At 44.5% G+C, this 71,545-nt stretch overlaps 1 protein-coding gene across 1 annotated transcript; it reads left to right on the plus strand.

Annotated features, from left to right (window-relative positions):
* Positions 1-5,695: 5,695 nt before the first annotated feature.
* Positions 5,696-57,553, plus strand: CHL1 (cell adhesion molecule L1 like; the record flags this gene model as incomplete). Its single annotated transcript, XM_084214529.1, has 26 exons — positions 5,696-5,786; positions 7,656-7,761; positions 9,098-9,288; positions 17,228-17,350; positions 18,618-18,788; positions 20,575-20,622; positions 22,419-22,539; positions 25,669-25,853; positions 31,628-31,759; positions 32,723-32,860; positions 34,111-34,222; positions 34,884-35,050; positions 36,556-36,721; positions 37,855-37,979; positions 40,067-40,168; positions 40,391-40,588; positions 41,711-41,781; positions 44,734-44,956; positions 46,162-46,277; positions 46,435-46,639; positions 46,870-46,992; positions 47,361-47,540; positions 53,687-53,848; positions 54,489-54,620; positions 55,367-55,439; positions 57,337-57,553. The coding sequence occupies 26 exons, from the start codon at positions 5,696-5,698 to the stop codon at positions 57,551-57,553; spliced, it is 3,678 nt and encodes a 1,225-aa protein (XP_084070655.1).
* Between the last annotated feature and the right edge of the window lie 13,992 nt (positions 57,554-71,545).

Below are 71,545 nucleotides of genomic sequence, written 5' to 3' on the forward strand. Positions count from 1 at the left end.
GTTGTGTGCTGCAGTGGCTTTGGAAATGCTTTGCCATGGAAGGAAGAGCAGCTTTCTGATTTGGGTGATTATTTTAATCACCTCCAGCATATGCATGGGCTGCTTTTTTAAGAACTGAAAACATCCCAAAATATGTGACTGGGGAAGAGTCAAGTGAAGGTTATCCTCACCCTGGCACTGACATTGGCGTGTCAAAAAGCTTTTAGGGGAAAAGCAAAGGGTGACACCTGAACTAAAATGGGGTCCTTATGAATATTCCCTCTCTTTTCCAAACCCCTGAGAGACTCTGCACACTGGGGGGTTTTCAGGGGGAAAAAAGGATCAATAGCTGCATAAAAACTGGCACTGGAGCAGCATTTGTAGCAGAAATGCAGCAGAAATTTCCACATTTCCCATGTAATTGGTGAAGTTGGGAGATCCTTGAGGTGTGGAAAAGCTCTGAGGTGATGGATTCCTGCTCTGAGCTCCCAGAGCTGCCATCCCTCTGTTGGGAGCTGCTCTGGGAACACTTTGGAGCACATTTCCACATTTGGAGCACATTTCCTTTCCTTACCTACTGAATTTTCCATGCCCCACTTGCTGGACAGCTTTGCAGTGGAGCCCCTGTGCTCTGAAGCACTGAGCTCTCCTACATTAACTGTTGATTTTCTTTCTTTTTTTTTTTCCCTTTTTTTTTTGGAAGAAGGGCTAGTTATTGTTTTAAAATGTCAATTTTAGTTTTATATATTATTATTATATTTTAAAACTTTAAGTTTTCTATTATGTGATATTACATGCTTCTATTTAAACTGTACACTTATAATCTTAGGTTTTTTTATTTAATTTTGGAAGTCTTTTCTATGGCTTCAGGTTAAATGTAGTGTTTTCTTGAGGGTCTGTACAGAAAGTTTAAAATTTTCAGTGTCTATGGTTCTAACAATTAACAATTCCATGTGAAATCATTAAACTGCCAAACTTTCATTTCTTCCTACCAGAAAGCAATTTTTTCTTTTCCCCATAATTTTTTTTTCCTGTTGTTCCATAACTGTGGCCACATGGGAGGCTGTAATTTCTAATTCCAAATATTTACCAGTCCTGTAACATCCGTGTCACTGAGAAATTAAACTTGGTTCTAGTTAATGAAAAGCTTAGCCAGGGGATGTACCAGTGTTCAGCTGTGGGGATCCATTACTTTCCTCAAAATTTGTGTGTACACGACTTAAACAAGGAATATTTGAAGAGGGGACCAAAGAGCTGAGGTTGGTGCCATGTTTAGTAGTGCATTATAATTTCTCTTGGAAGTGGCAGACCAGTAATCTGGGAATTTTGGCTGTCATCCTGCTGCTATTTATGAGCAATTTTAATGCAGTAATTACATGTAGGGGAAATTCTTCACTAGGTTGATGAGATAAATGGAAATTTAATCATTTTTTTCTTGTTTGGTTGTCCAATATTTTTATGGCATCCTTCTGGAAGCAAGGGGATGTAATAAAAGAATCTGGAACTCCGTTGCTCCTTGGAAATACTGATAGTTTGAAAGATTTGCTCAGTGTAAGTTAAAGGCAGCTCATTAAACAAACAAATGAGCTGTCCTTAGAGCAATCAGTATTTACTATTAACTGAACAGCACAGTAAATAATGAATTGCAGGTAAGGAACTACAGATAAGTATTTGCAGTGAATTCAAATGACTTCAGCCTGAGGCAGAGAAAAGCAAATAGAAAGTCAGAAAGAGAAGGAGGAGGGGGAAGAAGAAGGGAGAGGAGGGGCTGCAAATGGAACATTTGTTGTAGCAATCCGTGTTGGTTTGTGGTGCAGAAGAAAGGTTTTCCTGGGCAGTGTGGTGCCCCCATCCCTGGTGCTGCAGTGAGTCCACCTGAGGCTAAGGAGGGTGTGGAATTCCTGGGGAAAAGAAGAGAAGGTTTGGGGGAGACCTTATCAAGGGGGGTTACAAGAACCAGGACACAGGAATGGCTTCCCACTGCCAGAGGGCAGGGATGGATGGGATATTGGGAATTGGGAATTCCTTCCCTGCAGGGTGGGCAGGCACAGGGTGCCCAGAGCAGCCCCTGGATCCCTGGCAGTGCCCAAGGCCAGACTGGACACTGGGGATGGAGCACCTGGGACAGTGGGAGGTGTCCCTGCCATGGCAGGGCTGGGAGAAGATGATTTTTAAGGTCCCTTCCACCCCAAACCATCCCGTAATTCTGTGAAAAGCAGGACTCTGGGCCTGACCCAGCTCGGAGAGCAGGGTTGATGCTTTTCCTAAGGTCAGGATTTTGCAAGTGGGTCCCTGGCACTGTCCTACCCCAAGGACAGAGCTGTGCTTTGGCACCAGCGAGACCAAAACCTGCTCCTGGCTGCCAAGTGCCTGCACAGCTCCCTCAGTCATTTCTCCAAATTACTTAGGCAGCGAAATTGTTCATTTGCTGGGAGCTGGCACACGTTGAGAAGTTTGGGTTTGGAGTTTAATCATCGTTGGAGTGAGAGATTGTGTTGTCTGGAGTTTGGGAGTGTGGCTGTGTCTGAAGGCAGGATGGATGGGCTGTCTGGGGGATATTGCTCATTAAGGAAGGGGCTCGGGGTGTTTTGGGTGCTGGAGCTGAGAGGGGAGGTTGGGGATTTAATCAGGATCTCTGCAGTTTCACTGAGGCCTGCTGGGACAGCCAGAGGTGTGACAGGCACCCAGAACACCCAGAGCTTGGCAGCCCTCCCTGAATGCCACCCTGAAAAGGTGAAGAGCTTGGCACAGGTCTCTGCAGGGAGGATGAGGCTCACCTGGCTGCCTGCTGAGCACCAGCAGTGCCCAGAGCAGGGAGCAGGGAGTGGGCACTCAGGGGAGATGTGTGTGAAGTGTTGGCATTCCATAATCGCTGTCACAGCCTCTGCCACTCCCCCAGGGGTTACAGACATAGGAGCACCAGCCTTGTCTTGCAGGGAGGTTGTCACAAGGTAAATATCCCTGCAAAGAGCCTCTTGCTCACCTGCCATCACCCCAGGGCTGCTCCTGATGGAATCCCCTCCCAACAAACCAGCCCAGGTCCAGGGCAGCTGCAGGGAGGCTCCCAGGTGGAATTACCTGCTGGGTGGGCACGAGTCCATCCCTGCTGGTCCCCCTGTGCTGCTGCTGCCAGCCCCCAGCATTAGTATGCAAGCCAGGGAGCAGCAGTGAGGTGCTAGACAGGCCGACTAATTACAGCAGCCTGCAGAGGCAAGTCGGGCTGTGCCACATGATGAAGGATACCCTGCTTACAAGGAACGTTGCTGCTCTGCTGTGGCACTGCATTAAAAAAAAAATAAGAAAAAAAAAAAAGCTGTGAGCTAATTGGCTTGGTTAAGGAATCGAGCTGTGCTTTTATTTTTTTTTTTTCCTTGGATTTAATCTGAGTTATACAATGCTTTGTGACACTCGTCTAAAATGAAACTTGCTGTGACCTGAGCAAGCTGCACTCCTCCTGTAATCCCAGCTGCCCTGCCTCTGGCTGCCATCCTGTCCCCATGACCTGCCTGCTCCTGTCCCCAGAGCTGTCAGCAGATGGGAAGAGGAGGCTCTCGCTGCCACCAACGTGCCATCTGCAGGCAGCAAGGCTGCTGGGGTTTTATGAGCCTAAATTGCAGTTCTGCATCCAGAGGGTTTTCTGTCAGAGCATCTGTTTTACTGCCATGACACAGATCCGGGGCTGAGCGTGTGCCAGGAGCAGGTGAGGAGGGGGACAGCCCCATCCTGCAGTGACAGCAGCCATCAGGTGGCTGCTGGCTGGGGCTGCTGCGTGTCCTGCGTGTCCCCTGTGCTGTCACACAGCCCAGGTTTGGGCAGGCTGAGCTTTGGAAAGCTCCACTGCTCACAAGTCAGAGCCAGGAGAACTCAAACTGAGGGAACAGAACTGCTGGTGTTGCCTGATTCTGGCTGATTTCCACCCAGGATAGCCTGGGGGTGCCAGCTGAGCCTGTCCCCTGTCCCTGTCCCCTCCAGTGCCCTTCTGCAGAGCAGGGCACTAAGCAGATTAGTCAGCTTCTTCCATCAGCAAATACTCTGGGCCTAAGATACTTAAAAGACATCTGGTTTTTAGCCTCATTTCTAAACAAATGAGGCTTATGTGATTATGGTGTCTGTCGCTGGCCCCTCGTTGGCCAGTTGCAATCCTCAGCTGGGGATTGTGGTCTCACAGATGTGAACTTCCAGGAACTTTCTGTGGGCTGCTGTGAGCAGAACTCGTCCTGGAGGGAGCACAAGCTGTGGGAAGGAATGTGCTGGGGAAAACATCTCTGTTTGCAGGGAAGAGCAGCCACGAGGAGCCAACCCCCGTGGGCTGGAGGGTGGCTGGGCTCTGCCTCGGCTCCAGCTGTGCTGGGCAGGCACAGCCATCCCCAGTGCCCCTCCTGCTGTCCCCACATGCCAACTGCTCCCATGACCCTGGGATTGCTTTTCTGATCCCTGGATTAGCAGGCTGGGATGGGCAAAGATATGAGAACTGTGTGTGAGGCAGGCTCAGCTGGGCTGGGGACTGCCCTGGTGAGCTGTGCCCGTGGGGCAGAGCTGGCCATGCCATGCCAGCCTGGTCTGCCTGGCGGGTCCCTGGCTGCTGCACTGGGCCTTGCCTTCAGAATTGTTCTTTCACAGTTATCCTGACAACTGAGGTCTGAATTCTCCTGGGACTGATGTCCCTTAGCGCTGTGAGAGGGTGCACAGGTGAACGCAGCTTGTCCTGGTTAAGAATTCACTCAGGGTGAAGTTGGTGATCAGAATCCTCCGTGCACCCACTTTGGCAGAACCCCAGAGGGCTTTGGGTTGGAAGGAGCCTTAAAAATCATCTTGTTCCACCCCCTGCCATGGCAGGGACACCTCCCACTGTCCCAGCTGCTCCAGCCCCAGTGTCCAGCCTGGCCTTGGGCACTGCCAGGGAACCAGGGGCAGCCCCATCTTCCCTGGGCACCCTCACAGGGAAGGATTTCTCCCTGATTTTTGATTTAAATCAGAATTCTCTCCTTATCTTCTCTGTGAATTTCACCTAAATGCTCATTAGAGCTGGATCTGTCTCCTTTTTGCAGCTACACAACATTTTTGCCTTGTCATTCAGAACCCGAGGATGTCCAATGGAATGTGTAAAACCCACGTAGAGTAGTTCTGGGACTGGGAGGGAAAAGCAAAGGTTTCATCTTCTGCTTCCTAGTAATGAACTAAATGAGGTTGTGTCCGTCTTTGAGCATAAATGAAAGCTAAAAGACAGATGAGATTTATGAACAAGGTCATTAGTGTACCAAATTTCTCTCATTAGATCTGTTACATTACTTTCCAACTTACATAACTCTCATTGGAAAAATTTATGTACTGGAATGATTACAAATGCACCATATTCTAAACCATCCCTACTTTTAATTGCCAAACAGAAAAAAAAAAAATTGTATTTCTGTGCTACTATAGAGCTGTACTATTATGCATGTGGTTTTTTTTTAGAATGCAAATAGAGGCTGTTCCTGAAGCCAGGGGATGGGGCGAGAGGAAGATGGACCATTTAGTGCAATTTAGCTGCAAACCTGAAGCATTGCTTTAATTTTATAACCGTGCCAGACCCAGGTTGATATTGCAGGCTAATATTGCTGTTTTTTCTCCCCACCAGACTCCCACTCTCACATCCCTGTGCCTGATTTGAAGTGACAGTGAGCAGAAGCATAAGGTACCTCTCATTCTGTTTGGACTCCTTGTTTACAGAAGAGTGATGGAGATGCTATTAAGCACAAAAGGCATCACCATATGCCTGTTTTTCTTTGTATTGAGTTTGGCAGCAGCTATTGAAATACCATTATCAGGTGAGTTGTAGTTATTTGCTGTGCACTTTGCTGTTTTTGTTTGGTATTCCTTTGCAGCTATCCCTGAAGGAAAAATGCTAAATCCTCCTTTCCAGTCGTGTTCCGTTTGGAATTTAATCTTGCCACAGTGTGGCCTTTGGGAAATTCAGGTCTGATCAAAAGCTAAGCTGTCCTGTTTGGTCCTGCTTAAATGGAGCAGTAAAGTTGTCTAATAACATCTCTCTGGTGTTTGCCATCCCAGACAACACTTAGCTCCGAGGGTTTGGGTTTGTCCTTCACTTCAATTCCTCAGTTTGGCTCTGAATCCCCCTGAAGCCCGTTTGATGTGCATAAATCCCTCCTTCCTTGTCGTGCAAGCTGCCATTCCAGCCTGGGGAAGGAGCAGGTGGATGTCTCAGGGCCAGTGCTGGTCCCCAGAGGAGGATTTCACACTCTGTGCCCTGCCCTGGGGAGCAGCTCCTGCCTCCCTCGCCGGCTGGGATGAATTCAAACTGCTTGTTTTACATGGATCATGAGCTTCCAGGACACGTGTAAAATATGGGATGAGGCTCACAGGGAGCAATCCAAGGGAAGCCAGAGGACCCCTCTGCTGGAGTACAGCCCAGACCTCCCCAGCTTGGCATTTTTCAGACATAAATGGACAGGAGGGTTCGAAAATACATTTTACTTTGTTATTTTGGTTGCAAAAAAAAAAAACCAACAAAAAAGCAAAACTCAACAATATTGGGATTTATTAATTATAGTGGGGAAAAATAAAGAAGTAAACCTAAGGAAGGATAAATTTAGGCTCTTTTCAGGGTCTCAGAGGAGGACATGGGCCAGTTTCAGGGCATCCTGTGGATCTGCCATGAGCTCTTAGCACTCTGGAGCCTGCCAATAGCCCTGGCTGCAAAGAGGAAGCCAAGCAAGCAGGTTTATAGGATATTTTTGTAAAACTATCCAAATTTGCATCGGGAAGTAGAGGTTTTGGGGGATTTTTTTCAGGAAGGAACTGCAGTGGCTCCTTGTGTTCCACTAAAGCCAAAGTGGAGCTGTGACTGTAAAGCACAGGACAAACTCTCTGGGCATCCACTGCTTTTATGAACCCACCCCAGGGAACCACCCAACCCTTAATTAGCTGTAATGAAACATTTTATATTATAATAAAAAGTTATTTCTGATCAGTGGAGCTGGTGGGCTTGGAAGTGTTCAGCTTTGAGACCACGTGTTATGACAAGACACTGATTTTCACTCCAGCTTTGAGCTCCCTTCACTTAAAGCAGCACACAAAGAGCATTTTAATTCTCTTCCTGGCTGTTTATAACAATGGGGTGATCCTATTATCCCAGCTCCACTGCAGGGAACATTCTCCTTCCCCTGTTAACACAGGCTTTTGCAACACTTTAATTCCCTCAGAAAAAACCCAGAAGTTCGTGCAGGCTCCGTGCGTGACCGTGCAGCTGCACCCTGGGGCAGGCATTAAACCAGCCTTGCAGTCCGTGGGATTTCTGGCAATTTTATCCAGGATGGAGGCAGCAGTTTGCTCCTTCATGTGTGTGCATCTGTGTCTGGATTCAATCCAGTTTCTGACTTCTCTGTGAATAAATTTGCCAGGCCACGGTGCCGTGCTCAGGCTTTGGCTCTGCCCCGGGTGGGTTTGGAGGGCAGTCGGGGTGGGCACTGCCCCTCTGCCAGGCCTTTCTGTGGCCATGGAGGCAGTGACAGTGACCAGAGGGTGCTGTCCATGCCAGGGAGGTGATGATCATCTTTTCCCCCAGGCAAGGCTCACTTTCTGCAGGAATAATGCCATCCTGCCACTGTCCCTCTCCGCTCGAGGGGAGCCCAGTTTGGCTGGAACTCTGTTTTAACCCAGTTCCTCTTTGTGTTCAGTTTCCCAGCTTCCAACAATCACAGAGCAATCCCACACCCAGGTTGCCTACCCTTTTGATGAGGACTTCACCATTAAATGCGAAGCCAGAGGAAACCCCCAGCCCACGTGAGTACTGCTTGGAGAGGGAAACAGAAGCTGAGTTTGCTTTTAACCTTTGCCAAACATTGTTGTGTCTGTCAGAAGCTGCTGCACAAAAACCTGCTCATCATCCTCAGAAGGGTTAAGATTTGGCTTTCCATTCAGGCCATTCAGCTTTTGTTGCTCCATCACTTCCCCTCACCCTGTGAATAGGTATCAACATGGTTTTTCTGGCTGGGGGATGCTTCGTTTCTCTGGCACGTGCCAAATTCGGCCCCCTGGTTTTATAAAAAATCTTGTCTGGGTTGTGCTGCAAAAGATGGGCTGTGTCATGGTAATCAAAGGGGCCCAGCTGTTCCTCTGCCTCTTCCACAGCAGCCCTTAAAATCCCAAACACATTAAACTGTGTATTCAAACACCAATTTGCATTTTATCAGATACCTTGTGTGTACCTAACCTCAGCAGGGCCATAGTGATGGTACAGACTGACACAGAAGGAGTTATTCAGATAAATATCCAAAGATAAGCTCTGTGCATTTTCCACCAGTGTGGAAGAAAGAAAGATTTTTAATGAAAATGTGACTAACAAGAGTGTAATAATAACACAGTAAAAACTCCTCCTGAGGCTTTCACCACTGAATGGTGTTTGGGCTAAATAATGGCTGGTTTGAATATCATATTTTCTCTTTAATCCTTCCCTTCTCCTTTCTTTGCAATACAATTTAAACTTTAAAAGGCATTCTTTCATTTAGACCAAGATGATTTGGTAATTTTTAATTGAGCTCTGAATGGGGATTTGTAGCATGATAACAAATTCCCTTTGTTCCACTGTTTGTCAGTGCACCAGTGAAAAGTTTCCTGGTGTATTTAAACGATGTGGTAGTGCCTGTTAGGTGAGGGGATCCCATATTCCCTCCATCCTGGAGCAAGGATCCCATATTCCCTCCATCCTGGAGCAAGGCAGTTTTGCCAAGACCGTTGAAGTGCCAAAACAAGAGTTTTGTTGTTAATTATTTATTCTCTTAAAACCAAAAAGAAAGGTACATCTGCCACTACATTGATGTCACGCTGCAATTTCCAGCTGTCTGATTTGAAATCAGTTTAGGCAAATTTCAATCCATCTGAGAATTGCAGGTACAGAAGCTGTGACAATTCCTTCAGCATCCATAAAAATCCCCCCACAGCAGCATCACAACTACAGAAGGATCCATGGCAAGGAGAACCTCTGCCATTCAGCTCTCTCCTCTTCCATCCAGTTTTTCCTTTTATTTTGCTCAAACCCTCTCGGCCCCATTTTACCCCTCATTAATACCAAAATGCTGTCCTGGGGCCTGCCCACTGTAACACTTCTTTTCTTTTTCAGCTTTAACTGGACTAAGGATGGAAAACCATTTGATTTATCATCTGACCCCAGGATAGTCACATCTAACAACTCTGGAACTTTTGTGATCCAGAACAGAGGGATCATCAACAATTTCCAAGGGAAATATCGCTGCTTTGCATCCAACGTGCTGGGAACTGCCATGTCAGAGGAAATTGAGCTGATTGTTCCAAGTAAGGGCTTCATTTTTGGTTTGAATTTGTAATTTTTACTTTTATTATTAAGATGAGAACTGTCTTTCCTCAAAATAAATGGGAAAGAATTGCTCACTAAGGTGGTGCATGGCAAAACACGAGTTGTTTGTTATTCAGCGAACATTCAAAGAAGGAAGTGGTATTTTCTTCTTGGAATAATTTAATTTCATTCCTGGTTTTGAGGACAGAAACCAAATGTGGATGCAGGATTTCAGACCACTGAACTATCAACTCCCACAGGTTATTTATTCCTGCAAAATAGCAACGGATACAAATGTTTGAAAACTCCAGGGGAAGTGATTTGATCAGCTGTGAGTTCATTAATCTGATGTCAGCAGCATTCAGGGTTTGGGATAAATACTGATGGGGAGAAGAATAAAGCCCTGGAACTGGATGGAAAACAAGCTTAAAAATAAATCAGGGAAAATTACTGATCCTAGAAATTTGTGCTTCCACTGTTAGCACGGAGAAAGGGAAGAGAGAGAAATGAGGGATTAAGGACCAGGTTTGTAGAAGTGGCATGAAATTTATGGATGGAATCAAAGAATTATTAAGCTTGGCCAAAAGCTCTTAAAATCAGAGTCCAACCCTTAACCCAGCCCAGCCCAGTTCAGTATTCAGCCGTGTCCCAAAGCTGGTTTGTACCAATCCATTTAATCACCTGTAGCTTGGAATATGAGCGCACATTTTGGTTCTAAATTCAGGATTGAAACATACAAAATGAGAAGAGGAAAATCAGAAGCAGGATCTTCCCAGTGGGGGTGGAAAGGACAAGAAGCTCCCCCAGCTCCATGGTGCAGCAGGGTGGGAACCTGAAGCAGGTTTTATGATGCAGTTCAGGGGCAGAGATGGAGAAAAGCAGCAGGGCAGTGGATTTTTTCAGATGGGATCCCATATTTCCAAGCTCCTGCAGTATTTTGTTCTCAGCTATCTGGCAGCTCCATGCTCAGGTGGAATCCTTGTGGCAGGGGGTGCATCCACAGCCTTCTCAGCCCCACAGTGACAGGAGGTGGCTGCTTTTGTACAGAAAACACTCCTGGCAGATCAGTGCAGATGAAATGGGCTATGAGAAACATGAATAAACATTTCTGTCCTGTCTTCAGCAGAGGAAATAATCCTGAGAAGCATTCCAGGCATAGCCAGGGCTGGGAGGGTCGTGGGGCTGTGGGCACGTTGAAAACAAGACATTACAAGGGCTGGGAGGGTTCCTGGGAGGGAGCTGCTGAGGCTGCCATGGAAATGTATTTTATGAGTGCTCCTCATGAAATACACACTTCCTTTTCCTTCCATCCAGATTTATGGATTTATTTTTTCCTTGGGAAATTGGTCTCATGTTGCAGTGTGCCACACAGTAATTCCTGATGCCAGAGCTTGGTGTTGGGTGAGGAATTTGCAGCATTCCAGGTGTTGCTGTGTGGTTTAGACTCCACCACCTTGCAGCTGTTTTAGGGAAGAGCTTTCCAGAGCAGAGGAGATTTGCAGAAAGCTTTAGGACAGTGAGTTGAGGTTTATTGAGCTGTTGACAGGGTAGGATGGGCAGCTGAAGGCAGCTGAAGTTTCAGGCAGGGACAGGAGAGTGATGCAATTAAACTTCAGAAATAGTTTTTGACTTTGGAGTCTGGCCAGGGCAGTGGGGTTAATACAACTTCTCTTAAACAGAATATCTCAAACTCATTACATTTGAGAGGAGTTAAAGTGCTCAGTGTCGTGTCTGTACCTCCAGCAGCAGAATATTCTGAGATTCCATTGCTACTGAACTAAAAAAGATGGAAAACAAGGAGTTGATGTCTATATTTGGGATTATTGGATCTGCATTCAGAGAGGAGATTTTTTGCTTTTAATGAAGAACAGTCTAGAGTAGCTTAAGTAGATATTAAATATATTGGGAGTGGATGGCAGCAAATTTATGGAGAGGTTACAAACACGGTTGTTATCAAAAGCAAGAGGAATTTTGGTGCTAATATATGCAAATTCCCAAACCCAGAAAAAAAAAAAACATGGTACAGATAGTGTATGAGAGGGATTTACCCAACTCACACATCTTTCAAAGCACATTTGCTGCTATTAGAACTCTTCTGCCATCAGTTCTTTCATTTCCCGGTGCAATGTAAAAGCTGCAAATTAAATCAGGATTCAGAGAGGAGTAGAAGGCACCTTTGATTTTCTAAAGTGCTCTACAACTGTGCCCCAGTGAAAGAGCTGCTGGTGCACAGATCTGCTGTACGTCAGAACCTGCCAGGGAGGGGCTGGGGATAAATCACCTCTATTCACCCACAGGTTTTGGAGCACAGACTGGTACATGTGAGATCACTCCCTGCATTCATGGTAATGATGCAGAGGTGGCAGAGCTGTGCCAGCTGCATTCAAGTCAGATGTAAAGCTCCTTGGCAAAGTCACCGTGCCAGGGAAGGGAAGAAAACCCCAGCGAGGCAGAGCGGGGCAGTTTCTTTCATAAATTACATTTCCACTGCAGAAGCAGAATACTGGGTCTGTAAGGCTGCTGCTGAAAAGGAGAACAAAAGAGTGTTTACTCACAGTAGTCATTCCAGGGAAGCAATAGAAATGTCAGCAGAAATGATCATTAAATCTCACCTACATAATGAAAATACCCCACCTCCCCTATGTAGGATGACATTAAGGAGAGGGGGAAGAATGGGCTCTGAGGATCTCGATGTGTTTGCAGCACTAACAAAGGCCAGATTGTTACAAGATACATTCAGCATGAAAATGAATTTAAATGGTGAGAACACAGACTTCAGCTCCCCTCCTCCAGCATTTCGGGAATCTGCTGCTTGAATTAGTGAGCAGGCCCGATGCCAGAGGAAGGAGAAGAAGTACAGTTTAAACTTCTTTAATTAACTGTGCTGTAAAAGACTCTTCACGGCAGACTGAGTTAAGATTTATGCTTGGTATTTCTAAAGCTGCTGCTCCAAAAGACCAGAGACCTGAGGATGGAAAAATTGGCTGAATGTAAAATGATCCCGTGGCAGGCTGTGCTCTGATGTGATGTTAGTGCAAGAATTCCCAAAGAAACCAGTTAATATTCAAACACTCAGGTGTGAATATCCTGAAATCAGTACAAGGTACTGAGCTGGTACTGAAGGAGGAGGTCTCAGTTTTGTGAAGGCTTTGGTGTAGCTTTTATGGAAGAGAAAACAAAAGAGAGCAATTCACTGAGACTTTGCAGGTGGTGGGGATGAAATTTAACCCTCTTGCCTCCTAAGCCAGTGACCCTCACATGTGGCCACCTAAATCATTGGGCTCACTCTGATTCTTGCCTGTGGCCATCATTTTGAAGAGGATAACAGAGATTTACACAGAAAAAAGCTGTCACTGATTCCATTCCACATCCTCAGGAGCGAGTGGACTCCCAGCCATGCTCTGACAGCCAGGCTTTGCTAACTTTTTTCAATTTAAGGCAGCAATTAAAAAATCCATAAACAAGCAGGGTCGTAGCTCATAAACAGTTCAAAGGCTGCAATGGAAATTACAGATTTAACTCCATGGATCAGAATATCAATTGAGGCATGGAGATGAGCCCTGGAAACCTCCCAAGCTTCACTCAGTGAAGCTCAACATCAGGGCCTGCAAGTCATGGTTCAGATTCCTTGAAATGTTGGGCTGTTTGCTGTACAGGATACAGATCTGTATGAAAATCATAATTAGATACTAATTTAAGTGGCTGTGGAGCTGGAAATTTTGAGGTTATAGAAAATTCTTGACTATTTGTGCTTTGCCTCACTTTTACACCCTTTAAGGGTTTATTTGCAAGGAAAAATATGAGGCTATCCATGATGGGTCAGGCTAAGCTCTCCTTTATCCCAGGATATCTTCAGTAGAATTCACAGGGAAGGTTATAAAACCACAGCTGGGTTACAGTGATGTTTTTCTACAACACTTTCACAATGTATTTACTAATTGCTGATTTATCCTCCTGAATTCACTCCATTTTACACCTGATATTGGTAGAAACAAGACTCAGGGATCTCAAGGTCAAGTTACCTGGAGAAATGCTTTTCCTTTGTTCCATTTCTCAACACTTGACCCCAAAACATGTAAAATACCTGATGGAATGGGCTCCATTCTCACATAAACTGGAATAAATTGCCATAATTGATACAGTTTTAGTGTGAAGCCACTGAAATCAGCAGTGGCACAAAAATTGAGCTGTAGGGCAAAAACTGAGCTGTAGGACAAGGTGTCCTAAATGGATCCCTGGGTAAATTTGGAGCAATGCTGGGGACTGGAGTTGTGTTTCTGAATTTCTATTTCTGCTAAACTCAAATTAAGCCTTTCTATTGCACTGCATTGGTGTCTCTCCAATGCTTTAGGTTGAGAAACTGCATTTTCTACAGGGATAAGGAGGAGAGACTCAGGCTCCTCTCTGGATTTTTTCCCAGCCCCCCAAATTTTGTGCTCCAGCCTGGTCTCAAGCACAGCTCAGTCATTGAACTTTGAGTCACCCCAGGGATTAAACAGATCCTGGCTCTTTGAACAAATGACTCTGGCCACTGATAATCTTCTCTTTCCATGGTTCACACACTGTCAGAGCACTTCAGTTCTGGTTTTTGAGTGCAGCCTTGTCAGGAAAAAACCCTTGGTCAGCAAAGCCTTTCCCAGGAGTGTCTGAAGAGGTGTCACGGTGGGATTTGGGGAGATTCTCCATAGCTGGAGTTGGGAGTGCAGGTTTCCACCTTCCCCGTGGCTGTTCCACTCACACCCCATGATTTGTGTGTGGTGAGAGCCCTCCTGGGGCTCTCTCAGAGCCCCTCAGTCCCTCTGCTCTCCCCTGTGCCGTGGGGATGTGGGAAGCAGCACCCGGAGCTGTGCTGGATCCTCTGTCCCCTCCCGTCACATCCCTGTGCGGGGCATTCCATGGAATATTGATGGAACACTGCAGAGACAGCAGCTGGAATTTTCAGTGGCCATGGGCTGCACTGAGAGCTTTGTACAACATCAAACAATTCTACAGCACAGTTTATTTTGTGTTTATTTTATTATGCTGTGGAATTGAACTCAGCTATGATACTTTCTGTGATCAGCCACAAATCAGTGGTGATTGATTGTGGACTATGCTCTAATTAGAACGTAGGAGCCCTGCAAAAATATCCAAAATATTGCCTGCATAGACATTCTGAAGATGGATGTGCAAAAGGCAAAATCTAATGTGACAGAAGCCTTTTATTTTGAATAAATCTGAATTCAGAAGCAGGTATTTTTTTCTAGTCTTTCGGACCAGTGGGACCCCAGCAAAAAAATTATGCTTGTCAGAGGGTTTGGCTCAGAAATTTATCATGAGTTCTCATTTCTTGCAAGGCTTCAAGGATTAAACATTCGAATTTATCATTATGAGGGTGAAAATAAAAGTTTTTCAGTGCTTGTCACGGTGAACTAAGCAAAAAAGAAATGTCACAGAAGGACCTGTGGTGCAAGTACTTGTTGGAGGTGGAGGACATTGGGGGTCAAATTGCTGCTTCCCCCAGTGAGGTCCAGCTGCCAACATCTGGGCCTCATGTTGGAGATGAATGTCTGTGCTGCCAGCTAATGACACCAGGGCTGTGACTTGTCGCTGTCTCCTGGTGGGACTCAGTAAATTTCTGTATAATTCCGTAATTACTGGCCACAGAAATTCACTGAGGAGCCCAGTGGTTATGGCACCCAGCTGGGATATCAGAAACCCAGATTTAGTTCTGCTAAATGAGGCAAAAAATGGGTTAGAACAAGGAGTTCCAGTGTCCTAAATAAGTGATGCCGTGTTAGTCCATTTGCTGATCTCATTGGGTTGGTCAGAAATCCCTTTATCCTTCCCTCATCCAGCTTATTGAAAGTTTTGTTGGGAGTGATGTGCTTTGGGGAATAAATAAGCTTTAGATCAGGAAATTGTCTTTTTCCTGCTGGAAAATATTCCACCTCTGCAGTCAGCAGATGTATTTCCCAGGGCTGGAAGAGTGCAGGTTACTGAAGGTACTGGATATGAATATGCAGCTCTTTTTTTTTTACCTGAAATTTCACCTTCAGATTGGGTGATGCTCATTAGCTGCATTTTGCCTCTCCTAAGAATTCCTAACCTGTTAATAACCCTCCTGGAGATAAAATCTCTGCAGAGTCTGCATTCAGGCAGTCAGCACCGGAGTGATTGCTTCTTTTCATGTTTACTAATCCTGAGATGTGTGAAGTGTCCTCAGAGCCCCGTCCCTGCATTTCTCCCCCTCTCCTTGCCTTTGCCTCCTGCACTGGGATGTTGCAGGTTCCCTGCTGGACCACTGGTGTCTCAAGCTGTGGAGCTGCTCTCAGAGCTCCCTGTCATGGTGTGAGCACCAGGGAGGTGATGTTGGCTGTGCCAGCTTGACTCTGCACAGCCAGGACCTTCTCCATCCTTTGCTGTTTCATTTCATTTAATTAAGCTGCTCATTCTGCTGGTTGATGCTGGTCTGAAGTGAAACTTTGGCCAGTTGGAACTTGCCTGAAATGAAAGCAGGAGGCAACGTCAGCCCTGAAACTGCCTTAGCTCAGTTCCTTCAGGGGGTGGTTCCATCTTGCAGGCTGCTTTCTCTGGGATCACCTCCAAGCTGAGCCTCCCTTGGTCTGGGGTGGGCTCCAGCCCAGCTCTGCTCCTCATTCTCCCACATCAGCTCCAGTGGCATTTTGGGCATCCAGTTTTGCCCAGGTGTGCCAGGCTTTGAACAAAATGCTGGCATCAGGTGCTGGGGGTGATGACACACTGATCCATTAACCATTTATCCTGTGTTTAAGGCCAGCTAGAGCAGCCCTGGTAGAGCCCTGTGAGCTTTGTGCCAAGCCTATCCCTGCAGCCCTGCAGGAATCCAGGCTGAGCTTCCAGGCCTGAGGAGGCAACAGAAGCAGCCCTCCTCTGACCCTGGAGATGGAGGAGAGCTGGGACAGGAGCCTGATGTCTGTCCTCACCTGCAGGGATTGCAGTGGGTCCTTAGGAGCCGTGTGTGATTCAAGGATTCCCAGAACATTCCACACTCCCAGGCTGGTTCCTGATCTCCTGCTGATGCCCTGTGCAGGCTGCTCTGGAGCAGGGGCTGGGCAGAGTCCCAGAATAAAGCAGGGATTTATCCAAAGGATCTCCTCCATGGATCCACCTGGGGCAGCACCAGAGCCCAGCCAGGGCTGCACCCAAGATGACCCAAAATGGCCCCAAAATGCCCGGCCGGGCACGGGGTCTCTCCCTGGGATCAGCTCTGCTCCATTTGCACCTTGCAGTTCATTGTCCCATCCCAGCTTCAGCCCCTGCAGTCCCACCCTGCTTGTTTTTCTCTCTCCAGCCCACGGGGTTTGTGCTCCTGGGCTGAGATTTGGCTCATTTGTCCTTGGTGCCCAGCTGGAGCAGGAATTGTTTTGTCTCCCTGCTCTGTGCACAGAGCTCACCATCCCCTGATGTGAGCCCAGACCCACACACTAAAGCAGCACAGAATATGAAAAATAGAAAAGCCAAACCTGAGGCATCAGTGGGACCAGTGCACAGCCCTCGGTGCCAGGCTTGTCCTTAGGGACCCTTTGGCCTTGAGTGGTCTCTTCCAGATAGCACAAAGGAGCTAAAGAAAGTGTTTTGAAAAGAATTGTGTTAAAGTAAAGCCAAAGCAAAGCACAGGACATCACAAACAAGTGTTAAACATCCCCATTCAGTGCCTGGCTTTGGATAGGATGCCCCAAGAACTTTATGAATGAAGGGATTCCTATTGTGAGTGTCCCAGAATGCAGGGATTTCCTACTCTGAGTAAAACTCATCATTACTCTGTGCCTCTGTGTAAATTAAAATTGGTATTAAAGGCAGAGAATGCAAAGGATGATGTAAAGGTAAATATTTTATTAAAACTTATCAAGGGGAAAGCAAAAGGCAAAATTTCAAAAGGTACCAATAACAGAGGAACTTCTTTGCTCTTTTGTGTAGGTGTACCGAAATTCCCCAAAGAAAAAATTGAGCCTCTGGATGTGGAGCATGGAGATTCTGTGATCCTGCACTGCAACCCCCCAAAAGGCATCCCCCCCTTGCATATCTACTGGATGAATATCGGTGAGTAAATGGTCTTTGCACAACTCATCCAAGGGGGCTTAAAGCATTTGTCTTTCAGAGAAACTTCATTGCAGATTTGTCATGGGTAGGAATTGTAATTGTGCCAGTGCTTGGGAGAAATATCTGGATATTGAAGAAGAAAATTAAAAAATGGAGGGTGGGGATCTGGTTTAACAGGACCCAAAGTTAGATTATTGTGTGCATTGACACAGCATCTCATGAAATATAAGATATCAAATAATTTATATATTGCTGAGTCTGTCAGTGATGAGGAGTCCTGCATTTAGAGGAGAGAGGATATCATGTGTCAATATGTTATCATAATTGTTTTCCTCTTTCCATAAATTGGTGATTGATTTATGATACTAAGGGAAAAATAATCCACCAGGTTTATATAATTACTTCCTGGTGGGTTTCTGTCCCGTTATTCTGCAGTGTTTGGTTTCTGCAGGAATTTCTGGCTTTTGGGGAAGAAAAATAAGTCTGTTTTTTAATTATCAATTTTTCCTTATCGGTTACATTGGTATACATTATTATATAAAAATATTTTTAATCACTTTTATACTGAATATTGGTAAATATCCCATTAGTTCTGCTGGATTTTCTGCCTCTTTTACTTTAGGGTTTCATTCTCTGTATCTGGAGGGCAGCACACGAGGGGAGCATTTGGTGAAACAGCCCCGTGTTGTTCCCACCTTATCATTTGCTGCTAGAAGTGAAGGGATGAGACTATTTTCAGGCTAAGAATGATTTATTGCTCAGATAAGCATCAGTCTCAGAGGCTGAGAGGTTTTAGAGGAGCAAGAGCTCGGCCATAGCTCAGAGTAGCCACAAGTTCTTTGTTACGAGGCAATAGAGAACTTTCTAAACCAATAAGCAGTTGCCACAGGGTCTATTTTGCTTTTCTGACCTATCATCTTTACTTACTTCTGCTGCACTGTGGATAATTTTATCCAGTGGGCTTCTAACTCATGTACACATATGATTCTATTGCAATGTCTGAACTCTTAGTTTATTCCATACAACATACAACTTAGATTACAAACCCTTCACCATTTTATCAGTACAGTTTCTCACTTACTTAAGGCATATTCTCACCTACAACTATAGAAACATAACTTTGTGATTTTTCTGCTTAATGTCTGTGCATTGTATTTTTACATCAATCCAAGCTCCTCTCAAGGCTGCAGCTCAAACCCTCCAATGTCTGTGGGAATTTCTGTTTTTCCAATCCCCACGCCACCTCACAATGACTTTTCCTTGCCAGATTTGCAGCACATCCCGCAGGATGAAAGAGTCTCCATGAGCCTGAAGGGAGATCTCTACTTTGCCAACGTGGAGGAGAGCGACAGCAGGAGTGACTACTGCTGCTTTGCAGCCTTCCCCAGGCTCAGGACCATCGTGCAGAAGATGCCCATGACGCTCAAGGTTTCCCGCTGTGAGTCTGGGGCTGAGCTCTTCGTGTGCTGCTGCTTTCGGAGCTCCCCAGGCAGCAGGGCATGCAGATGTGTGGCTCTCTCAGCACAGGGCACCTTGCTGGGTTGATTTCCTGCATTATTAACCTTGTTCTCGGGGCTTGGTTTAACTGAGCAAAGCTTCTTGCTCTGGCCTGTGTTCTAGGTGGCCGTTCCAAGGCATCAGTTTAACCTGTCCCATCTGGGTCACCAGGAACTGATGCCTTGGGGGGGCTGCCTACAACAGAGGCTAGACAAAGTTAAAAGAGTAAAATGGATATTTATTGAAGGCCTTTGATAGGCACAGCTTGAACAGCCAGAAGCCTCCCAGAGGCTACACCCAAGATGGACAACGGTCACAAGTTTTTCAGACAATTTTAAGTTCGGTCCATTTACATATCAAGGGTTAATTTCCCAATTACAGCTTCAGGTAATAAAGTAATTTACGCCAAGTTTGCCCCCCAACTTCACTGCTGTTTCCATTTCTCAGGACCTGAGACAGTAAGGTGTCCTTGATTGCCAGGCCTGGAGAGGAATTGTTGTGTCTGACCAAAATGTGAAGACAGTAGCTGATGCTCTGTATGGAGTTCAGTTATACACTAAAGCAGTACAGGATTTGAAAATTTAAAAATTAAATTCTAAGGCATCACCATCAGACCCCAAAAGTGCCCTGTCCTTCCTCCTGCTGTCCCCACAGTGAAAGCCAAGGGTGCATTAGGGAATTCTGCTGCTCTGGAGTCCAGCAGGTCCCCCAGGAATGGGGCTTCACTGGGCTTTGAGGAATTTGTGGCTGCCTCTTCCCTGGGCAAAGCCTGGTTTAGTCCAGCCTCAGCAGTGAGGTTGGAAGGATGATGTTTTCCAGGCAGCCTGGAGCATCAGAAACACAAGAGGTTTTTCCAGTTCCTTGATGAAATGATGTGTAGGGAATTTAAGATTTCAGTTGTTCATTGAAACCTCTGATCTTTCAGATTTACACAGCCCAGAAAGCCAAGGAGAAATTTTGTCTTCATGAATGAAACCTTCATGTTTAATATGTGATTTTTGAGAGTTTTCTTGTTGGGATAAAAAGATAAAGGATTAATAGCGGCTTTGTGTGTTTAATGCTTGCTTAGACCGTATCTTGGGGTAATAATTGTGAGAAAAACATGCAAGTTAAATGTTGCTCTCCATGGCTTTTTGGATGGGTTCAGTCCCCCACACATGCACACAGAGATTAGAGAAAAACAAGATGGGTTTTGGCTGCTGGTAGCCCTGGAAGTGGCCCAAAAAGCCACTTCAGTGTGTCCATCTTGTCATCAAAGCCCCAGGACTGGGGCCAGGAAAAGATGAGAGGCACAGACTGAAAGGGTTCTGTAAACTCAGCTTGACATTGCCCACTGCCCCCTGTGCCAAGGGCCTGGTGAGGGACTGCATTAAAAATAAGCAGGACTAAAATAAGCAAAAAGAAGAGAATGGATAACATTTTATAACATTTCTCTTTGTGGATAGTTAGGGATTTTTATTACTGTAGATAGCAAGGATGAAATGCTGATTATATCACCTACAAAGTATTTTTCAGAATAACACAAATCTTTAAAGCATTTTCATTGTATCTTCAAAACTCTGTTGCTCATCTGTTGCTTTCTTTTATATTTTTCATTCTTTCTTTCTTTTTGGGGCAGAAACTGTGGGGTGGGGAGGGGCATGGTTTTGTTTTGGTTGATTTATGCTTTCTTTTGATTCTGTCTCAACCCTGCATGTTTGTTTGGTTGTCATTTTTATTTATTTCAGTAAAGCATGCTAATGACTCAGGCTCACCTAACGCTGCTGTTACTAAGGGTGAGTTGAATACATCTGTTTTTAGCCTTTGAACTGAGACTCCACCAGCTGAGGTGAAATGGGAGCTGCTCAAAAAACACATCACAAAAGCCTCTTGATTGTGATGGGGTGGATTTAAGCAGTCCAGGGAGCACAATTGGCTCATCTTGTGGTTTCTGAGAGCAATCTGCAGGGCTTTTAATGAGAAAGGCAGGTTTTTTTATTTGAGAAAGGAGCTTTGAAGGGGGTGGAAGGGAGGACATTGATGTTCAGGGTTTCTCACGTTATCAATTCAGAGCAGGATGCTCCAATTCTTCTTCTGGCAGTTAAGAGAACTCTGGGATGAGGCAGCCAAGGTTTGCCACCATGAATTCATGTCCCAGGGGTCAGCCTGGGGTTGCTCCAGGATGAGCTCAGGGTGTGGATTTGTGGAGTCTGGGTGCCCTGTGTTGGCTGTCCCCATCCCCTCCATCTAGAAGGGAGGTGGCTCTGTCTCTGTGCCCTGTGTGTCACCAGCAGAGGTGACAGTGCAGCAAAGCCCTTCTCATCCTGTGCATTCCCTCTCCCAGTGCTTTGCCTGCCCCTCTCTGGGGAGCAGATCCTGGAAATACCCTGCAGGCAGCAGGTGCCTATTCCTGCCATTCTCCACTGGCTTCCTTTTGTTTCAAATACATGAAATTAAGACTCTGTAGCTCTTGACTCTTCATTTCTTTGCTTAAATACCTTTTAAAAGTCTTTTCTTTTTTTAATGCCCAGTTTTAACCTCCTCTGGGAGATTTTTTTGCTGGACAAGCGGTGAGATTTCTGAAAAGGAGGTTATCCTGCAGTGCTTTGGGATGGATAACTCAGAGCACTCATCACTCCCCTGACTTTGCCCGTGGAGCTGAGCCCTGGGGCAGCACAGGCAGGGCTTTGTGCACTTGGCTGCCCCTCCAGAAGCAGTTTTTCCCTCCAAGGGATGTCTGGGAAGGAGACCTGGCTGCCTTTGGCAGCAGGAGGTGGAGGGCAGATGGGGAATGTGTGAGAGTGTCCAGAGGCACCAACGTGTCCTGCTGCACTCAGAGCACTTGTGACACAGATCTGCAGAGATACAAAGCCAGGGGAAATTAAAATTAAAAATGAGAAAATGATTCGGGGAGATCTATGTGGTCTTTTACCAAATCATCCATAACTGGCTATTTTTTTTAAGAACTAGCACCATTTGGGGACTGATTCATTAGTGTGCTAATTGTTATGGTAGTGATAACTGGGCAGCCACTGAACCCTGCATTTTTAATCCTAAAACCCTGGTTTGGCAGGCTGGAACAAATGGGCTGTTGGAATCAAATGCAGGTCAATCTTGTTTTATTATTTTTACAGTCTCCCTTACAAATTGTATCTCCATTACTGTAGATTCAATAATTGGAGCAGGAGGGACAATTCTGTGGGATGCTCAAGTCAGGAAAGGTGGGGTTTCACCTGAGGTTTAAAAGGTGATGGAGCCAGTGCAGAAGAAAAGTGCCAAGAAAGGAGGTGTGGACCTAAAGATCAGGAACTGAGAAGACCAGACTGCCTGAGGGGTGAAAGGAATGGCCAGTGCTTGGAAAACTGTATATAAAACTGTAGGAAAAAGGTTTTCCCAGCACTGCTGCCTGTTGATATCACTGTACCTCCCTTCTGACTGTTATCAGGGCTCCTGGATTAGTCTCAAAGTAGATAAATAAAAAAGAAAGCACACAAATGGCTGTCAGAAACCTCCTGGCAGCAGTGATGTTTGTGGCATTATTGAAGGATACCTGAGATTTCCCACCTAACTTCTGTTTTATTTTATCTTTCAGCAAATTTTATCAAGGAAAGGAAGCCCAGACTGCTGATCCCTCCTGAATCTGCTGGCAGTAGCTCATCAGTCACTGTCATCAAGGGAGGTGTCCTGCTCCTGGAGTGTATTGCTGAAGGGCTGTGAGTAATGAAAATGCTGCACAAACTTAATCACCTTTGGAGGGAGAAATGAGCAAAGAAAAAGGGATATTACAAATTATGCAACAGTTTTAAATGCAACTCCTGTGCAGAGCTTTTTGTACCTGTAAAGCAGCTCAGAGTGCAGGCAACAGTAGTGTGTTTGTTATTGCTGTAGCTTGTAAACAAGTAATTAAAACCATGGTGTGATAAGTATGGATTTTTTTTTAAATTTTTCTATTTTCAAAACTGAATTTTTTTTCAGTAGTGCTACTTTTGAGATGTCCAGAAACTAAATAATATCACCATCAGTGCTTTTGGATGTAATTTTTTTTTCTGGTTTTGCCAATTCAGTTTTGCTTCAATGCTCAAAATTTAAGATTTTCCAGGTGTAAGATCTCAGTTTTTTAAAACCAAAGTTCTTGAGTGGTGTAACACGAGACATGCTTTAAGGAATGATTGAGGGGAAATCCTCAATCTCAGTTACAGCAGGAGGGGCTGGCTCAGGTGGGAATGTGACCCTGGCTGCTCTCTGTGTGCATTCCCCAGCACCCACAATTTCCACCAGGGATGTTCATCCCACGGTGTCCTCACAAAGGACAGGATATTGAGGAACAAATCCATGGCTCTGTGGGGGTACAGTGAACCACTATCAGCTGTATTGGTGTGATCCTGATCAATCCAACAGCAGAGAGCTAACCTCAAACCTTGGGCACTTCCAGGGATCCAGGGGCAGCCCCAGCTTCCCTGGGCACCCTGTGCCAGGGTCTCCCCACCCTCTCAGGGAAGAGCTTTTTCCCAAAAAACCCTCTAAATCCCCTCTAAACCTTCTCTCATTTTGAAGCCATTCCCCCTTGAACTGTCTCTCCAAGCTCTTTTAAATGACCTCTCTCCACCTTGCTGAGTCCCTTCAGGTGGTGAAAGGATAATAGAGGGAAGGGTTAAAATAGCTTTATGATGGGAAATCATAAAGAACAATTTTTGTGGGAAAGGAATTTGTAGAGAAGTCTTAAAGACTTGCAGACAAGTTCTTGTCTTGAACTTTTTTCAAGTTCCTATAGTATGTATTTGTATACAGATTCTGAGATAAGAAATGCTGATTTAAAAATATTATAGAATAAGACAGACATTGTTGAGAGAGAAATGGAGCTAGAAGCAAGTTTTAAAAGGTGATTTTGTAAATTAGACTGAATATTTTAGAGAAATAGAACTGTGAAAGATTAGCATTGCAGTAGAACCTACAAAGGGTAATTTCAGATGATTAGCTTTAAAACATTTATAATATAATGTGCTAAAACCCAGTAAGCTAAGAAAAACTTATAATGCATGGCTTAATCTGACAAATTCCTTGTAAATAACACAGGACAAAATGAAAGGGACTGGGAAATAAATGTGAAGTTCCACCCTGCCAAGGAGCTGTGATTCCCTTCTCAGGGCTGCTGCTGCTGCTGCTGCTGCTCCAGCTCACTCAGCCACGAGCCCTGCTTTGCTCTTCCCATGTCCCAGTTTGTCCCCTGTGCCTGTCACTGCAGAATTTGGGCTGCCAACAGAGGGTCTGTGCACCCCCTGAATCCCCAGGGAGAGCAGAGTCCCTCTGGCTTGGCTGGGACAGAGCTTTGTGCAGAGCAGAGCCCTAAATCACCATCCCCTGGTGCTGGATGTGGAGCTGCAGGCTCTGCTTCACACCCAGATAATTCCCATTAAAGGCTCTGCAATTCTATTCCCTCCATAAAATTCCACAGTCAGGATATTTATCTGCCTGCACATGTTTAGGGCATTTTGTTTTTTCCATATGGGCTTGAAAGGGCATTGCTGGTGGAAGCTGGCAAGGAGTTGGGTTGGCATTCCTAAAAGGAGGTGAATTACTTGTCTCTGTTGGATTCACTCCAGGTATCTGCAGTGAGTTTTGCTTCCCTGTTGCAACATTTCCTTGTCTAATTCACTCCCCACCAAGTGAATCTGCCAGCCCACGAACCTCCCCAAAGCCACAGCTCTGATTTTAGAGGGTTTTCAAGGGGTTTTAATAGGGAAATCACCTTGGGAATAATCAAATATGAAATTTGATGTGCAAGGATGAGTATCAGATACAAGAAGAGAAAGCCAGAAAAGTCTTTCTGTCCCTTTGGAAAATGGTAAAAAGAAAGAAATATTTTTGTTTCACTCTAAATTTTCCAGGAAACTGTTTAGAAAATTAATTTTTTTTTACAAAAAAGGGTTTTTTTAAGCAGTCACTTTTGAGAGAGCACAAAGTACTTCTTTGTCTTATCACCAAGCACACCTTTTCATTGAAATCCTTCAAAAATGCAACTCTTAGAATAAAACCTTATTTTTCTTTGCTAAAATTCCCATTCTCAGCAGAAAAACGATCAGCTTTGCCTACACCTCTGCCAATCCACCCTGCCAAGTGTCCACAGACCGTGGAAGTGGATTTCAAGGAACTCAGATCAGGGGCACCCAACTGCAAAATAGAGAATTAGGGACACTTCCAATCTGTCACTAATTTTTAGATTTATCCCCTGAGCGGTGGCAGTGTCAGGAGAGCATGGCTTTGGGACAAGAGTGGGATGAGGGCTCTGGGAGGGAATGATGGGATATCTGCAGGGCTGGTGGGACACCAGGATTTTTGGGTGCCCCCTGCCTGGGTGTGGAGCCACGGGCACAGATGGCACAGGAGGAGCAGCTCTGGCGCCGTGCCCGCCTGTCCTGTGTGGTGTCAGGTCACCAACAACGTCTGTCCCCAGTTCTGTGACACTCCTGCCTCTTTCTAGGGATGGGAGGAGCATTTCAGCACCTCCAAAGCGCTGCAGGGGAGTCTGGCTGTCCTCAGGTGCCCTTTTGGGGCAGGAGGGGATGAGCTCCAGCCCCTTTCCCACCGTCCCTGCCAAGGCACATCCAAGGAATGCAGCTTTGCCCTGGTGAAAATCCCACTCACAGGGGTTGTGAAGGGCGAGGAGCAGCTGTAGAGTGTAACCCTTAGGTAGCCCCAGAGTTTTCAAAGCTTTAAAAGCTCCAAATCCCCTAAAAGCACCTCCCAAACCCTGGGTGTGAACAGCAGCTCTGCCACGTGAAGCATCACAGCAGCTTCTTTTGTTCAACTCTAAATCTTCTTCTTTTTTTTTCCTTTGTTCTCAGCCCAACTCCTCATCTCAGCTGGGTCAAGGTGACAGGAAACATGCCCAAGGATGAGCCAGAGACAGAGAATTTTGGGAAGACCCTGAAGATTGACCAAGTGACAGCAGCTGATGAGGGGAAATACCAGTGCACGGCCAGCAACCCCATGGGCAGGGCCTGGCACGAGTTCCACGTGCATGTGGAAGGTGCTCAGTACTCTTTACTAAAATTATTGGTTTGGGACTAAAAGGTGGGGAGAGGGAGGTGAAGGAGGCTCTTTGTTAATGTGACTCAAGCAGCTGCACCAATTGATGCCAGCCTCTTGGATTTGGGAAGGTTCGCACAAAGTATCGCTGCTAAAACAACAGCTACAAAAAATGTAAATAATGCCCTTTGGTTTTTTCCCATGAAGGCCTTAAAAAGCAGGGGACAATATAAATATGTGAGCAGGTTCAGTGGTCTAAAGATGGGAGGGAGTCAAGCAGAGATGGGGATGAAATGTCTTGTGCTAAGCTGAAGGTCAGAAGAAAGATCTAATTATTCTCTTTGCTCTTAAAAACTGTGAAAATGGTTATGCTGGGCTGGATCAGAGGGACATTTAGCTCAAGCCCCTGTCTTTGGTTTCCACCAAAAGTGGGATCTTAGGGGGGGCTGTGAAAATTCAGTGAACAGACAAAGTACCACCCCTTACCTCCTTCACCCGTTCCCTTGCTGTGATTTTTGTAGAGGCACAACCTGAGCTGGGAGTGTTTTTTGGAATCCCTGAAAAAAATCACAAAACCTGTGAAACAAAGTAAAAAAGATGCTTTCTACTATATTTTATCGGTTAAAAAATGGAAATATGACCTTTTTTGTCACCTCACTGAGTACCCAAGGCTTCTTTTTCCCTTCTCCTCCTCCCCAAACCCTGAGATGTGCATCAGGTGGAGATGCCCTTCCCCGGGAGCCAGCAGAGCTCTGAGGAGTTGCTGCAGAACCAAGAACTCTCCCTGCCACTTTCTCTGCCCATCAATAGCTACAGACTGAGAATCCTGAGGCCCAGCTGAAAAACTTGCTGGAAACATTTGCCTGATGGAAAATGCTCCAACCTCTGCTCTGCACTTAAAAAATAAAATAAATCCCTGGCAGTTTTACCCTGTTAGACCCTTCCAAGGGCTTCATTTTCATCAGGGCTCCTCATCCCTCTGTGCTCACCATATTTCTGATGGGAGAAGAGCACTTTGAGCTCCCTGCTCTGCATTTGCTCAGCAGCTGAGGAAAAGATTTTCTCCCAGATGAGTCCTCTCCATTCCCTCAACCCAACCTTGTCCCTTGCACTCCTCTTCCCCTTGCTGGGAGTGTGGCAGAGGAGGATCCCGGGGCATGGCAAGTTCTCAGCTGGGGTGGAGGGGAAGTGCTGACTCCTAGAAATCCTTCCAGATGGTTTGGAGCATCTCTGCTGTAGCAGAATATTTTAACAATCTGGCTATGATTTTCTCGGCTGCAAAAAATCGATTTCCTTCAAAGAAATTGCACGAGCTGCAAAAACTAAAATACCGGAGAAATAACATTAATTTTGCAGTTTAGAATATTGACCTTCCTCTCCCACAGTTTTCAGAGGAAGGAAAACTTCCTGGCAAATTGTTATTTTTGCTTATTAACAAACAAGAACTTAGAAAAAGGGAAAAGAAGGAAATAATCCCACTCCAGCCGTTGCAATGTAAAAAACCCTTTTCCAATTGCTATTAAATCCATTTTCCATGTGTGTAACTAGAGCTGGCTCCTGTCAGCAGCAGGGATTCTTCCTATCAGGAGTCACCTCACATCCAAGGTATCAAGGTAAACCTGAGCCCAAGCCCTGCTGTCTTCTACAATTCCTGAGCAGCACCTGCGGCTGTCGTTAATCAGAGATGGACACGTTCATCATTCCTGCAGGATTCCTGTCAGCACACCCAAGGGCACATCCTGAGCATTAATTTCAGGAGGCTTCAGGGAGCTGGTGCTGGTGTTGGGCTCCTCACACCTGACAGGTTCCTCTCACAGGATGCAGGCAGGGAGGAGAAAATTAAATACGGAGGAAAAATGATGTGTTATTAATCTCCAGCCATCCTCAGCGGAGTGCTGGGGTGTAGATCAGGATTTTTCTGTCACTGTGCCACGTTTTCTGCTCTACTATTTGGTATTTGAGGACCTCAAACCAACACCCAACCCTTCTAAATACCATGATATTTGCATGCAGCCCACTTCCTAATCCTACCGAGTCTGAGGGCAAAGATTCAGGCAATCATTAGCAAGCATATGAAAATACTCAGCAAGCAAATTGTTTGAGTGTTTGAGCATTTTAATCTCTTTTTTCAAGGGAAGATGTAGCCTGGAATACCTGAGCAGACACAAAAATCCCACTGTTGTTATTAAAATGAGAGAGAATTATTTTTAAAAAACAGCAAAGCAAGCCCACAAATTATTTTGACTTCAAGTGTTTATTTGGTTGTGGTTTGAGGTTCACCAAACCCGGCAGAAAATGAACATTTAACCTCCAAATCTTGCAGGATCATAATGATCTAAAGTTACTTTGATCTCCACCGAGGCTTCTAGGTGGGGTTTAATAGAAATAATTGTTACAATATAATGATTAATTATAGTAATAATGTAATAGCTGAGGGCCTTTGCAGTTGTGTCTCATAATACTTTTATTACTCAGCCAGAGCAAAAGAAAAGAGATTAAATTAATGGGAAGCAGAAGCAGAACTGGGTGTTTTAATCAGGCTGGGAAATTGTTCCAACAGGGATGCAGAGCCCAAGGTGGCAACAGCAGCTGCTGCTGACCCTGGGATGGGATGGGATGGGATGGGATGGATGGGATGGGATGGATTCCCAGCCTTTGGGAGGAGAGTTTGAAGAGAGCTTGACAAATTGAGAAAGTGGTGTGGGATAGAAAGGATGGGTTCAGTAAGCACAAGCACAGAGCAGTTCTCACCAGGCTGCCCTGACTGGCCTCATCAGCACGGGCTGGGAAATTCCTGCCTGGGTTCATTGGGAGAATCCAGTGGATGGCAGGAGGAACACCTCTGGGAAGAGTTAGTCTGGCAGAAAAGGCAAAAATCATCCTGGAGAATAGAAGGAAAAGTGTTGTTGTCAGAGACTGCTGAGAACTGAGAAGGCCTCACCTAAAGTCAGCAGATTCACAACTTCAGGAAAGGTCAGGAGAAGGCAGAAGAGGTAGTCACAGGGCTCAAAATCATGGCATTTGGGAAACAAATATAGATGTCTTTAATTTAGGAGAAATTACACCTGGGGAATGCTCAACAGCCTACAGAGGAAGGGAAGATTCTCCACCAAGTTCCCTGGGGGTGATGGAAGACAGGGGAGAGAAACTGAAGCTGGTTAGATGTCCCAGATATTTTCTACTCATGGGGAAAACGCAGTGGGAGAGGCTGAGGGGAAGGTTTGGATCCTTTGTGTGTAATTTAGATTCTGTTGGAGATGCCCGTTTTAGATCCTCTTCCTTTCTGATCTGTCAGTATTTCTCATAAAGACATAAATCAATCAGGAGGAGCAAATTGATAACTCTTACCAGGAGGAATAAATAATTCAGTGGAATATTTGCCATTCCAGAATGGCTATTTGATTATCCAACCCCTGGATTTTGTAGTTGCTAAAAATATGTGTATATTTTGTTATATTTTGTGTACTTGAAGTGGTATAGCACATCTGCCACGTGGAAAAGAGGTTCTTCAGCCTTTCTGTGAAATTGCATTTCACACCTGGCAAAATCTCATTGCCTCTGACTTCACAGCCTCTTCACTTCCTTGGAGCAACCACAGCAATTCCAGAATTGAGAAAGGAGAGCAGTGACATCAAAAATCAGTGTGGGGACAGGTGGAGATAGGAAAGATCCTTCAGGTGGTTTTTATTCAGCCTGTGCCTGGTGTCTCCAAACCAAGGAAATATCCTGTCTCAGCTAGTGGCAGATTTACAGGAAAAATTCCAAACCAGCAATTTAATCAGGACTGCTACAAACCTTTGCACCTCCACGCCTTTGACTCATCTTTTCCTGGTGAAACCATGGTGTACATGAGAGAGAAGAAAAAAGAGCTGCAAAACCAAACTATTCTGGTGTTTGCAGAGTTTTTCCCTGGAGCCAAATACCAGGAAGCTGAACAGATGTGGTCATGTCACTGTGGGATAGGAAGAAGCACTGAGTGAGGATGTTGGTAGAAAAATCCCTGCTGCGTGAAGGAAGTGGGATGATTTTATCATTTTAAATAAGCTTTAGTGGTTTGAATTTGACTTCAGTTTTTATATGTTAATTAAACCATTCCTGGGCGCTCTCCTGTGGGAATGCTGGTCTGGGTGTGGAAATGCACCCCACTTTAGGGGTGTTTTTTTAAAATATCTGTGTGAATGTGAGCAGTGGTGTTTTGCTTTAGCATATCTCACTGATAACATCTGTTGCTGTATTCCCAGGCACCAGCTCTGTTAATCTTCAAAGCATTTTATGAGCATTAACTAATGAATCCTCAGGTTTTCCTAGGTTACCTCACCTTTTTAACAGGGAAAGAGCCCCAGTGATCTTCCCAGCACTTGCAGAAGAGGCAGTGTCAGGTCTGGTGTTAAAATCTCAAAGTTTGGTGCCTTTCCAGGGGAAATGATGAATTCAAGGCTGTGGTTTGTGTTGAAGCTGCCCACTGAGGGCTCAGGGACCTGCGCTCAGTCAGAATTAAGCATTTATGAGATAAATTCCCTTTTCCTCCCCTCCATTTCCCTTCCCTCATTATGGATGTCTGTTCCACACGAGGTTTGGGTACCTGATGCTCAGAGGCTGCTCTGCAGAGCTGTTTTCCCAGAGCTTCCCAGAGCAGCTGGGAGAGGAGAGCAGGGGGAATGCAGCAGCACTTGGCTGCTCCTCTACCACCACCCCGTGGGCACCCGAGCCACTCATCCCCAGCCAGGAGAGAATGCTTTACCATTCCTAAAGCTGGTGTGGAACAGCCTCTGGTCTGAAAACACCGTGGAAAAACAGGAAATCAAGGTGATGGTGCATTTCCTCAGCACAGGGAGCGGGGCAGGTGGATCAAAGGTGGATCAGTGCTGTCCTGGAGCTCTGTCAGCTCCCAGGGGAGGTGGTGGGAGCCACTTGCTGATGCCTAGGGAGGGAATTCGAGCTGGGTGGATGTTCCCACCTTGTTTGTCTCGCTGCAATAGCCTCACCTTAATCCATAGATCACTCACATCTGAGAGTCCCGGTGGAAATGCTGACCCATTCCCTCCTTCCCAGCCTCTCCCTCCCTGTGCATTGGTTTTCTACCTGGATGAGCACTGCCCGTTCCTCCGCCCTGCCTGGCACCCACCCAGCCTGCAGGACAGCCCTGGCGGCTGCTGATGCCAGTTTCACCTTTCCTGTACATGGGAAATACGAGGAATCCCGCTGAGCCACGGGATGGATGGGCTGTGAGCAGCGGCTGGGAAGTGTTGGTGGCGTTTGCCATCTCCTGGAGAATCCCAGCAACAGCAGAGGCACACGCTGGGCTGGGATTGTGATGCCTCAGGACTTCAGCTTTTCTATTTTCCATCTGTTTGTAACCCTGCAGTTCTTTAGTGTGTCACTCCAAACCCCACACACAGTGGGAGCTGCTGCTTCCCCACTTGGGGCAGACACAACAATTCCTCTCCAGGCCTGGCAGCCAAGGACACCTCACTGCCCCAGGGCTGAGATGGGAACAAAAGTGAGTTGGGGGGAGCAAACCTGGGGTCAATGACTTCATTACCTGGAGCTGGAATTGGGTGATTGACCCCAATATGCAAATGGACCAAACTGATCAAAGTGTGCAAACCCTGACCCATCATCCATTTTTGGGTGCAGCCCCTGGAGCTGCCCTAAATGTACCCAAAGCCCTTCAATAAACAGAACAGCTTTTTATTGCCTTACTTTAGGTTGGCCTCAGTTCTTAGGTAGTCCCAAAAAGGCATCAACTGATCCCTGCTCTGTCTCTTTTCCCAGAGCCTCCCCAGTGGCTGAAGAAGCCCGAGGGTGGGGTCTACAGTGTGGGGACAAACCTGGTGCTGCTGTGCGAGGCCATCGGGAACCCCGAGCCCAGCATCCAGTGGAAGCTCAACGGGATGCCCATCGATGGTAGGTGCAGGGGCAGGCTGCTCCTTCCAGAGTCCCCTGTGGCAGGAAGGAAATGATGACTCTGACTCCATGCTCTTAGAAAGATATATTATTATATTATATTATATTATATTATATTATATTATATTATATTACATTACATTACATTACATTACATTACATTATATTATTATTTTGAAAGGATACAGCCTGAAGGCCACAAAGAATGATAATTAAAAACTCGTGACTCTTTCCTTAGAGCCCGACACAGCCTGACCATGATTAAGTCAAAACAATTCACACAAAACCAATGAAACAATGACCTGTTGGTAAACAATGTCCAAACCACATTCCAAAGCAGCAAAACACAGGAGAAGCAATCAGATAATTATTGTTTTCATTTTTCTCTGAGGCTTCTCAGCTTCCCAGGAGAAGAAATCCTGGTGAAGGGATTTTTCAGAAAATATGATGGTGACATATCACCCGGTTTGAGGGGACCCACAAGTCCTAACCTGCCAACTGATGTCTGGTTTGGCACCTCTTTAGATATGAATTGTTTATTTACTTAAGTAAACTAATTAAATAGGATTCTTGCAGAGGGTGGTGGTGAGCATTGCACATGGGGGGCTGTGGTACCTTTGAGGTGCTGCCCTGTAACTCTCCCATCTTTTGGGGATCTGGGACAGTTCAAGGACTCCTTTGTGCTTCTGAGTAAGCTCAGGGAGCTGGGGAACACTGGTGTAGCAGTATTATTATCATTTCAAACATCTCTGTGGTGAATTTACTGGGATTTGGTGCTCTGCAGCACTTCCCCCAGGCCATGGGACTGCTGGCAAAGGCAGAGCCCTGGAACTCACCAGCTGGGCACGATTTTGGATGGATCCTCAAGATGTTCTTTCCTTTGCCTTCCAAGCAGTGAGGAGAGCCTGGGAGCTCCCCAGCACGGTGTTCCTCCAGCTGCTGACACAATCTGGTGTTTTCCAGGCAGGACCTTCCGAGGGAGAATCTCCACCCGGGAGATCAGCCTGACCAACCTGCAGCTGCAGGACAGTGCCGTGTTCCAATGCGAGGCCACCAACAAGCACGGCACCATCCTGGCCAGCGCCAACGTCAACGTCCTCAGTGAGTGCCCCGGGCTGTCCCCTCCCAGAGAGCACATCCACAGCCCCAGCTCAGTCCTCACTGCAGCCTGGGGCTTGTCACCACCTCTTGGGTCCTTTGGGTTCCTCATGGTTCCCTTGGGTTCCATGGTATCATTGGCTGGTCATGGGAATCTCATGGTTGCTTTGGGTTTCTCCTGGTTTCTTTGGGTTCCATGGTTCCCTTGGGTTCCATTATTTCTTTGGCTGGCCATGGGCATCTCATGGTTCCTTTGGGTTCCTCCTGGTTCCTTTGGGTTCCTCATGGTTCCTTTGGGCTCCATGGTTTTTTTGGCTCGTCATGGGCATCTCATGGTTCCTTTGGGTTCCTCATGGTTCCTTTGGGCTCCATGGTTTCTTTGGCTCGTCATGGGAACCTCATGGTTCCTTTGGGTTCCTCCTGGTTCCTTTGGGTTCCTCCTGGTTCCTTTTGTTTCCTCATGGTTTCTTTGGGTTCCATGTTTTTTTAGCTGGTCATGGGCATCTCTTGGTTCCTTTGGGTTCCTCCTCGTTCCTTTGGGTCCCTCATGGTTCCTTTTGGTTCCATGGCTGGTCATGGGCCTCTCATGGTTCCCTTAGGTTCCATGATTTCTTTGGCTGGTCATGGGCATCTCCTGGTTCCTTTGGGTTCCTCCTGGTTCCTTTACGTTCCATAGTTTCTTTGGCTGGTCATGGGTGTCTCGTGGTTCCTTTGGACTGGCTCCAGATTTTAAGAAATGTTGTCCAGATTTATGCAACAGGTCTCATCGTGGGGAGTGTCATGTGCTTAGCACAGGCACTCCTGAGCTTTGGAATATTCTAAAAATGTGGCTGTGGTTGGGCTCAAAAACTTGAATTTAAACGCAGTGAAACCACTGGGCACTGAATTGTTGCCACAGTTTTGAATTATTAAGTGTATTTTTAATCTTTGATTTCCGTTGTGATGCTCAGTCTGTTCCTTGAAGAAAGGGAGTGAGGGGAATTTATTTAACAAAAGACATCTTTGGAGGCAACAGAACTGGGTCTATTTTCTCTCCTGGGTGTTTCAATTTCTGCCATGTCCAGCAGTAAACCCCTGTTATCTCTGTCAGTGAAGCTTCTGAGAGCTCAGCTGCTCTGTGCAACTCTTCCAAACAGCTGTGAAATTCCCATTAAACACCTCAGCCTCTCACCCTTGCTGGAAAAGGCCGGGGCCAATATTTATGTTCCTAGTTCTGAAATGCAGTGCTGCTCACCTTGAATTCTCTCCTGCAGATATTGCCCCCCTGATACTGACCCCAGATGGGGAAAACTACGCCACGGTCGTGGGTTACAGCGCCTTTCTGCACTGTGACATCTTTGCCTCACCTGCAGCAGATGTCAGATGGTAAGATACTGAAAGCTGGGGGTTTTTTCATGTGAAAAAAGTTCCTGCAGGCTTCCCAAAGTTTGAAAAGTCTGCTGGTTATTAATTCTATGGAGCTAAAAATAGAAATTTGCAACAAAACTGTATATTATGGAAATTCTCTGTGTTTAAATGTGCTTTTAAGAATTCTGAAGAACTGGTTTGAAAAAAAAGAGTTCTTGGAAGTCCCCAATACCTGTTTGAGACAAATGCCAGGCTACACATTAAGCAAAACCATGCTGTTTATAGCCAAATTCTGCTTCAGATTCATCAGTTTAATGTTGGCCCTTCAAGTTTGGACACACTGTTGAAGTGGAAACGCAGTGACTTACAGAACACATTTACCTGGACATGCTTCCATAGGCTTGGAAATCACAGGATTGTCACAGCAGGTGACAGTTGCAATAAAATTGTAGGTGGCAGCTGTAGATCAAAGACAGAGTATTTTAGAGAACTTTTTAGGCTCTCTGCCTGTGGGTTTGATGCGCAGAACTTTATGATTTGCTGCATGTCCATGGAGTTTCTCACTAATCCTGACTTTAATTGCTCAGTGGCAAAGCTGTCCCAAAATTCCCCTGCAATAACCCTTAACCATGAACTGACACTTCCTGCAGTAACCCAGGCCTGTTTTCATCACTTTTAGGACCAAGGATGACAGCATAGAGCCCCTCTCAACGTTTCGCTACGAGTTAAACAAGAACGGCACCCTGGAGATCAGGGACACAAAGAAGGAGGATTCAGGGTCCTACGCCTGCTGGGCTGCAAATTCTGTGGGGAAAAGAGCAATCACTGCTAATCTGGATATAAGAGGTGAGAAAAGAAAAAAACTTTCATAGCTGCTAAGATTTTATGCCCACAGTTTTTCAGGAAGCAGTAAACATTCAGTCCAGCGTAAAGATTTGTTCTGTGACTTCAGGAATTCTCTGGATATTACAGCCTGAAATTGTCACAGGTCTCATATATATATATATATAGGCTTTAACTTTTCAGCTGGAATTCTCCATGCTCTCACATGGTGCTCATTTTCTTCTGGATGCTTGCAGGAGCTGCACAAGCCACCAAAAATTGGCATTTACACATGATCTTGAAAGGATTTTCCCTCCTTTTTGTCACTGCTCTGCTACACTCGGCAGGCTCTTGGTTGACCCAGTGCTCCTGGGCTTGGTGGGGTCCTTGTTGATCCAGATGTGTTCCTGCTTCTCCCTGAGCTGTGGGATTCCCTTCCCTAAAATTCCTTCCCATTTGTTGATCAGAAGGCACATCCCAAACTGGATTGACTCCCACCAAACACGTTGCAGGGTGCTGCTGGTAGAAGGACTTTGCACCGTGCTTTTGCCTGCTTGTTGATAAATATTTTTAAACAGAGCAAATAAAAATCCTCAGATGTGTTTGCTTTAAAATTTGAGATCCATCCCTTGTGCTGCAGCTCTGCTTTAAGGGATTTGTGTGGTTGGTTGGCAGGAGGGGTTTTCCCTGGAGGGTGTGATGGCAGCGGGCAGCTCCTGTTGGGCACACAGGTGGCATGTAGTGGGTTTTCTACAAATTTGCTTAGCATTTAGGGCTTGCCAACAAAAAAAACCAAAAACACCCTTAAATACTCAATTAGCAAAGCTCTCTGATGTAGGTTTGCTGTGACAAACTTGAGGAAAAAGCTCACTCATTGTGTTCCATTTCCACCCACTCCCTTGGCTTTGGGAATTTTACAGCGATAATAAACATGAAAATGTACAATGAAATTCTCACAGAGCAACATTTCACTGCAGAAATAAATTCAGCTAAGCGCTTTCTTCTTACTTATTCATCTGTTTCTGCATTCAGATTATAGTCAATTAAAAGAACAAACTTGATTGCTATAATTTTTTCTCACTTGACTTTAATATGCTTGTAATTTTTCTTGGATCATTGCCAAAGCTTATTTCAAATGGCAATTAGACATAAAAATCATATTCAAGCCTTTTCTTTTTTTATCATCCATTTCATGACAAGCTGCTAACAAGGATTTTCACCTGTAACTTTATTTTTTGTGGATTTTTTTTTTTTTCTGGAGCTCTTTGGTTTGGAGTGAACTAAAAAATGTTTCAAGATAAAAAAATGTTTGAAGATAAAAAAAATGTCTGAAGATAAAAAAAATGAAATCCTGGCAAATATCTATTTCAAACCTCACCATCATTCACTTGAAATGTTTGTATATGTAACAAAAAAAAAGACATGATTGTTGCTCCTGAGGTTGATTTGTGTAGATGAAGTGCTTGGTGAAAATTTGATGTAATAGCCCCTCTCTCACCTAATCAAAGTGTTTTTCTGTGATCAATCAGATGCTACAAAACTTGTTGTTACTCCGAAGAACCCCCGAGTGCTGAAATCACATTCCATTTTATTGAAATGCCAGGCTGAGTACGATTCCCACTTGAAACACAGTTTTAAATTATCCTGGAGGAAGGATGGAGATGAGCTGCCAGTCAACAGCACGGAAGGTGGCAGGTGAGTGGGGAAGGAACAAGGATGTTCTTGATCTCAGCTGGATAATCTGATGTGGTGCTGGGGCTGGAGTTTCATTAAACATGAGCCTTAATAGCTTGAAATGCAAATTTATGTCTGCAAAGAATTCTCCATCTGAGTAGATCTGCATTTTACACACATCTAAATATAAATGCAGCAATGTGAGTTTCGAGCCAAATGGGTTTGGGTTTATTAACTCTGTTACCATAGCAGAATATAAAGTTGCATATTAATATATACATAATACATATCTGTATTTTTATCTATAATATAAATGTTGGCCCAACCCAAAACCTGATCCCAGTGCAGGTTGTTTCTCCACTTCAGTGGAACCAGTATTTTCTTATAGTTTGCACTTATTTGGCCAAAACAAAGTCTTTGCAATGTTGAAGTGATGGTAAACAGGTTTCAGGGGTTCTGCCACGAATCTTTCTGACATAAGAGTTCAGGATTTGCAGGCTGAATTTTGCCCTATTTTTGGGTTTTCATTGACCTCAGGGGGGTGGAGCTCAGCCTTTATTCCGTAGAGGGGTCCCACGGGGGGAAATCAGATGTCTTTATTAATTACCACAGGGGAGAGATGATTTCCTAAATGCTGGAGAGGCTGAAAATCCCGCTGGGCCCTTGTAGGATGGTGAGGCAGTGCCATGGAAACTCCCTGTCTGCCATGGAGCCCACGGCCTTGGATTCTTGGCAGCTTCCCTGCTGCTTTGGACATGACACAAGTGCCCTGGGAATGCTCAATGTCCCTCAATCTTGCTATAATTCCATCACAAACCCCATATATTTGTCTCATTAATGGCGTGCCAAAGTCCTATGGCCCAGACGCTCATCCAGAGCATCTCACTGTGCTTCTTTTCAGAGCAGGACTGACAGGCCAGCCTCCAGCCACGGAGGCTAAATTGCCACAAAATACAAATAACACTCCTCAGCACAGTGTAGAGCAGAGCCACAATTACATTTTAATGTAGCAGGCTCAGTGTGCAGCTATTTCATGAAAGTGCCCCGTGCCCAGTTCTATTATGAACAATTTTTCAGGGAGCAATGTCTGTGTGTCATACTCATCTCACATAGTTGTCTCATCCTTATTACCTTGTTTTTTCTTTTCCTTGCAGGATAATTCTGGACAGGGATACCCTGTTCATCTCCAGTGTTCTCCTGGAGGATCAGGGAGTTTACAAGTGCGTGGCCAGCACTGCCCTGGACACTGCTGAGGCTGAGGCGCAGCTGATCGTTCTGGGTAAGGTCGATTTTCCTGCTGCAGCTCCTTGCAGCAGCAATTGCCACTGCAGCACTTCTTTGCTTCTTTTCACAGAGCCTCAATAACCCAATTTCACAGAGCCTCTCTCTCCTTAAGCTCAGCTGTGCTGTCCCTTATCTCTGGGAATGGTGATGCTGACACAAACTCGATTTATTTTCGTCTTTGCTGTAGCAAGGTGAGGCAGCATTTTTGTCTCAGCTCAGTGGCTGCAGGAGTTGCCCAGGCTGGAAGGTGTAAGAGCATACTAAGGATGATTCTGCTGCTGCTGCTTTGAAGTCCTTGGCCAGTCCTTCACAAGTATTGGACTGTTTTTGGAAGGCCATCAGGCCAATATTTGGATGTGCAGCTTCTCAGAAGATCAATGCTGGTTAAGCACCTAAAAGGAATTAATTCTGTTTGTGAACTGAGCATGAATGAGTGTCCAGGGGCAAAGAGAAGAGCCTTGATCCCCTTGGCTTTCTGAGAGCATCCTCACCACCTGCATCCCTCCCTGAAGGACCCCTTGGAATTAAGAGGAGGAACTTGTGCAGTGCTGTGCACCCGTTGCACCCAAGGGCAGCCCCCAAAATTCTGCTTTGTGGTCACAATTTTGGCCAGCCTGGTCTAGGTGAAGGTGTCCCTGCCCGTGGCAGGGGGCTGGAATTAGATAATCTTTAATGTTCTTTCCAACCCAAACCATTCTGTGATTTTATGATTCTCTGACAGCTTTGCATCATTTTAATTACATTTATTTTTGCTTCATTTTACATTTGTATTTATTACTGGCAGTGATTGCAGCAAGAAATAAGTCAATCTGCCCTTCAAGATGTTTTTCCACTTTAAAGGAGTGATATTTTTCAGTAAATAGAAAATTAGGAAGATGCTGTGCACATTATTTATGGTGCTGTGTCCTTCAGTGCTGTATAATTCAAAATGTTTGTAGATTATTTGTTACTTCACTTATGAAAGTTTCATAAAGCATTTTATTACTTTTTTAAAAGGTGCTTTGCAGAAGAAGAAAAAATTTTGTGCTCTTTTCCCTTGTTTATTGCATATGAGAAAGGTCTTGGTGAATTAACACAATCTTATTTTCCAAGTGAAAAATTCAGGTTTTTGCAATCAAGGACTGGTGGGCTGACTGAAGAACTAAGTAGGGACATCAGATTAGGGGCAACTGAGAGTAAATTTTATGATTAGAATAATTCTAATTATTTGTTGTCTGTTTAATGAACAGGTAGAGGGGTGAGAATATTTAAGATGCACCATCACCATCTTTAAGTTAATATATTGAATTTTAACCAGCTGTGCTCTGAGGATAGAGCAGAAACATGCCTGCAGATTAAACTGTGCTTTCCTGATATTTTCCCAGGTACAAGAGAAATAGGAAAAGAAATGCAAAGAAAAGAAAAGAAAAAATCCAAATATAAACTTTTTAACTTCTTGATGTACCCTGAGATAAAAACTCAGTATTGTAATTTTTAATAAATCTGTAAGAACGCAGTGAATTTTCTTCACAATGACAAAGACAGTCCTGGTGGTGGAAATCACTGTTTATTCTGTAAGAAATGACATTGTCAGTCAAAGGTTTAGTTGGGACAGCATTATTTGAGCTGGCAGGCAGTGAATTCCTGGTTCTCCATTAATGCAGATCCCATGGCTGGGATAATGAATGTTCTCCTTTCCCTCACACCCTCAAAGGCAAAGTTCAGTAACTGCCAGGGTGGAGGCTCCTTCTCCCACTCTGAGGGTAAATCCACGTGAGGCTGGACCTGCCCAGAGCAGGGGCAGTACCCATTAATGACCAAGCACATCTTGGGGTTGATTTGGGAAGAAAAATCTGTTGCTGCAAGCACAATAATGTGGGAAGAGGGAGACAAATTCCAAAGGATTTTTTGTTCATCAGGGAAAAATCAGCACCTGAAGATTCAGGATCTTTCCAAGCAATTCCCACTTTCCACAACCTGTCCATCTTGAAGGAGGAGTTTCACCACCATCTTCACTGACTGTGCTGTTCCAACCATCTGGAAAATGCCAGGGCAAACAGAAATACTTTGCTGAGCTCCTGACACTTCTCCTTTATTTCTCAGATGTTCCTGACCCACCAGAAGACCTCCAGCTCTCGGAAAACCAAAACCGGAGCGTTCGACTCTCCTGGAAAGCTGGGGCCAGCCATAACAGCCCTGTTAATGGTAGGAAGGGGTTTCCAGCATCATTTTTAGGGCTGCTCAGAATTCTGTCATGTCCTGGTTGTCACAGGGCACAAACCCTGCTGATGGCCAGATTTAATCACTTTAACTATGACAGTTCGTTTCTTGCAAGTTCATTTCTGCGCTGTTCATTTCCGCGCTGTTCACGCTAAGTTGGATTTTTTCATCTTTTTTCCTTTGTTTTTTGTCCTTTTCCCTGCCCAGAGTCAATTATAGAGTTTGAAGAGAACCACTGGGAGCCGGAGATGTGGCAGGAGCTCACCAGAGTGCCAGGCAATGACACCACAGCCCTGCTGCCCCTGGCCCCGTACGTGAATTACCAGTTCCGCGTGGTGTCCGTCAACGCCGTGGGCAGGAGCCAGCCCAGCAAACCCTCCCTGCGCTATGCCACCCCTCCAGCTGGTAAACCTGGCTCTGCTTTCCTAATTATTCATATTTTCAGTCCTGTTTTTGGGATATCTGTGCCCTCCCGTGCTCCAGAGGGTGTGAAGGAACCAGGGTAGCTTGCACTGCTCGGTGGCAGCCTCAGGGATTATTAAAAGTAGTGGGAATTACCCCCAGCTGGTTTGGTGGACTGGAATAACCCTCAGTGATTTTGGTGGGGCAGGGGACCCCTTAAATTAACTAAAGCAGTGCATTTTCAGGGAGGTGAAATCAGCTGGAGGATGTCTCGTGACAAGCTGTATTCCGATATTTTAGATATTAATGAGACGGGAACCCTGCTGGGGTGAATTCTTCAGTGATTGGTAAAACAGAGCAGCCCAGCAGTTGTACATCAAATGGCCAGGCTTTGTTTTGAGCATTCCATGTGCAGTTAGAACAAATCTCAATTTTAATGATCCAACTTGCTGTGCTGCATAAAATTCCTGGGGGTGCCAAAGGGAGGAGTCCACACTGCTGAGTTTTCCTACACCTCCAGCACCTCACTCTGCTGATTTCCCACACTTCACAGACCTTCATGGACAAACTGTTCCTGCAGAAGGGCTGGGTTTGCAGGGATCCTTTCAGGAGCACTGAGCTTGTCAAAAATCTCCATTTACAGAGCATTCACTGGGGCAGAAAATGTTGTCTCCCTGAAAGTCATTTTAGAGGCCAACTGTTCAGCACAGCATTTGCATTCCTTGGCATTTTCTCTCTTTTTTCCCCCATTTACACCAATTTCAGGTCCTTCTTCAGCTCTCCAGCTGTGTGTGCACCTCTAATGATGCACCTTCTGTTTCCTATCCCCACAGGGAGAAAAATCTCTTCCTCATAATCCCCCCACATCTGGTGCTTTCAAATCCAAAAGTCACAGTTCCGTGTTAGCTGGTGGCTCTAACCAGCAGGGACACTTAGGAATCCAAAGTGCATAAACAACGTGCCTGGGTCCCATCAGCTTTGCTGATCCAAGCCATTCATCTCCTGAATGTTTTTTGTTCAAGTGCCTGTCACTAATAGGGGAATTTCCCATCCTTTTTGGCATTTGAATGCTAAATGCAAATAAATGGGACGTACTAACTGACCTTGTCACCTGTGTGCTTTCAGCTCCAGATAAAAACCCAGAGAACATCCGAGTGGAAGCCTCTGAACCCAATGAAATGGTGATGAAATGGGAGGTAAGGCAAGATTAGCAAATCCTATAGGAACAGTCCTTTATTCTTCTGAAAGATGAATTTGACTTAAATTTATTCTGCATTTTCAACCCCAGTATCATTTTTATTTCAAAAGCCTGGTTTCTGTGTCTGACTTCAGAAGATACTTAAAAAAATATGGAATCCCTGTAAAGCATAGTGAGAATTCACCAAAATTTGTTCTTCTCTGCTTCTTTTATGCAAGAAACTCCTTCAAATAATTGTGGTCTTATCCTACTCTGCAATTAAAATTACCAGCCAGGCCCAGGGAGGGGTTGGGTGGCTCATGGCTTCTGCCCTTCCAGCCTGGAAGTTTAAAAATGCCACAGATCCCTTGCCCAAGAGAATGTGAGCTTGAATTTTTACACCAAGAACTAAAGGAATGTGGATAAACCTCCAAAGCCTGTGATGTGCATCAAAGGAATTATGTAAAAGTCTTGAGGATGGTTTCCAGGCTTCAAATTTCCTGGGTTTTAAGCCTTGAGCTTCTGTGCCAGCAGCTGAGTTATGTATTCCTTCATTTAGCACAAATATCCACAACTGTGGAGGGAAGGAGGTTTTTTTCAGGCTGGAATTACACACAATTTGCATGAGATTTACTCCTCAATCTGCTGCTCCCAGAAAAGAACAACAAACGTTTCCCCAGTGGGAAGTCATGGTTTGGGGTAGAATTCCATCCAAAAGGAGATGGTCCTTGAGATCCATGGGCTTGGATTTGAATGGTCTTTTTAGTCCAGGGTCAGGAGAGACAATTCTGCCTCTCAGAAAAGGTTGGATTTGATCTTGGAGGTGTTTTCCAACTTTAATAAATCCATGAAATGCTGAGTTTTATTACCCAGTATGTTTACTGGGAAATACTGGGATTTGAGCACCAGGAGCTTCATAACCACTGCTCAGACAGGGCAAAAGTGGAAGTGAAAGCTGAGCCTGAAAGGAGAGAATGGGATGGAAGGGCTTGGTTAAATCTTGTTGAATCATTAAAATGTTGTTAAACAGGGTGTTCATTTATTTATGGCATTTCCTGTGTGCTTTTCAGAGGAACTGCTGGGCACTGCACAGGCTATTTCTGACAGACAAAGGCAGCAGAATGATGTTAATCTGCCTATTTTGGATTAAGAGACCAGCTGAGCTTTAGTGACTGGGATTTTCAGGCAAGGATTTGCAGCTTTAAGGGAGATCAGAATAAAAGTCAAGCAGCGCTGCAATTTAACTCTATACCAGAAATCAGGTTTTTGGAGGAATTTTTTACTTCTCCAGCTTCTTTTGCAAATCCCATTCCCTGGGATCTTTGCTGTGGAGGTGGTGCCTGTGAGAAAGCTGCCCAATCTCCCAATTCCTTTGCCTCAGGCATCCCAAAGGTCCTCCAGGCAGAGCAGATCAGTGGGAATTTCTGCAGATCCCCCAAATTTAGGTCTCCCTGTGCATGAGGAACATCAAAGGGGAATTACTTTCTACTGGTATTGGATGCTATTTCCTGTCAGACCTCTTGGATACAAACCAGCTATTATATATTTCATATTTGCCTATATTTAAATATTATTAAAAGCAGTCTTTATGGTGGGAAACACCCACAGCTGTTCCAGTGTTTAGCTTTTTTGGTAGGATAGGTGATTATTTAACTTTCTTAATTAAAGTAGTGTATTTTCAGAGAAATAAACTCAATTTGAGGATGTCTCATGACAAGCTATTGCTATACATCTCCTAATATTTTATAAATTCATGTTAATTAGCTGGAAACCCTGCTGGGATGAATTCTCCAGCTGATTGGTAAAAGCAGAGTGGCCCAGCAGTTGCACATTAAATGTCCAGGCGTAATTTCAACCATTTGGTGTGTAGTTAGAACAAATCTAAATTTTAATGACCCAACTTGCTGTGCTACATAAAATTCTAGGATAAAATGCAAATTTTATCTCTGCTAAAAGGCACACATAGCTTTATGCCAGACTGTGCAATTCAGTAGTGCTGAAGGCGTGTGGTTTTACCTCACACAGGAAAACCTGTGGCAAAACAAAACCTGATGTGTGCAGGAGGCAGAAATGTGGCACCTCGCAATTAATCTGGATTTTAATCCAGGCCTTTCACCCTCCTTTCTCATGAAGTCATGTTGTTGTTGTTCCAGTCATGCTCAAATTTAAATGACAGCAAAACCTCAAGGCTTGGGGTTTTTTGCCCCTTTTCTCTCCCAGTGTTGAAGCACACGTTCCAAAACTGTCGCTCTGTTCTTCTAAGTTCTTCTAAGCCTTCTGATGTTTACATTCTTGAACTTTCTCATGCACTTTATGTAAATAATTATTGTTTTTACATTCTTCTCTGGAGGAGGAGAAATTTAATGGACTGTTGTGTTGTCCAGGGTCATTGGAGAGGCAGCACTTTCATCCTCCAATCCACTGTCACTTTTGAAAATCTATAAATGTTGGAGTCAGAAAATAAACTTCCCTTCTTTTTACCTTGGAGGTTCCAGCGTGCGTGTCATTTTATTTCATGTCCTAGAATGTCACAGACATATTTTATGAAAAATCCTTTCATTAGGATCTTTTCTCCTGAGAAGCTGGGAAGCTTCAGCTTCTCCATGTTTTGCTGCTTTGGAGAGTTGTTTACCCAGCATGTGAAATTGTTTTTACTTGATGACCAAAGGCAGCCACCTGTGTCGAAGCTGTGAGCCTGTGATTTTATTGTCATTCCTTTCCTTGCTAGCCTTTCCTTTCTTCTATTCTTTTAGTATAGTTTTAATATATCAATTTCTTTTAATATAATATATATAGTAAAATAATAAATCAGCCTTCTGAAACATGGAGTCAAGATTCTCATCTCTTCCCTTGTCCTGGCACTCCTGTGAACACCACCCCACTAGAGTGACACAAAACCATCCCCGCTCCCCTCAGCTGCTGTTCTGTGATTTCAGCAAAGGCAGACAAGATCTCCTTTCATTCTCCCCAGCCACTGAAGCCCTTGGAGAGGAATGGGCCGGGGCTGGAGTACAAGGTCAGCTGGAGACAGCGGGGTGTGGAGACGGACTGGAACGAGGAGCTGGTGAAGAAGCACTCCCTGAGCGTGCGGAATGTGCCCACCTTCGTGCCCTACGAGATCAAAGTCCAGGCTGTCAATAATTTAGGATCTGGCCCAGAACCAAACATCACCATTGGATACTCAGGAGAGGATGGTGAGTGGCAGGAGGTCGCCTGTAGAAGCGGGGGTTTCTTGTGCAGCAGGACGCTGGGGTGTGCAGGGATGGGTTGGGCAGCCCAAAGCTGCTGGAGTGCCGTGCTCAGCCTGATGGGCTCCGTGAGGCATGGACATGGCCCGTGCTGGGTGTCTGGATGCCAGCCTGCTGCAGTGTGAGGGGTGTTTTTGGAAAGGTCACCTGTGCTCTCATTAATCTCAGTTGTTGGCTTAGTCTGGGTGCTTGTTTGAAGGCCACAGTCCGTGAGAAGTCTCTGAAGTGTAGCAGTTGTGTTGTACTTGGTAGGAAAAAAAATCTTTGGGCTTTCTGAGGCTTGACCCAACCATTTAGCACTGTCAGAAGTTAAATAGGCTGGCAATTAGGGACAAACTCACAGACACTGGGTGTTGGAGTGAATTTGCAGACAAAGCCACATTCCCACGTGTGTTGGTGTAACCTTGTCCGTGAGTCCCTGAAGAATGTGTCATCCTGTCCAGCCTGAGTTCTGCCCCATGGTTTTGCATGGCTTCCAGGAGGAATTTCAGTGCTGGAAATGGACTTGGTGGTCGTCAGACAGGAGAATCCCCACTGCCCACCCAGAGGTGGGAACAGGAAGTTCTGGTGGTGCAGAAGAAGTGGCGAATAGCGAGAACAAGAATAAACTCCACAGCATGTTTATTTTCTTTGTCTCTCTGTGATGAGTCTAATTTTGCATCTACCAGTGGAAAATCTTCCTCGCAATTTAGTTGTCAATGGATCAAGGCCTCCTTTTTTTCAGGCACTGTAATAGCTCTCTGTGTTAGGCAGTGATTAAAATCCTACTGTTTAATGAGCTTAGTTATAAAATGAAATTGATTATAAAAAAATCCTTTATGATTGCCTTCTTGAGTGCCGTGTTAATCATTTTTTTTATTCTTCTCACTGCTGTAAGCATTGCTTGAAACAGGAAATCATAAATACTGGTGTAGAAATTCATGTGTCCCAGCGCACATGTATCTCAACCCTCAGCAGAAAAATACAGAAAAATAATGTTTATTGGCCCATTCCACCCACTGGATGCAGGTGGAATGGTTTTTGGCTTGCCTGCGGTGAGACTGCATGAAGTGGCACAGCTGGAGCTGGAAAGCCAAGCCCTGGAGCTGTGAGCAGTATGAATCTGGGCTCTTGGAAGTGTTTTTTAACACCTGGGACCTTTGTTTTTACAGTTCCAGATGCTGCTCCTTCGGGCGTGTCGGTGGAGGTCGTGAACAGCACCCTGGTCAAAGTCTTCTGGTTTGGGATACCAAGGGACAGAGTTCGTGGGCACTTAAGAGGCTACAAGGTTACAAATCTCACTATAAATATTTGCATATAGTGGAATAAATTATTAAATGAGTCCCAGATTGCAATCTCTCATTTTTTGGGAAGGTGAGAGAGATCATGATCATGCTCATACCCGTACAATATAATTTGTTATAGAAATCTCAATCTCCTCGCAGGTCAGCTGGTGGAAAACAAGAAGCCTGCTGGATGGGAAGAGGCATCACCCAGAGAAACACTTCCTGACGTTTGTAGGGGACAGGAAGTCTGGGATGATTCCTGGCCTGGAGCCCTTCAGTGAATTCCGCTTGACAGTTTCGGCTTTCAATTCCAGAGGAGATGGCCCTGAGAGCTCCCCTGTGGTTTTTGAAACTCCAGAAGGAGGTAAGACAAGAGGAAAATATGGGATGGAGGGACATAAATTGAAATTGTCCTTGGGACAAGGTGAGTTGGTTTCCTTATTTAAGATGATAATTAAATCTCCACCATTTGTAGAGCACTTCGCTCTAAAGGGGAGCTGTGGGTGTTGAGCTAAATTATATCCTCATTTCACAAGAATTTGTAGGGACAGACCTGTTCTCTCTCCTCTGAAAGTTCATCCCTCTGTCTTCCAGTCCCTGAACAACCACGTTTCCTCAGGATCCTGAACTTTGACAAGGACTCAGTCACTCTGTCCTGGGGACTTCCCAAGAAAGCCAATGGCCACCTCACGGGCTACATTCTGCAGTACCAGATAAGTATGTGCCTTGTTTGCTTTGAGTTCAGAACTGAAGCAGGATTAGTTAAGGAAAACTCCCAGGTGCACAGAGGCTGTCAGAGGGCAGGCTGTCTCTCTGTCTCTCTGTCTGCCCCCACCTTATCTCTGTCCTTCAGCTGAAGCAGTTTCTCTCCTAGCATAGGCTTTTTACAAGAACAGGCAGCCAGATTAAACAGCCATGTTTCCAAACTACAGACTTAACTCAAAGACGTACATTTCCCCTAAATCAAAACGGATTTCTACTCTGGATAATTTCCACTCTGTCTCAGAGTCAGCTGCATCATTCCTGCCTTTATTGGGGCATTTCCCAGCAAATACAATCCTGACCAAAGCGCTCTTCCCTTGCAGTCAACGAGACGCACGAGGTGGGCGCCGTGAGCAACGTCAGCGTGGCCAACCGCTCTGCGCTCAGCTGGCGCCTGGCGGGGCTCAGCCCCAGCACCAAGTACAAGTTCTACATCAAAGCCTGCACGGCCAAGGGCTGCGGGAAGGCGGCCACCGAGGAGGGGCTGACGCTGGCCCAAGGCAGTAAGTGCACAAAATCCGCGTCGGTGTGGAGGAGCTCTGAGAATAGCGGGAAAAATGTTGTGTGTAGGTAAAACCTGACAAAATTAGTTACCCTTGTAAAATCATGGCTAGGGCCTGCTGCTTTGGCTAAGTAAGAAGGGACTGTGGGAAAGTGACTCAGCTGAATTGGAGCTGACGCTGGCCCAAGGCAGTAAGATCACAAAATCCGCGTCGGTGCAGAGGAGCTCTGAGAATAGCGGGAAAATGTGGTGTGTAGGTAAAACCTTACAAAATTAGGGTGTTGTTGCCTTTGTGAAATCATGGCTAGGGCATGCTGCTTTGGCTAAGTGGAAAAGGACAGTGGGAAAGTGACTCAGCTGAATTGGAGCTGATGCGGCCCAAGGCAGTAAGTTCACAAAATCCGCGTCGGTGCGGAGGAGCTCTGAGAATAGCGGGTAAAATGTTGTGTGTAGGTAAAACCTTACAAAATTAGTTACCCTTGTAAAATCATGGCTAGGGCCTGCTGCTTTGGCTAAGTAGGAAAGGACTGTGGGAAAGTGACTCAGCTGAATTGGAGCTGACTCTGGCCCAAGGCAGTAAGATCACAAAATCCGCGTCGGTGTGGAGGAGCTCTGGGAATAGCAGGAAATATGTTGTGTGTAGGTAAAACCTGACAAAATTAGGGTGTTGTTACCCTTGTAAAATCGTTGCTCGGGCATGCTGCTTTGGCTAAGTGGAAAAGGACTGTGGGAAAGTGACTCAGCTGAATTGGAGGTAGGAAAACAAGTTATAGAACCGTGACGTGCTCACGTCATGGTCTGTGGTGGTTGGTTGAATTACATTTGTTGTGCTTAAATGGAATGCAGCTGATAATGGCCTAACTGCTTTAAAAGGCCTGGTTTTTGCAGTAAAGAGCTCTCCTTTGCACCTGCCTGGGGACTCTGAATTACTCTCTAACAGGAAAATCCATCAGGAATAATCCAGGCCTGACATTTCCTTTGTAATTAGGGGAAGTAAGTTTGTTTTCCTTGCCATGAGAGCAGTCAATGGGCTTTTTAATGTGGCCATGGTGTTCTTCAGGGAAGCAGAGCTCATCTGTTTCATTTTGCTGTGCAGGCCTGTTTCTGTTCCCACGCATCAACTCCTTAAGCCATGCTGGAATAAGTAAATTGCATTCAGGCACGAACAGAAAATTGAAAATGCAGATAATCTTTTCTCAGTAATACTGTAAAAACAAATTCTGCCCATGCATGAGGATGGGGGACTGCCAGCAACGTTAGGGTCAGCTGTTTGACATGGAAAATCCAGATAAACATCCAGTTGACTGCATTTGCTCCATTATTTATGATTACTTTATCAGAGACCAGGAGTAAGTGTTTGTGTGCCACTTACACCCCGTGCTGAAACACTGATGTTCAGTGATTTAGAGGAAAATCCCAAGCACTCTGTGATAGCTCATCTTTCACTTTCAGCTGAAATGAAATAAAATGTACTGTGCTCAGCAAGTCTGAGAACTCCACAGTGCTGAGGAGCAGCTCCTTGCTATTAATCAGAAACCATTGCTGTGCACTTACCCCGGGGAAGGAGAAAGAGAATGTGATAAGCAAAAGAGTCCTGACTGCATCATTTTTAGCAAAGATAACAGTGTGCAGCAATGTTGATGGAAAAGAGAAGAATGGCCTATGTGCTGCTGGACTTCTAAGTTGCAGAATTCTTTTCAGTTACTGGTAAAACAGGAAAAATGTGGTTTAGACCTTCATGTCCCAGTTCCTCATCCAGTTAAGAACTGCCATTCATTTTCCCAAGTAGCAAAACTCCTTCTCAACTCTCTTTTGGCCTCCAGTCTCACTGTAGGATACAGGTACTCACCTGGTAGCAAGTATTAATCACCATGATTTATTCTTCATTAAGAAAAGAAAAATATCTCTCTTTTTTTTCCAAGATAAAAATAGCCCATTTGCCCTCATTAGCTGTCTTTTCTGGCCTTCATTGGGCAACCAGAATAATGTGTTTTGACTCCTTGAAACAACCTTGTCATGGTTTAGAGTTGTTGACATTCATTTTGTTCTCATTCTCTACTTTCCTAAACTCTGTTTCAGCGGTGGCAACACCTGATTCTTGTGAAATATTCTTAGACTAGAGCAGTATAATTAATGAAAGCTGCAAGGGTTCAGTTCTGTGATTTATGTGTGCTCCTTGCTGTTCTCAAGCCACCCTAAATTAGGGCACTGCATCTGTCACTGAGGTGCCATTAGAGTTCTGTGTCATTATTTGCTGGCTAAATTGTTCAGATATTTTTCACCTAAACATGATAGGCCAAAAAAAAAAATTTAAAAATCACTCTTTTCAGTGACCTCCTTGGGGTTTTAAGCTGTGGTTTGGGGACTGAGGCAATTGCTCAAAATTAAAACAATCTCTCTTTTTGAAGGAGGGGAGTGATTTCAGAAGTCAAAGTTTATCATTTCAAATGACCCACGTAAATGACAGATATAAAATGTGGTGCCCTCTGAAATGAAACTCTGTGATGGAGCACTGCACCTTTCTTTGGGGGTTGATTCAGTGATTCTATAACCACTCTGTTCCAGTTTAATAATAAAGCCATAAAGCTCTCGTTGCTCATTTTAAGGCTTTGGAAACTTCCAGTGCTGCAATTCAGCCTTTGCCATGGGTATTTCAGAATTTCACGATGCAATCTGCCAGGAAAGTGGAGATGTTGAGGTGGCAACTCTGGAGTCATTCACATTTTATTTTTTTTACTTATCTCCATCACTGCTGTTGCTTTAATTTATTTGCAGTTATCCCTGCTACTGTTGCCTGGAATTAGAAAGAAAAGGGAATTTCCTTATTCAATATGTGTGAGGATTTGTGTGGCACCACTAAAAACAAATCTGTACAGGGAAAATAACTCAGAAATGAAACCCTTATAGGCAACCTAAGATCTTTATCATTTCTTGATAAAATGATTCTTGAACCTGAGCAAAAGGGGATTTGGATTGTACTGCAAAACAAATAATAGCTTAATTTCTGTGGTTTCATTTCACAGGAGAAGGTGTGTTGTCCTTAGAAAATGACTATAGTGTCTGTCTTCATATTTTCAGGCAGTATGTCTTAAATGACCTCCAAACGAATTAATTTTCCCCTTGAAAATGTCAATTTCCCCAAGATCATTAGCCCACAGAAACATAACACAAAATAATGTTCTTGCAGAAGTGAAAAGATTAATTTAATGTAGCAGCCCTTCTTTAACACAAAGCTCCTTTTCATCTTGTCGCCAGCGCTGCTCGGGGATTACCAAACACATATTACATGTTGAGAATTATCATTGTGTGTCCAGAAATCCAAGCATTAATGAGAAATTCATCCACATGAAGCCACACAGTTGTAGCTTTATTCTCCAGAGAAGGCAGGAAATAAAAGTTCACCAATTTCATTATATTCCAGTGGCTGTTGGCTCATAATTCCCAAAGGCTTTTGGAAAATCTTAGGGAGAGGCTCCTATCCTTCAGGACCAGAGTAACCATTTGGAACAAGACACGAGGGTTCAGCTCTCCTTTGCCATAGGCACAGTGGAAAAGGAATAATAAAACACTTTTCCTATATGCAATCACTGGTGCTGTTAGCAGCAAACCCTATTTTTTAGCTCACAATCTAGAAAATTGAATTAAATCAGTGTAAATTTCTTGATCGTCGCCTCACCTATGAATTTTTCTCAATAAACTTTACATACAACAGGTTTGCCAATCTCTGTAGTGTAAAATAATCCAGATTTAACATTAACTACCTCCTGCATTGAAAAACCCTGAAAATGAAGGATACTTGTGCTGCATATTTATACATTTTTTAACAGCCAGGCAGCAGGGGAAAATTAATGGAAGTTCAGCTTTGCATTTATTGCAGCAGATGTATTTAGACAGGTATGGTTATAAATTAAGATGCTGCCCACAATTAGTATTTAGCTCTCAGACTGCCAGTTGGATTTTTTTATATATAACTGTATTCTATAACAGATGTACTAACTTTCGGAGAACACTCTGGAAAATCTTTGGGGGTGGTTTCTATTGTTTTTCCCTTTATACCATAAGCTTCTATAAAAAATGTGTGTTCTGTTCTCCTCATAAATCTTGGAGCCCAGTAGGAATATTGTAAAATTGCAGTTCAGTGTTTAATGTTCATGCAAGTCCCATGGTGTGGCTGATAAATAGGGGGGAAGATGAGAAGTGCTGGTGATATGCCTTTATTACTAATGCTCCTTCTCCCTTATTGGAGATTAAAAACCCAACCCAACTGCTTTCAATTTTCTGCAGCTAATTCCTGCAGCTTCCAGGATATTCCTGCCCTTCCAGAATGTGGAGCTTTGCCTTATCTGTAGATATTTTTTTTTATTTTTCAGGAGGCCACACTGCTTTTTCTATTCCAGCCACCAAACCTGCCCCTGTTAGCAAATCTTTCTCCTCTTCCCTCTTTCTGCTTCTCTAAAGAGCTGATGGTTCAGAAAGAGGCTGGAATAAGAAGGGGGCAGAGAGGGACTGGTGAAGCTGGTTTAAGAACATGCACCACCAACCACCTGGCAGGAGCTCAAGGTTTAGGATTTGCTTCCCAGGAATTCAGGAGAAATTCTTCCTCAGGAGGCTGGTGGTGTGAACACTGTGGGTCATGCAGTTTCCATGTCATGCACGAGTGTTAGTGGTATTTTACAGACATTGGGTTGAAGGTTTGTGTTCATTCCTGCTCCTTTATGGATAATGTTCCCACTTTTCTGATGCCTTGATTTTAGAGCATGTAATTAAAATGTACCTGTGGTATCCTGTTGCCTAATTTTCGGTTTGATTAAAAACTATAGCTGGGTTTCACATACTTCATTTAGCAAAAATTACCCATGGATGGATTAATTTATGCTAATGAGCTGTACTTCAGTATCAGCAGTGTTTCAGCTGGATGTGTTCTCTCTGGTCCCAGTGGTCTGCTCATTTAACTGCTTATTGTAATATGTGGAGAGTTGCCTTAAAAACTTATCCTGAACTGCTGCTTTGACTGTGCTTGGATTTATCTTAATCTTTTTTTTCTTTTTTTTCCCTTCAGCTGTCAACTCAGCCTTAATCTCCAGCAGCTTCTTGCTTTGCTTATTTACTAGTTGAAGTATTAATGAGCATTGTTCCCCTGTCAGTGCTAATTGGCCGAGCAGTTTTCAGATTATACTTTGTGCTCAAGCCTTAGTTTAGATGGCTTTGGACAAAACAGGCAAATCAGACAACTGAGAACAATACAAGAATTATTTTTATTAAGTGCAGCCCCCCCCAAATTTCTCTCCTGCCATCAAGGACAGGGACACTTCCATACTGTAAGAGACCCCTCCATGTGACACACAGTTCTGAATTTGTTGAGTGGGATGTCCATGTCCAGGCAGTGATTGTCAACTGCTTTCCTGCTTTCCACAAAAGCTGTTCTGAAAAACCTCATTTAATGCCCACAATCTGAATGCAGATGGGGTTACAGGAGGTGTTTTGCAAATAACAAGGTTCCATGACCAGAGCTAGTGGAATTTACCTTTTCCTAATCAAATATTAAACTCATCAGCAACACTTAAATGCCTAAATGTCCACTTACAGGCAAATTGTTGAGTTGTTTCTAAACCAGTGCTTTGTGCAGGCATTGTGGAATTTAAAAGGACACAGAAAAGCACTGTCAGGAGAGAAGCAAGCACAAATCCCACTGTTAATTTTTTCTGGAAGACATATAAGGATCCATATCCAGCTAACAAGCTGTCTGTGCTTCCCTGCTGAGTTCAGTTCAATGGGAGAAGCATCAAACCCCAGATTATCCATACAAAGCAAGCCCATTTGCAAGTTGTAATTTTTTAAGCAGGCATTAGTTCAAGCAGATCCATAATCCCCCATCAATATTAACTTTCATCCTGGGAGATGTACAAACCCCTTCCTGAACATCAGGATTACTCCGGTCTGCCGTTGATTTCATCTGATGGAACGCTAAAAATCAAACAGAGGGGAATGTTTGGGGGTATTTTTTTGCTTTTGGAAAACCAGATTGCCCGATGCCAAATGTTTAAAATTCCGTGTTGTGTTTGTCTGTTATTTGTAACTGTGCATTTCCTAGGCTCCTTGACCATGAATGCCATTAACCCCTGTGCCTTGACTGTGTGCATTCCGTAGGTAAAGGCAGCGGCAGGATTTCAGACGCACTAAAGCCCACCCCAAAGTTTCAGCCCAGCGAGGCCCTTGAGCCTGGCACTGAGTACACAATCCGCCTAGTGACTAAGAACTGGGTGGATAACAATAGCATTTTTGAAGATGTAATTGAGACCAGGGGGAGAGGTGAGACACGAAGCCCTTCGAGGTGCTGAACGTTTGTTTTTCCATGTGAATCGATGCTGAGGTTCCTGTGCAGTGTGAGTGTCCCAAACTCATCGTTCCGTGCTGTGGGGTTGAGGTTGGCCCTTTGCAGTTGAATCCCATGGCAGCACAAACACATCCCAGGTTCTTGGCTGAGCCCTGTGCTTCACAGCAGCCTGGGGCAATCCCAAACCTTCACAAACCTGTGCAATGTGAGAGGGCAGCTGGGATAAAACCCCTAAGTGGCCAGTTTGGTGATCTGCTTGTACCGGGGGCACTTTTACCTCTCTCTCTCTTTCGCAAAACTGCTTTTGCATGAGAGGCTTAACAGCTCTGTGCTCAGCTTTCCTGTGTGGTGCTAATCCTGTGACTCAACTGCTCTCTCAGAGCCACCTTGCCAAGTGTCTGTGTTGTCCCTTGTCACCTGCACACTCCCCTCCGGTCCCAAATGTCACACTCTGGACATTCCTGCCTCACGTTGAAGCTGAGCCCCATCAGTAGCCATAGACTGATTCCATTAAAATCCAGAGAGGAAAGTGATGTGTCTCCGTGTCATTGTGGGGTGCTGCCTTTTCCCTCTGATTAATTGTGTCCCTTTTTGCTCCTCTCCCACCTCCCCAAGCCTACGCTGGCATTTACGAGGGGATTTCCACCCAGGGCTGGTTCATCGGGCTGATGTGTGCCATCGCCTTGCTCACCCTGCTGCTGCTGACAATTTGCTTTGTCAGAAGAAATAAAGGAGGCAAATATTCAGGTGAGTGGATTTATTGTCCTTTCCCTCTGCTCACGTGTTAATAAGCAGCATCCTTCAGAGGTTCCTCTCTGGGGGCCACGAGGCTGCCAGCACAAACATCCAATTAGGATTTGTGGCTTTTGATAAATATCCATGGAAGGGATTGTAATGAATGTAAGCAGGGCTGTGCTGTGTGCTGGTCACAGAGCCTGCAAAGCCCTTTCCCAGCACTCCTGGAATATTCCAGCATTTAATCCAGCAAGATCCTTGCTGGCAGGACTCCCTGCCCAATTTCCACCTGGGAAGCGCTGCTGGACACATGGACACAACTTCCACAGGCAGCTTAAGAGAGGAATATTTTGCTAAAAATTACCTCTGTCACTACCCAAACAGTGAGTGAGGATTTAGGTAAATGCATTGAAGTGGAAATCTGGTTCCCCAAAGGGGTTGTGGTTGCTCCACCTCTGAAAACATTCAGTGCCAGGTTGGACAGGGCTTGGAGCACCCTGGGACAGTGGAAGGTGTCCCTGGTGGCACTGGGTGGGATTTAAGGCCCCTTCCAACACAAACCATTCCATGATTCTATAAATAATTGCTCGTAATAAATCAGGGAATGGTCCCAAACTCTTGGAAGCTCACAGGTTGTGTCCAGCCAGCTCCAGGCCAGGCTGGAGGTGAGTGCAGATGGTTTTCCCATTGCCCCTGGGAAAAGAAAAACCCATGGCAGAACACAACACAGAGATCTGTCCTTTATTTTATTTGCACAGTGAAAGAAAAAGAAGATTTGCATCCAGATCCCGAAGCTCAATCAATAAAAGATGAAATCTTTGGGGAATATAGGTAAATAGGACCTGCTTTCACAAGGCTTTGTGTTTCTTGGGGTTTTGTTTGTTTCCAAATGCCATCATTATTCGGGACATTTTTATGGCATGCAATTAATGCTGTTTTTCATTTTCAAAGCAAACCTCATAGGAATGGATAAGAGTAGGAATATAAAGGTATATCCAGTATATTTCAATCCATCCAAGCTGGGATATAAGGAAATGCTGATGTGTTGGTGGTTATTTTTTACTTTTTTGTTGTTTTTTTTTTTTAATTAGCATTGTATGAATAATGTAAATATATATGATAATTTGGGGTGCTGCTGAAAAGCCCACTGAAATCAATGGACTGAATTCTATGTCTTCAGTGGGTTTTTGAAACTCAGACCCAAATCATGTAATATGGGGAATTTTGGGGAAGAAAACAAAGAAAAGTTTGGAATATGGTAAAAATATTAAAAAACCAAACATCTCTCTACAGAAATCCCTGTAGGAGAATTGAAATAACCACTTTGGCTGCTTTAAAATAACTAAAACTTCTAGCAATACGTAATTGTGATATGAAGGGAAATACATAATTATAAGAACCATGCTGGAAAACTGGTGTTGCTGCCCTTAAGGGCATAAAATTGCTGTTGAAATCCCACTTATATATACTACATTATTTGTACTGGAGTAGGGCTTTTTTTTTTCTGCATAATTTCATCTTTATTTAATTTTTAATGCTTTCTAATGGGACAAATATTTAGAAAGGTAAGAAAGCCCTGAGGTTAATAACTTTGACCCCCTCCTTTCCCCCTGAAATCCAAACCTGTCTTTTTTCTGAGGAGAAATGCCCTGTGCAGAACTGTTTCTTTTCTGTGTTGTTTATGCACATGTTGATTCCATCCTGAAGAAATGAAGCTCAGGTTCATTTCTCTGTCCCTCCTTAGATAAAATTGCCAAGGATTTGACAGTGAGTTGGCATTAGCAGCAAGGGCTCTACTTGAGTAATTATATCTCTAATCCAGAGGCCTAATTTATTTTTTTTTACATCATCTTGTAATATTTTCCCAATCCCCTCAAATGTTCTGTTCTTGTTCCTCTTCTGTAGTGCCATTAGGAGGAATGGCCAGCAAAATTCGCCTTTTTTTCCCCAGAATTTTTGTGGTGGGCCTGTCCTTTTCCATGGAATTTTCACTGAATAGAATCTGCAGCTGCAGACATTCATTCTGCTTTGGTTTTTCCCAGTTCTTCCCCTTTTCCCTGGAGTTTTCACTGGGCAGAATCTGCAGATACAGACATTGATTCTACTTTGGTTTTTTCCCAGTTCCTCCCCTTTAGCAGAGGAAACTCCAGTGAGATAAACTCTGGTGAAATAAAATAACAGCAGGAAAAATGGGGGGAAAGCACCTTTATTGGCCATTTGAACTCAAAGAGGTGCTCCCAAAGCAGTGAGATGTGACCCACTGAGGTGATATCACTTCATCCACCCACCTCAAAAGGAAAATTAAATAAATAGGCCCTGAATGTTGCCCAGTGTTGTGTAAAAGTGTCCCTCTCTGAGGTTCCAAAGACACTGGGGAACCTCACAAAGAGGTTCCTGGTGGCTGGAACAGACCCCTCCAATCCTTTCCAGCATTCCCTTTTCCTTCCCCCTCCCTCTCTGCCCAAAGCAAAAAAGGGAAAAAAACCCAAATGGATGAGTATTGATAATTCCCATTAACCAATTAATTTGTTGGAATCATGACAAAACCCCTTGTGGGGGAGCAGGACAGGACTCAGAGATGAGATCACCCTCACCATATCACCCAGGTGTCCCTCTCTCTCCCCTTCCCAAGGCAAGGCAGTGTCCCTCGAGCAGTGCAAGGCAGATTTTTGGGAAGGCAGATCTTTGGAAAGGCAGATTTTTGGAAAGGCATCTCTTTATTTTGTAGTGACAGCGATGAAAAGCCGCTGAAAGGCAGCCTCCAGTCACTTAACGGGGACATTAAAGCCACTGGAAGTGCTGATAGTCTGGTAGATTATGGAGAAGGGGAGCATGGCATGTTCAATGAAGATGGTTCATTTATTGGAGCTTATTCTGGATCTAAGGAAAAAGGATCAGTGGAAAGCACTGGGAGTTCTACGGCGACTTTTCCTCTCCACGCCTAAAATTGGTGTTTAATTGTGGTGTCACAGTTACCTGTGTGCCGGGGAGCAGGGTGCCACTTGAGCCAGTCAGGAAAATCCTGACATCCAGGTAATACAAAAACCAGTCACTGCCACTAAAAGATGATTTTTCCATCCGAATTTCTATGTGTTTTCTTCTGAATAAAACAGAGCAATTCTTTTTTTTCTACACGATGTGTTAGTCTGAGCAAATAGGAGTTTGCTCTGGTGGTGCATCTGTGTCCTTGCCTGCTGCTCCAGGTGTTTCTTAGGCTTGGAATATGTTTCTCTGTGTAGTATTTTTGCCCTGTGTGGCTGTTGTCACAGGTGTGTGTGTAAAATTCCCTCGTGGCCTTGGTTATAACCTCGAGGATACGGCACCAACAAAACCAGATGACTGTGCCAACTGACACAACGAGGAAAATTAGAATTTAAAATACCAGAGAAATATATTCCATGTATTGTATAGTTTTTTCCTAAAGAATTAAACCCCTTTGTGTATGATATTCAAAAAAACTGCTTTAGTGGTTACAGCTGACGTCAATTCCAATACTTAGAAATGCAGCTTTACCCACAGGAGAGTGTGGGTGAAGCTGCTGCCCAGTAGCTGGCACTATTTCCTTAAATAAGTTAAGCTGCAGCTCTTTCCTGTGGCAAGGAAAACAGGGTTCCCATCCACCATCACTCGAAATATTTTTAATTTTTCCCAGCTGCAAGCTGCATTTCTAAGCGAACTCCTTGGTGTCTGTCTCATATCTGTATATTTGTGAGCTAGCCAACATTTCATGGAGACGTTGTACATATGATATTAATATTGACACAAGTCCAGAGCAGCCTGGTTTTATTTTGAACTGAGACATGTTGCTAGCATGGGTCTGTATAGCTGTGTAGGAATGAGTAGATTTGCTTCTCAATATGGATTTGGACCAGCAAAATTAGTTTCCAGAAGGAGTTGTGTGTATAAGAATCATCCAAACCTCTCACCATTCAAGCAGCACCTAAACTAGACCTACCTGAATTTCAAGAGTTCATTTCTTTGCAGCCTATTCACTGTTAAATAAACAAAACAAAACAAAAAAGCAAAGAGAAAATATTATGGTAGAGTTTGTTTTCCTATTTTGTTGACTGAATGCTGGTTTAAATCTGGTTCTTTGCCTCTCCAACACTAACTCAGCCGAGCTGTACAGCACATTTTTTTGGTCTTTTTGTATTGGAATCTCCTGAATCTCTTTTTAACAGCATTTGTATTTTTCAATCTGCTTCTTTGAGTAGAGCATCGAAGTGGCTTCATTTCTTCTGTCACTCCCATTATAAAAGTTTCTCAGCAGTTCCTGCAGGAGGAATAGATCCTAAAAGCTGTTTGGCATCCTGATTGCAATTAGGCCAATATCCCCACATGGCTCCTCCATGATTTCAGTGGAAGAAAGAGAGGAAGCAAGAATCACTCCCGTGGTTCTGAGTTTCCAGCAAGGGCTACAATTAGGCCCAGGGAAATGCAGATTTTTCCCAGTGGAAGGGCTGTGGATCCCACACAGCTCCCCCCAGGCTGGGGCTGCTCCTCAGAGCTTGGAAGTTTCTGGAAGTCTTTGGTGCTGAAGCTTCTGCTTATCTGTGCCTCTTTTTGGGGTTTTAATTAGAGCTTTTAAGGGCTTTTTGTGTAACCTCTATTTGGGAAAAGCAAACACCAAACAACCACCCCAAAAGTCCCATTCAGGCTGTGCCTATAAATATAAAATGGTGAGTGGAAATCTGGCCTCAATCAAAAATTATCCCATCCCATATCAGTGACCCACATGATTAACCTTTTATGATTTATAAAGTTACATTTTCTGTATTTCATTCAATCCAAACACCAAAAAGGTCCAAAAGCCTTGGGAAGTAATTTTCCAAAGAAGGGAGAGCACAATTAGAGAAATGTGAAAATTGGCATCTCATCAACAGAGACATTTCCCTGCAGCATCTTTATCTGCTGACTCGTGTCTGCTGCAGCCCAAACCAGATAAAATCTAAGGACTGATTAGGCTTGTGACAACCTGCTGCTTGCTTTGGGCAGGTTTTCATGTATTTCCTTTGGAAATCATCTGCAGTGATCAAACATCTTTGAAAATTAGGGAATAAAGCTGGGGTGGGCTCCCCCAAATCCTCACTTTGGGCTGGGGGGGCTGTTCCTGCACAAACCCATCACATTTTCCTGTGGGTCACTGCAGATAAACCAGACCCCTCATCCCAGAAAATGCTTCTGTTAAACAATGTTAAATTTCTCTGTTTCAGACCATATTAGTGAGTGTCACATTCCAATTTATATCAAATAATGGATATAAATCCCCCGTGCAGCTCCTGCTCTGTTGCTGCTAAGAGGTGTTTGTGATGTGCTGGTGGTGCTGCTTTTTCCACTCACATTTTTAATTCACAGCCTTAAATCTTGATGTTGGTGTTCCACAATACCTCAGGACCTAAAAATCAAACAGGGAGGAAAAGATGTGCAATGGAACCTGGATTTTGAACACGGGTTTTGAGGAATATGCCCAGTGAATATTAAGTAAGTGACTCAAACTCCCAGGAAACCTCACTCACCTGAGCTGTTTTCTCTTCCCCAGTCATTTATTTTCCTTTTTTCCTTGCATTGGGATTTTTTCTGCTGTAAAGGTACCCTGGAAAGTGCAGGTTGGTGATGGTTTTTTAGAGATTTTTTTTTTCAAATGTAAACAGAGCAAGCTGAGGTTTTCCTGGGGAGTTTTTTGTCATTGCAGGGAGCTGAGCTTTGTTTTTGTCTTGGTCTGTGCCAGGTGAGAGGAAGTGTGACCACGTAGCTCAGTGAAAGTGTCACCAACTGCTCTGCAGTTCATAGAAATTCCTGAGTTGGAAGGGATGCACAAATTCATCAAAGTCCAACTTCTGCCCCTGCACAGAACAGCCCCCAAAACCAGACCCTATTCTGAAATAGTGCACTGAGCATTAAATCCTTGCCTTGCTTTTGTTTTTTCTTTCTCTGGCCAGGGTTGTTTATTAAAATTAGCTGCTGGAAATCCAAGGGGATTTCATTAATTAACACCTAGCAAGGAATTCCAGCCTGCCTGCTGGGAGGAGGGAGTCCAGCCATGGGAGCAGGGCAGGGAATTGTTAATTATCCCATCCCAGGCTGTGCTTGGGTCCATTTGGTTCTGACACATTTGGCCTCAGAACAAGTGAGAGGGGAAATGGCACTTTCAGATTTGATACCCAAGTCAAACCAGGATGTAATTCCACCCATCAGGGAGGAGGCATTTCCCTGGCCCCACAGATCCAGGTCTGGGGATTTCAGCAGCCTCTGGAAGAAGAGAGGGGTGGGTCTTGCTGAAAAAGTTGCGCAGTTTTGACTGTGCATAAGATTAAACAAATAAAATAATCTCTTCCTAAATAATGGGGAAAAAACCCCTCTGTCCTTTCTCCCAAGGGAGCTGTTTGGATTCCCAGAGCAGCATAATATTGATAATTTTTCTCTAATTTGCATATATATACACACACATGCACACATGCATATATAAACATACATATATATAAATTTAATGACATTATCAAGAACTTGCAGGAACAGCCCCAGCTTCCCTCTCTGTCCAAATCAGGGGATCCAATCTCCAGAAACCCTCGTGGTTCTGCACTCCAACAGGATACAGGCACAGCACTGGGCATCAGAGCCCTGCTGGAGCTGGATCTTTAGGAGGAGCATTAGGAATCAAATCTTTAGGAAAAGAATTAGAAATCAAATCAGGAAATTACCTTCCCCCTCTGGATAAAATCATGTGTTCATATAGAAAAAAAATTAAAAACCTTTGTTGTAACTCACATCTTAAAGGGATCTAATTAGCAAATGATTTAATGACTTTTTAATGATTGATATTTGTTCTGCTGTGTTGATGTTACACAAATTCCAGTGAGTAGCTCTTTTCCTGGGAACTGCTTCCATTGGCTGAATGGCTTCAATCCAGTGCATGAGAGGTTTTCATCAAAGTTTTCTGGCCAATATTATTTTTACATGAATACAAATAGTAGCACAATCTTTCTATGTATTAAAAAAAAAAAAGGTGAAGTTTTTAAACAGTGACTCCACATTTTGTAAAGAAAAGTTAGAAAAACATTCACTGCTCCTTGAGCTTTTGAGAGGAAACCTCAGCATCATTTTTCACAGCCATTATTTTGCAGATGAGAAGTGTATTTAGGTTCTTTTGCTTACCTGTAAGAACAGATTGAAAGAAAGGAAATTCTTCGTGGAGAATTCCCTTTGTTTGCCAATGGATCACACCCTCAGCTGCATCTCTGTCAGTGTTTATGACAAAAAATCAAGGTACAAACCACTCTGGAGGAGCAGGACATGTTTACATTGCAGCTCTGGATCTCTCATGTCAAATCTCAAGTGATCTGCACTGATTTGTTCTGTTTTCAGGCAGGAGCCCCTCGGGGGGTTTGAGCCAAAGCATTCTGTCTGTTCATTTTTTATTATTATGGTTCTGACTTTAAACAAGAGACTTTGTAATTTCATGAGAAAAAGATCAAAGCAAATGTGGTGTCACCATCACAATGTTACTTTTTTGGGAGCTAAATGTTAGTGTGCATTGATTAAAGTTTAGAGAAACGTGTTGTACTGTAGTTGCTGTTTGTACCACGCAGATGTGCACGTATGGTTTGAAAAGATATTTTCATTTTACATGAAATACAACTTTGCTAATAAAAGTTTGACTTGATGTAATCTTCAAAAGCCTTGGCTGCAATCAGCAAGTTTCTTTTGTTTGATTTGGGGGTTTTGTTTGATTCTTTTTTCACTTGACACTGTTTATTTGCTGGGGATCTGATTGAGTTGTGACCCACAGCCCTCTCTAGGCTGGGACATGTGGGGTTTTTTTTTGGTTTCACACCAAGGTTGAGCTGCCCTTGGCTTTCACTGGGATTTTTGGACTCTATGGAATAGATATGACACCAAAGCAGGATGAAGCAGACCTGCAAGCAGCCTGAATTTAATTCCTCATTGATTCCATGAGATCCTCTCCTGGGCCAAACTATCACCCTGTATTCTGTGAGCATCTCTCACAGGCTTTACTCACCCTGTATATATTGTGAGTATCTCTCACAGGCTTTACTCACCCTGTTAGCAGCACAAAACCTCCCAGCACACAGAGTTTCTACTCCTCTTCATTAAAGATCACCAGAATATTGGTAATCTTATCAATAACCAAATAATACCTTGTTTTGTTGTTTTTTTGGTGAAAATTGCACTTATGCCTAAAGTCTGGAATCTGTATGTATTCATTTTACAGGGATTTAGCAAATGGGCTTTTTTTGCCATGGAAAATACCTTGGTTCTTTCATTACTCCCTCTCCCCATCACCAACACTCTGTTCTAGCATTAATTCTACTCTGTCTGCCCATGGGGAAGGTTCTGCAGGTGAGCACAAATTCACCCTCCTGATACCTGGAACAGCCAAAGTGAGGACTCAATAAAAGGCAGCAGACAAATCTGTGGCATCTGATATTGCTGAAAAAATCAGTTCTTTAATGTATTTAACAGGAATCTGAAAGATCTGGTTGATGCTTAAGAGCATCACCCTTGATGCTGGTGTGGCTTCTGTGCTGCTCTGAGTGTATTTCATCGTATTTATAATTTATAAATTATATAATTTAAATATATAATAATATATAATTTATTATATTATGATATTTGGTGTATGATATAATATACTATATATTGTAAAAATAATTATTATAATTTATTATATATTAATATAATATAATTTTTATACAATTTATAATTCACTAATATCTGAGCTCTGCACGTTTCTAAGCCTCATTTAACAAGACTTGGGTGTTGTTTTTGTAGCCTACATGATGTGGCTAAACCCACCCAGAAGAGCTGGATCCCCATTTCATTCTGTGCTATTCTGACTGTATTTCACTGTATTTCAGTGAAAGAAATTCTCTTCTTTTTTTGCCATATGTTTTTAGCTGGTTCACTGTAGCAGGAAGGCTTCAGGACTTTTTTTAATGGATTCTTCACCTGCAAGAACTGAACACCTTCAGAGGGAATGCAGGCCTGTGTTAACAGGCATTCACCTTTCAGGGAGGCATCAAGGGCATCTCAAGAAGGTTTTATTATAATTCATATCCTGGAATAATGAGATTTACACTTTTCTCAATAGCATAATGGGGAGGAGAAAGTCCCACAATCATGTGCTTCACTGGAGTGAGAGTAAAGGAGCTGCTGCCACCAGCAGGTGTGTGGGAGCAGATGTCACAGAAGTTTAAGAATAAAATATGGGATAAAATTCAATTTATATTAAACATGCATTTAAAAAATATTCCTGGACAATTTAAAATGAGAGGGAAGTAACTTCCACGGGTGCAGGAGCTCTGGTTAATTATGTATCATTTTGAAAATATTTGATGTTTTGCTTTTGGGACAAATTTGTCATTATTAGACCTGGTTTGGGGGCTGAGCATTCCTGCTAGGCTCAAACATTTCACTCTGTTCACAAGGAAATGTCATCACTTCTCCACTTCAGCATCTGTTCATCAGCTGGGAAGGCAGAGCAGTCCCTCAGGGAAACACCAGCACTTCACTCTGCTGACATGCCTGAGCTCTGCACATTTCTAAGACCCATTTAACCAGGCTTGGGTGATGTTCTTACCCTGCTTGAAGCCCACATGATGTGGCTAAACCCACCCAGGAGAGCTGGAGCCCCACCCACACCCTGGATGCAGAAATGGGCATTTCTGTGTAATCAACACCACTCTTTGCATTTCAGGTTTTGTTTTTTCTGTAGAGTTTGTACTTCTGTGCTTCATATCCCTCCCAGCCCAGGGTTGCAGCATGTTCTTCACCATTTGTATGGAACATTGGGGCAGGAATATCTCAAACCAGAAAATAAGCAGCAATACCTTCAGTTTGGGTGGGTTTCTTTTGCTTTTACCACCTGGTTTTGTTTGGGAGTCCCCAAACTTGTTTGCAGTGGTTTTATTGACTTAAAACTCTAAAAATGGATGGTTTTGTTGGCTGTGCTTCACCTGGGTGAGAAGCAGGGATGTGAGGAGGAGTGGGAGGGTGGGGAACAAGGGGCAGCTGTGTCTGGACAGGAGCAGAGCTGGGTCATTCCCAGTCACTCCTCCTGCAGGGAATGAGGTACAGGAGGAGCCTCTGTGCTGATTGTCCTGGTGGCAAATCAGCTTTTCCTTCCCAGTTGGGATGGAATTACCTTTGTGGCTGAGAAGTGGCTTTCCCCCAGCTCTGGGATGGGAAAGCTCTGCACTGGTGTTGCAGCTCCTTGTGTGGGAGCAGAGGCTGTGGCTCTCACACCTCTCCTGGGATGGAGCTGGAGCTGCTGGAACCCTCATGGAAAGATGGACCAGGTGAGAACAACCAGCACTGGGAACAGGGGTTTGGAGCTGCTTTACCTGGAAGAGGATGTCAGAAGACCCTGCTGAGGAGATCTGGGGGGCTGGGATCATTCCCAGGGGGGTTTGCTGTCCCAGGGATGGTTTTTCTCATTTCCCATGGCTGCTCTGCTGCCTTTTAAGGAGTTTTTTTGTCCCTAAGGCAGCCAGGCTGCCTCTCCTGCACAAGCTTGGTTTTCTTCCCCCTCCTGACTATCAGGATTTATCTGTGTTGGTCCCTCCACTCCTCCATTCCTGGGCTTGGAGAAGTTCCAGCCTGTTTTGTGTCTGTGCTGTGTTCAGGCTTCTTCTTCCCCATGCATATTTCTCATCACCTGTAACTCCCTCGTCTCTTTGGGGAAGTTGTATTTCACTGACAGCTGCACCTGGGATTTTGAATTTAGCCTGGATGGAGGTGTCTCAGCTTCCAGACTTTTTCTTCAAGAAAAAAAATTTTTTGTTGTTGTTTTTTTTAAAGAGCACAACACTTTGTCCAAATAAATTCCCATTTGCTCCTCTGGGTGATGAAGAGAAGATCTGGGCAGGAGTTCAGGCCCTCCCCAGTGTGTTACTGGTGTGGGACCTGCTTGAGCCTGGTCCTAGGCTGGGATTTAACCTGGGAATTGCTGGTGCTGCTCCCCCCTGTGTGTCTCTGCAGGGGCTGGACACATGAGGCTGCTGCTGCTTTCAAATGAGTTTCTTTTATGATTATTTATTAAATAATGAAAAGCATAAATGCAGTTTCTAATAAAAATCACCTTGCTATGTGTAAGCCTTTATGACTTCAGGCAGTCAACGTTCCGAGCATTTATTTTCCTCTAAGTGGCAATTTATGTGAAACATGCATTAAAAAAATATTCCTGGACTATTTAAAATGAGAGTGGAGTAACAACTTCCAGTGGTGCAGGAGCTCTGGTTAATTATTTATCATTTTGAAAAGTACATTTTCCAAGCTCAGCATGGAGCCCAGAGGCCACTAAGTAAATAAATTTACATAAAATGCAGTGAAATCAGATCATTTGACACAGTAATTCACCTAATTAAAAAAAAATATATATAAAAAAACCTTGAGGAGAAAGAGTTGCTGCAGAGAGGAGTGTCAGCAGAGGGATGTGGAAGTGGCAGTGACAAATGGAGTGGGAATAGCTCTGGAATAGTGAGAGGTGGAGAACACCATGGAAGCTGCTAAAGCCACTTGTTTTCATTGTTACCTCATCAGGATGAGTCGAGGAGGAAACTGTCTCCAGGAAACATTTCCTTTGTTTCATTTCCCACAACCATCAGTTGTTGAGAACTTAACATTTACTGATTGGTTTCTTGGAAAATATTTACTGAAAACCCAGAAACTCTTCACTCTTTTAGTGCATTTTTTATGACTCTGAGGCTGCAGATTATTTCCTGTCCCAAGGCCTCTCAGCTGCCAGGTTTTATTCATTTTTCTGAGAGTTTTTTCTGGGTGTTGTTTTTCTCTGCTGGGCTCAGTCACTCTCCCAGGGCAGCAGCATCTCCTTGGGCTTTACCTGGATCCAACTTTTCTGAACTTCCCAGCTCCTGGAGCCCCAGAATGACAGAATTAAGAATAAGAGGAAGAATTCAAGTGTTGTGATTTCAGCTTCAATAAGGAGAAGATATAGGTACAGCCTACCTCAAAGAATACAGGTCATCAAGTTCAGCCTGATTTATTGAGAGTCTTACATTGCAGATCACACTTTTTAAAAGGAAATAGTTACAAAACCTCTTGCTTTTTGCTACATAATGCCATGGGGGAATGGAAGGAGAATGTGCTAATTCTTTAAATATCCAGGATTGTTGTTCTCCCTTTGACTCTGCCTTTCAAGATTGAGCATTTGAGTATTTGAAAAGCCCATGTTTGGGCTCATTTTGACAAACCTCAGAAAAATGCACATTTCTCAGCCCTATTCTATCTGAGTTTAAATTTCTCCACGTCTCTCCTTGCTGAATATTATTTTTTCCTCACATCTCACATTGAAGTTTGCAGTTAAGGAAACTTCCAGCTCCATGGGCTCATCAGCCACTTCTCAGCTCCCATTGTACCTGGAGCTTTGTGTCAGCCTGAGACAGAGCTGAGCCCATTTCTTCTTCCAATCAAGATAATAACTGCAAAGAACTGATGGGTTTTGCTGCCATTGAAAATGCAGACTAATTCTTGCCATAATTATCAAGTCTTTAACTGGTAATTGCACACTGTTCCCATCTATCTGCTGTCAGATTTATTTCTGTAATTGACCTCCTGGTCCAGGAATTAGAGACAGCCTTTGATTATTGGTTCAATTAGTCTTAGAGCATCATCTTTCTCCTTTTTTTTAACAGTATTTTAGCTCTCCAGCCCATCAAAGGAAGTATAAAAAATGTCACTAAATATTTCTTATTTCTTACCTTTATCATTAGTACCTGCTGAGTCTCATTTTATTCAGTCTGTACAGATACACTGAGGAGGGGTTTGATGGGAAAGGATTGACTTTGTGCTTTTTCTCACTTTTAGCCTTTAGGGACACCTTTTTGGGGACAAGGAAATGGCTTTTCTGTGGTGGTGGTGTTGAGTTGCTACACCCCCAGTGCTCCCCAGCTGATGTGTTTGTGTGGAGCTTGAGAATTGCACTTAAGCTTGAGGGAAGTGGTGGGAGCAGCCCAAGTCATCTCTGAGAGCTGGCCTTCAGTGGATCCATTCACTAGATTATTAAAATGTCATGAGGAGTCAGGGAATTCAGAGTTCCCCCTCTCTAACTTCACCACTGCATCAGTTACCAAATAAATGGAATTTTTTTCTTTTCCCCCGTACAAAACAACAAGCTTAGCTGCTTCCCTGAGACTATTCATTTTCACCACATCAGGAACTTATTAATTCTTGATGAGAATTCAAGCATTAATCAATTCTTGATTGAATTCTCCCCAGAGGGAAAGAGGAGAAACTGGGCCAGATTTGCCTTTTGGCTGCTTTGAGTTCTGTCTCTGAGTGAGCACATATGGAGCGCTGGGATGATCAGTCTGCTCCATATCAAACACATCTCCAGAGCTGATGGGGCACTTGGAATTCAATCTCCCTGTACAGGTGAGGAAAAAGGGGCCAGAGATCCTTCGCAAAAATGATTTAAAACCTTAAGATAAAAGTGATTTATGAGTGTTGCTGATGTTTTCTCCCTCATGCCCAAAAAAACCAAAGCCCAAACGTATAATCTTACGAAAAATATGTCAAAACAGCCCAAGAAAATGTTGTTCCTGTTAATTGCAAGAGAGGAGGAGTCATAAAGGTTTCAGGTGGTGGCAGTGCGATCCCAGAACGGTTTGGGTTGGAAAGGACCTTAAAGATCCTCTCATTCCCACCCAGCCATGGCAGGAACACCTTCCACTGTCCCAGGTGCTCCCAGCCCTGCCCAGCCTGGCCTTGGGCACTGCCAGGGATCGAGGGGCAGCCCCAGCAGTGCAAGGAGCCTCCCCAGTGTGTGCATCTCCAGCCATTCCCTCCTGGTCCAACTCTGGAGCCTCTGGCAGCAGGAGAGCCACCAGCTGTGAAGATGGACTTGTATTGCTCAGCTTCTTCCTTCCTGCCTCCTTCAGGCTGCTGCAGCTGAAAAATGTTTCATTTTCATTCCTGCCAGCCTTGGAAGCCAACCTGCTGTGCTGTGAAGGGCTGGAGCTGGGAGCAGCACCCTCCCTGCTGTGACCCCATCCCAGACACACCGCAGGGTGGGAGGGCTGCAGGAGCTCTGCTCCCAGACCCCAAGGAAAGGCAGGTTTGAGGAACCCCTGAGGGAGCTGGGGGTGCTCTGCCTGGAGAAAAGGAGGCTCAGGGGTGCCCTCATCACTCTGCACAGCTCCTGAAAGGTGCCTGTGCTCAGCTGGGCTGGGCTCTGTCTGCAGCAGCACTGACACAACCAGAGCACACAGCCTGAGCTGCACCAAGGGAAATACAGGCTGGATATAGGGAAAAAGTTTTTCATGGAGTGATAAAGTTCTGGAATGTTCTGCCCAGGGAGGTGGTGGAGTCCCCATCCCTGGTGTGTTTAACAAAGCCTGGATGTGGCACTGGGTGCCAGGGTTGAGCTGAGCTGTTGGGGCTGGGCTGGACTCGATCTTGAAGGTCTCTTCCAACCCTGTAATTCTGTGAATTCAGGTCCAGGAGGGATGGGAGCCTGGGACAAGGACTGAGAGGTTGGGCACAGCAGAGGGCTGAGCTAACACCAGCTCCAGCTGCTGGAGGGCACAGAACTGCAGCAGCTCCTCAGCTCCTTTACTCTGATTTTTGGGTGTCTGAACTGCTCAAGTGTTGTCCTGGCTGCCCTGGGCAAAGCTGAGGGAGTGGGGTCAGCTTCCAGCTGGGTGCTGGAGGATCAGAGCTGGAGGAGTGGAACCAGAGGCTTTTGGTGGCCCAGGAAGGTGCAGCTGCCCACGGCTCCATCCTGTCTGGTTTGGGGCTCAAAGTAATAGAATCCTCTGCTGTTATTTCAGCTTTTGCCATGCTGGGCACCACCAGCAGTGCCAGGTGACAATGATGATGGGTTCTGTAGAGGGTAATGGCAATGCAGGGTCTGGTTTCAGCTGTGAATGGCTCTAGGGGATTAAAATGGGTAAAAAAAGGGAAATATTAAAATTTACTCTTCAAAGACACTTCACACTAAAAGTGTTAAGGAAACTCCCCTGCTGTACAATGGGACTGGAGGTTTATGGATTGCTGTCCTGCTTCCTAGGGAAAGAGAGAACTTCTATTTCAACAGCCTCAGCTGGGCAGGAAGGGTAGAAAACAGCTTTAAAAGGTCAGGAGAGGAATAAGGGAGCACTTAAAAGAAGATGTCAGCAATGAAATGGAGATTTTTCAATTCTAGTGACCTGTATAAACAGCTGAGAGGAGTTGTAGCTGGTCACTTAAAACCATGTAAATTTAATTAAATTGCTATTGCTTGCAGGAAAGAGAGAGTACTGAATATAACAATTAGTGACTCTGTGCCCTTTTGGAAGCAGCAAGTAGGGAGCAGGCCCAGGGAAATGGCACTTGGAGCAGCCTGCAGTGCCCCTGTCAGTCCCAGGCAATTAATACACAATTAATACAAATGAGCCATCAGCATTCCAGGTCAGCTTTCTGCTAGCTGGAATACAGGATGGGGCACTTGGCCATGGCTGCTGGGAAATAATCTCCACAGGAGGTTTTCACTTTGCTTTTGCAGGGTGGAAGGAGCTGGTCCCTGGGGAAGGACCGTGGAATTTTTGGGAAGCCAACAGAGAAGGTCTGGAGCAGCTGGTGGGAGATTGCCCTGAGTGTTTCCTAAAAACTGTGGCTGATATTTCCCCAACTCAAGGTGCATCACATCCAGCAGGATGGAGCTCTAGAGTAGATCCCATCTCCACAGCAAGAGAGTAATTGCCCAATGCATGGGAAATTAGAGGCTGCTCGCTTTGATTGTGTCTGGTTCATGCTAACAGAGAAAAAAAATCTCTATTTACTGTTCTCCAAAAGATCCAATTTCACACTGAGGAAAACAATCCAACTCCCCTGATTCCCCCAGCCCTCTCCTGTCCCTGACAAAATACTCTGTAAATGGCAAGTGGGGTGATCAGGAGCCCATGGCAGGGAATGGAAGCGAGGAGTTGGGTAAGCCTGAGAATACAGAGCATGAAAAAATGCATGATCAGCGAGTTTAAACTTATTGAATATTGTTCCTAAAGTGTGATAGGAGAGAACAGAAGTTCACCAGCCCGTTTTCAGGTGGACCCAGGGCTGCTGGTGCCTCTGTCCTGTCCCTGGGAGGGAGGAGGGTGATGCTGCTGCCTCACAGGAGGGAATAATTGATCTCCCAGCAGTGATTAAGAGGCAGTTAAACAGCAGCTCCTCTCATCAGACTCTGTTAAATCAGTAAGTCTGCCTAACTGGCACCTAAAATTTTTAAGAGCCATCTGAGCTGCTCTTTGGATCGTTAATGTTTATTTTTAATAAGTCCTGGCTCACAGGGGAAGTTCCAATAGGCTGGAAGAAAGCTTGTGCTCTGCCATTATTTAAAGAGGGTAAATGGGCTGACCTGAGTAATTACAAGGCTGTCAGATGAGTGTGCAATCAATATGTGTTTGATAGCACCAAATGGAAGGTCATCTATCCAGGAATAATGAATGGAGCTGGTGCAGGCAGGAGAGATCTTATCCCGAGGAGCAGACAGAGCAACAGGAGAATGCTGAGCAGGGCTGGGGAGAATCCCTCACTCTGGCACAGGGCAGCTCCTCGAGGGGTTGCTGCTGGCCTGGCTTTGTGTCTGCAGGTCATGAGGACGTGGGGAAATTCACCAGAATGATGGAACATTTTGCAGTCCACCATAGAAAACTGGAGTCTGCCTAAGCCACAGAGGAAAGGTTTTATTCATTTTATTTTCTCTTCAAAAACTCATGAGCTTCATGGTTTTAATGCAACCATCAAAACCTTGTGCTGTCTCTATATTTTTTCCAGATTCATTCCTTATTTAATTGACAAAATTACAGAATTCACAGAATGACCAAGTTGGAAGAGACTTTAAATATCATGGAGTACAACCCAGCCCCAACACCTCAACTAAACCCTGGCACCCAGGGCCACCTTAGTGACAACATCTGCTCTGG

This window comes from Fringilla coelebs, assembly GCF_963513975.1.
Source record: "Fringilla coelebs genome assembly, chromosome: 13".
Taxonomy (NCBI): domain Eukaryota; kingdom Metazoa; phylum Chordata; class Aves; order Passeriformes; family Fringillidae; genus Fringilla; species Fringilla coelebs.